This window comes from Ursus maritimus, unplaced genomic scaffold (genome assembly GCF_017311325.1).
Source record: "Ursus maritimus isolate PB19 unplaced genomic scaffold, ASM1731132v1 scaffold_23, whole genome shotgun sequence".
In the NCBI taxonomy this organism is placed as follows: domain Eukaryota; kingdom Metazoa; phylum Chordata; class Mammalia; order Carnivora; family Ursidae; genus Ursus; species Ursus maritimus.
The window spans coordinates 18251486-18323574 of record NW_024424786.1 but is presented as its reverse complement, the minus strand read 5'-3'; positions in this window follow the sequence as shown (position 1 = coordinate 18323574).

Below are 72089 nucleotides of genomic sequence, written 5' to 3'. Positions count from 1 at the left end.
CATATAGGAAAAATGTCTGTGGCTGAATTTATAAGTAAATAGAGATACATACTAGGGACTCCTCTTCATCCTCCTTCAAGATGTGATGTGTCTTCAACTAGAATTAAAAGGTGGATTTCATATAAACTGGTGAATCTAGCAGGAAGATTTTCTTTCTCATGTATTCATGCATGTAGCTACATTTCATTGGTTGAATTTCTGCTCTTTGCCATGTGCTGAGCTGGACAATAGGGATATGAGAATGGATAAACCAACCCCTAGCCAGGGAATCCACTCTTCCCACCTGTGTCAGGAGTGGGATCAGGGAGGAGAAGAAGGGCAGCAGACCCAGAAACAGATCATGATAACATTCTATCAAAGAACTTAAGAGCAAGCCTTGGAATAAGACCATGGGTGATCAAATTCTACTTCCAGTACTTCCTGGCTGTATGACCTTGGCCAAGTCACTTAACCATGCTTTGCTTCATCTTCGTCATTAAAGGGGAATAATCACAGTTTCCACCTCATAGGGGCATCAGGAAGGCAATGAAATAACATAACATTCATGGGGCATATGAAGTATTCGAACGTTAGCTATCATGACAGCATGTGAGTCACGTGATGAGATGCACAAGACATCACGCGAGAGTGCAGAGAAGGGGTGGCATCTAACTCAGCCTGGAGGAATCAGCGAAGACTTTTAGAGACTGAAACTTTTAAACCTGATGGCTGTTTGGGTAGTGCATTCAGTTCACTAGGCATTTCGGGAAAAGTGGGCACACTTGAGTTTTATCCTAGGATTCTGATCCTGAGTGATCAACACATTTCAACTCATTTACTCCAATGATTGGAGTCAAGGCTAATGTATTAGAGAAGAGAAAGGAATTTTCTTGGTGCTGGTGGCTATAAAAAAATCACTATCGGTGTTTTCCTCTTCATTATATCCCAACAGATGGTCCCCAAAGCCCAGTCTCATGATACATTTCATGGTTGCATCAGGTGGATGAACTCTGAGCCTTTAAGGCCACAAAGCATCTCTCTTGCTCATGGAAAAACAGTGTGAAACGACTCTCTGTCCTGTGCTTTACTGTAGAAGCTCTTCCCCAAAAAGTTGCCAAGACAAACAGAAGTTTAACTTCCCGGTGGTCTTGAATACTCCAGTGAATTATTATCAAGTGGAAATGCATGTAATTAAGGTGGGCGGAAGGCGGGAATTGAATTATGATAAAACTCATGGCTGCTGATGTGTTTGATGACAGAGGAGAAAATCATAAAGGGAAAGATGATGAATTTCTGTCTTTTCTCTGGGAATAACTGACTTAGAATCAATGTAATGAAAAATTGTCAAGTGAACACAGAATGGCACAGGGAAAGGATAAGTTACGGGTAAGTTTCTGTTGGAAATATATTAGCTCACAGCAGAGGCACACTTTCCATTTTGATCTCTGGGGTGAAATTCCACCAAAAATGTATTATTTGGAGAACACCTGTGATCATGTCACTTTCCTATTAAAAAGCTTTCAGGGACTTTCCCGCATTTTCTACAGAATAAAGTTCAAAGTCCTGAGCATGGCATTCGAGGACTGTTGTAACTGACCCCAATATCCCTCACTAACCTTATCTCCTACTTTACCTAATGTACACACATGCACACACACATAGAACACGCACCCTAGTACAGTCCAGACCAAGTATATTAGTCAACCTTTCTCAAATACGCTGTATTCAGGTGCCCTGCTCATGCCAGAATGCCCTTCCATCGATCTCCAATGATCAGATTCCAACCCCACCCAAGATCCAGTTCAAATATCCTCTCATCAGGTCTTTTCCCAGAGCTAGAATTAAACTCTCTCCTCTCACTCACATGGATTTTCTCTAGATGATAAGTAATAATATTTGTATTACTTAGGAATGCTTTATACTACTTAAATTTTTAAAAATTTTTATTGATGCATTTTCTTTCTTATTATCTTGTTAAATCTTCAAGGGCAGGAGCCATGTCTTATTAATTTTTATAACTTTCACAGTGCCTGGTATAGTGCATTGCATGATATTGGCTTTAAAAATAATTCCCCCTTTTTGGTTTGACTGTCAGGAAGCTTAGGACTAAGTTATCAGATATTAGCATTGTCCAGGACGCAAACCAGGGAGATAAAAAGAAAAAGAAATAGATCAGATAAAGATAATACAGTTGACCTTGAACAACACAGGTTTGAACTGTGAGAGTACCACTTACAACCAAATTTTTAAATATATATATAAATACAGTCTAGTGCTGTCAATATATTTTCTCTTACGATTTTAATGTTCTCTTTTCTCTAGATTACTTTATTGTAAGAATACATCATATAATAGATATAACGCACAAAATACATGTTAATCAACGTTTTATGTTATTGGTAAGGCTTCTGGTCGACAGCAGGCTAAGTTCTGGGGCGACTCAAAAGCTATATGTGGATTTTTGACTGCAGGGAATTAGGTATCCCTAACCCCTGTGTTCTTCAAAGGTCAACTGTAATAATATCTCTGTTGAGATTTGCAGCCCTTCAGAATTACTTTACATTTGATCTTCCCAGAAATTCTGTGAAGAATGTATGAGATAGGAATCTTTATTAACCTTCATTTAATCCATTTAGCATGGATTGAAGCAGACTGAGGCTCAGAGAGAGTAAGTGTCACGCAGTTAGAAGCAGGGCTAGGGATAGCTCTTTGAAGATCTTTCTCAAGTCTTACTCTAAGTACCAATCTACAAAGGACGAAGTGTGGCCAATGAAAAGCCATCACAGGGTGGGCAGACTTGGAGTGGTGGGCTTGGGACAGGAGTGGCTGTTCACTGTTAATGTTGTTGTGATTTCTGGCTTCTTCCATTTCCTCCCACCCAACTTCCAACCTGTGCTGGAGACCAGATTGCTCCTTGGCTGTGGTTCAAAGAGCAGTCATTGCAGGTGGATCAGCTAAGATACTTTTGGCTGCAGGTAACCAAAATCCAATTCAAAGTGGACAAAAGATAAGGTTGTTGATGGGCTCCTGTAACTAGAAGTCTAGGAGTCAGCTGGGCTTCACCATATGCCTCATCCAGGAGACATCTGCCTCCTGCTACACTCTTGACCTCACCCTTCTCCATGTGTTGGCCTCATCTCAGGCCACTAGCAAAGGATGTTAGCAATCTTCCTGGGACTCAGGACAAGAAAACTCCCAGAAACCCACAGCAAACCTTCTTTGCATTCCGTCGGCCCAAAATGGATCAGATAATCATCCCTGAACCAATCACTGGAGAGGATGGAATTAGATTCAGCCAACCAGACCCAGCTAGGAGTAGGGTCAGTTTCTCCTGAGTCACAGGGGTTGCAGTGGGGAGCAGGGGATAAGTAGAAGATGGAAGTATTACCTGATCAACATGGGAATACTGAGGTTCTGTTAGTGCTTTCTTCTGAAGAAGCACGCGCTTTCCTTTCTGCTCTCACTGGGCTACGCCTGAGACACTTTCTCTAGCTCCAGGCTTCCTAGTCCATTTATTTTCTTCCCTCTCTTTCGTATTCCTTCCTTCCTTTCTTCCTTCCATTCATTCATCGAATATCCTTTGCATCATGTCCTGTGCAGACACTGAGGTGCCTAGGTGGTCGGGACACCACTGTCCTTCCCACGGGGGCTCCCTTCTGACACATGTAGCCAGTGTCCTGCAGGCTCAGCGAGCAGCCCCCGCAGGTGTCCTAGAGAGGTCATGAGCAGACGGAACACGGGCGGTCTTGAGAATTATGGCACTAATCAGGAAATTTGTTTCATTTAAAGGACAGAGCAGCGAGGCAAGGAAGAGTGATTTTTGTCGACCCAGAACCGAAATATCACATTAAAATGCCTCCTAGCACCGAGAGGTTTGTCCATTAAATTTAATTAAGCTTTCTTTAGATTCACATGTCTCCGGAGATCTATTACGCCCAGGGGACCAAGCATTGGCTTTCGCCAGCCTTCGCTCTTTGCATTATTCTTTCTGATGAGAAAAATCCCTGTGACTCTATTGTCTACCAGAATGTTCAAACTTCGTGGCCAAGTACAGGCATGGGAATTGTGGCAATTCTTCCTACATAACCCTCTGGCAGTTTCTGGCTGCAGCAGCCTCTTCAGCAAGAGCTCTGTGGTCCAGGAGTTTTGTTTTCCCTCCTCAAATGGAGTGCCTTTAACAGAGGTTTGCAGCGTGTCGAGGATAGCTTCTCGGAGTCTCCCAGATTCTTGTGTCTCTCAAGCAGCTCAGGCATTCTGGAAGCTGAGATTCCTTCAAAGGGACCAGCTGGGAGAGGCAGGTGCCCAAGCCAGACTCCGAGTGGGTGTGAATTCCTCAGTTCCAAAAAAGAGCAATTCTGTCTGATGCGCTGTCCGGGCCAACGCTTACCCTGGCAACTTCCTTGGTAATGGAACCCTGGCAGGCGACGGGGGAAATGTTTCAGTGTTTTCAGCCCTGGAGACCTGCTCCATCCTTCTCCACTTGGAGGAACATGCCACTCAGAGCTGCCACATTAATGCTGCTAGTGAAAGCCGCTCGTGACACGGCAGCTGACAGCATGACACACACGTGTACACACCCCTGTCTCATCCCCCACATCCCAGCGCAGAAAGTTGAAGGGAGTGCCGGTGCCAGCTTACAATGGCCCTTCGCCCAAGGGTATTTTTAGAATGTTAACAGGTCCTGCAGGAACAGGGGGTAGCTCTCAGGTCAAATGTCAGTGTGCAATATTGGATGAAACAAAAACAAACAGGTTTCTTGCAGAAGATCTGGAGACGTGTCTATTACCGTCTTCTCCCTGGGTACGTGTAAACGACGAAAAAACAAAAGGGAATAGCTTTAATGTTAATTACTCTGTCAAGATCTGCAAAAATAAAACTGCCTTATGTGTTTGGCCCTTGAAACAAGGTTTCAGGATTAGAATTCTTTTCCACCAATAGGCCCATGGTAGGAGGTTACATGACTTTTACCCTCAGTTTAGGCTCAGCTGATCAACAGAGATGAATGCGTAGATTTTTCCGACTGGGTTGCCAACACTTCTGAAACCCTATTTGGTGACTGTGAGTTAGACATCCTTGTGGAGAAAGCAAGAAAGTTGAAAGCCAACTCAAGTCATGTTTCTGGGTAAGTTAACTCCTCTGCTCTTTATGATTTGGGTCTAGTCCAAGTTGTAGAATGGTTGATGGGGTCTTCTCTCTGAAGAGTTGGTCTCTATCAGTCTTTTGTGACAATAGCATAATAAAGTGGGAATTAGATCAAAGGAATGGTCGCAGCTGGTATTTTTTTAGGACGTGTAATGGACTGAATGCTTTCGTCGTCCCCAAACTCTTATGATGAAGGCTGAGCCCCTGGTGTGATGATTGTTGGAGATGGGGCCTTTGGGAGGCAATTAGGGTTGGAAGAGGTCAAGAGGGTGGGACCCTCGTATGTGATTAGTGCCCTTATAAGGAGAGACACCAGAGAGCTTGCTTGCTCTCTCTCCTTCTCTCTGCCCTGTGAGGACAGAGTGAGAAGAGAGCCCTCACCAGGAGCTGGCACTTTGATCTTAGATTTCTCACTGCCCAGAACGGTGAAGAAACAAATTCCTGCTGTTTAAATGCCCAGGCTACAGTATTTGTTATGGCAGCCTGAGCTGTCTGATACAGCATGCTCGGGGACAGTGACAGAAACTCGAAAGCAGCTTTGACAAGTGGACTCACATATCAACAGCCAACAAGGGGGAAGGCTCTGTGGCTGATTTCGACCCATGTTTCCAGCTCTGTTTTCTGAGGTCCTCCTGCTTCTGTCCTCTTCTGCACTCTGGTGTCACCTTCAGCATGGTACTGAGGTGGCTGCCGTCATTCCAGGCCTTGTATTCCAGGCAGGACAATGTCCACAGACACGGAGACTGGCTTTCCTGTGGTGTCCCTCGTAACGGTAAGGACACTTCTTCCAGAAGCCCCCCATCAACTTCCCTATATAACTGATTGGTCCAAATGAGACCACATGTTTATTCCCACACCAGTTCTTTAGACCAGCGGAATGCCACGTTCTGAGGGGGTCAGCTGTGAGTTCCTACACCAGGGGGCAACGGGGTCCCCTGGCGGCCAGCTTGGACTGTGGAAAGTCCGTCTCTGAAGCTAGAATCGACTCCCCAACCACGAGACTCCACACAGCGGTGGGGGAGTAATGAGTATTCAGGAGCTCACCAAAGTGTTTACCTCATAATCCTTCCATTTTACTTTATTAAAAGGATTTAAGAATCTAACCCAGAAAAAATTTCACATGAGCCAATATCCTGTAAGCACTATCATTAAAAACCTCATCCCCAGATCCGTAAATTATTCTTTATTGCTAAGAGGATATTATATCATAATGATATCGCTAGTGAATTACCAGAATGAATGTTACAAAAGTCTTTATGCTCATCTATTGGTCGACAAGGGAAAACATGAATTTAGCAAAAAATAATATGCATGCCTTTGACAAGTTATAGTTTATTCCTTGCCAACACATTTTTCCCCCTGAAATGAACTCATTTATGAAAGGATTTTGCTGCCTTGGTGAAAAACCATCCAAGGCTTGTAATATCTAAATGTCAGAGAACAATGGGATGCATGCATCCTGATTGCTACAGTAATTTGTACCAACCAAAGGGGAAAATTACTGATGGGCCAGATACCGCAGGTGAATAAGTAAGGCTCTGGGTGCACTGAAAACTTTCAGAGGGCTATAGCTTCCCACCGTCATTAAGTAGACAATACTTCACTTACTGCCTCAAATGGCCTGGAAATTAGAAAATAAAGGAAATTAGTAGACAAGCAGAGCTAAGGGCACAAGCTTTGCCATTTGCCAGCTGAGTTACTTAAGCACCATGGGCCTCAGTTTCTTCCTCTGTAAAATGGGAACAATAATTTCTACTTCCAAAAGTATTATGAACATAAAAAGTAATGCACATAGCCTAGCTCGGTATTTGTGACATAGTTGGTGTTTAATAAATGATTAGCTATTATTAAAATACCCAGGGCATTCCAGAGGTTACTGGATCCTTCGGGAAGAGGGCTTTTAAGTGAACCTGGGCTTCTACGGATCAGTTAGCTCCTAGTGGACTCCGTCTCGCCAGAGACTGAGCTGGTGGTCACTCTGCGGCCACCCACGGTGACCACAAATTAGAAGTGGTTTCGAGCCTGAGTTTGTCATGTAGATTCATGAGATGGACCAAAATTGAAAGCAGTGTTTGAAAACAAGAACTAAGCCTAAAACAGAAACGTCTCTTGTCTGATGTAATCTTTCTGGGTTTATTTTTTTCAAGTCTTCTTCATGGTTCCTCAGTTGATAGAATGAAAGACAACACATGTAAAATTCTTTTTCATTTTGTTCTTGTTAAAAAATTCAGCTTCCTTAAAACTTTTTTGGAAATGCATAGTGTATCATAAAAACAATTAAGCAATATGAAGTGAAAATCCCTCTATGATCCAAATTTCCCTCAAGACTGGTTTGTATCATTCTTCTAGAACTTCCAAGCATTTGTGAATGTAATAAAACTATATGTATTTCGGGGCGCCTGGGTGGCGCAGTCGTTAAGCATCTGCCTTCAGCTCAGGGCGTGATCCCAGCGTTATGGGATCTAGCCCCACATCAGGCTCCTCCGCTAGGAGCCTGCTTCTTCCTCTCCCACTCCCCCTGCTTGTGTTCCCTCTCTCACTGGCTGTCTCTCTCTGTCAAATAAATAAATAAAATCTTTTAAAAAAAAACTATATGTATTTCAATATGCATGGGGAAATATTCCATCGATTACATTAGGAGAGAGAGGGAGAGAGAGAGAGAAAAGTCTACCATTATGTGAAATACTTCTTTTCCACTTGGTGAACCCCTTTCAGTGTGAATGTGTGATGACCTATCTTTTCTAACAGCAGCAGAATATTTAATATATCTCTTACATTTTGGTTGTTTCTAATCTTTCATTATTAAGGAAAGAACCCAAAAGAATGAACATCTTATGCATACAACTTCGTGCACTTATCTGCTGTCCTTGTTTTTAAGTAGCTCATGAAACTTTTAAAAATGCAAACTAAATCTTTGAGCACAACATCACAAATGTATCGGGCAGATCGTGGATAAACGATCAAATCTTATGCAAGAAAAGCAAACTGAGCTACTTGAGCTTCCCCGAAACCTCACCCGTCTTTGGGCCTTGTGGTTAAGAAGCTGCCTTTGGGGGTAAGGGAGATCCTGTCCAGTGTCCTGGGGTCCTGTGAATCCTGGAAATGACTGTCACCTGGGGCATTTTCAGAACTGCCCAGTCAGTTCTTCTCCACCGGGCTCTGTCTAGCGGGTATATCAAAGTGGACTTGAATAGGCAACGCTTTCTTCTGTGTTCCAGAAGTTTCATGCAACTACGCAACAGGAGGCTGCTGCAGTAAGTTTTGGGGCAATTTTTTCTATTTGATGCCAGCAGGTTAATTCATTTTTCAGTGTGGATATCTGTTTATGTATCTAGGTATCTCTGCATCTATCTATCTACACACACACACACACACACACACACGCACACGCAAACATATTTTCCAAATTTTTTCTGAGCTTTCTACTGTTTCAGAAATATCATTGACCAAAGAAAAACATATTAACTCAAGCCAAAAAAATACCTCCCAATGCACCATTTCTCCTTATTGGTAAAGAATTTTCCATGGTATTTCATCTAAGAGCAAAGCTTCAGCTCTCCCAATGTAGTAGACAAACATATTATTTCCTTCTGGTACATTAATTTTTGGATTACTTTGGGGGACAAAACACCACCAAAGTAGTGGTTTGGCTATAAACTCCCTTGACATCTGGCCAAACCTCCAAATAACAAGGATGTAATTGCTTTCAAGCTCTCACTACCGAGATTTTCTGGCCACCTCTTGCATAAATGAAAAAGTTAGCATTTATACTTCTGTGGTAATAGAAACCACAACCCATCATAATATTTACCAAGTTGTGATAAGATAAAAGCTCACTTTGGGGGACATCAGGAACAATATTTAGCATAGGCATTTAGGGAGTGGTGAGCATTGCCAGAAATGACTTTCTAGAGAGCTCATGGGATTTTAGCTTCTCTTGTGCCATGAAAGGCACAGAGACAGCTTCTAGATTCTTCCACTTGTGGTTTTCCTAAGTTAATGCCTGAGACATTGCCTAAGGCGCACAGAAAGTTCAAGGCGAGTTTGTGGGTGACTAATTGGGGCTTCCCTTTGCGCCTCCTTGGGCTTTCCTGTCTGTGTCTTTGGAAATGAGTTCATCCTCCCATGGAGAGTCTTTCTCTGGGACCTGTGTTCTCCAGAACATGGGACACACACCTCTAGTGGCAGGAGAGAAGGTTTAAGTAGTACCCAGCCTCTAGGCATTAAGGAAACTTGAATCATAGAATGAGAAGTTATTCCTTTCCTAATTCTCCTTTGAGCCTCTGATTGCCCAGGAGAAAGCCTCTCTGTGTCTGTATCGCCCTTGAACACAGGCTAACTTCCCTTTTGAACAAAGAGAATACAGATTTCAGGCTCAGCCCACCAAAATCTGCATAGAATTTAGTAACTTGGACTTACATTTGTCTTTAAAATGACTTCCCATTTATGGTAAGCAAGCGTTAGTGATTTTTTATTCATGGTAACAATGCCAAATTCCTTTGGCAGCACTTTTGAGTGAAGCTTTTTAAAAGCGAGTCACTTAAAAAATAAAAAAATAATAATAATACAGATAGGAATAGATGAGGCCAAATCCACAAGGGTGGTATGGGAATGACCGAGGTTTGGGAGAGTCTGAGGGAAAGCTCTGCGAGCATTCCAGACACTGCCCATCCCCCCTCTTCGTCTCCTCCCCTCTCCACTTCACTTATACCTTGCCGGCCTCCCTGAAGTTTCCGGAAGACGCCCTGCTTCGCTGAGCCACCTCCGTGATTCCCTCTGCTAACACTTCCTTCTCCCCAGCTTTGGGGTATTCCTGCTTATCAGATAAGACCTGTCTCGGGAATCAGAATCTTCCCTGGCCTCCCCCCTCCTTATGAGCCTCTCTTAGGTTCGGCACCCAGAGATTCGCCCCATCAGGGCACTTCTCACACTATATTGCCACTGCAAGTTGAACGTCCCTCTCTCCATGAGCTCCTTAAGAACAGAGACTAGGTCTTATTTATCTGTCTTCCCACATGCTAGGTGGTGCTTAGCACATAGTAGGGACCCCAGAATGTGTGTTGAGTGAAGGAGTCACGGTGAATAAATGAAGAAGCAGCATTTGGCTCCTCGGAGCTTCTCAGCTGTCTTGTGAATCTATCGCCGAAGACCCCACGCACGGCTACCAGGGAGTGCACCCCCTCGGCGTGTATGCGCTGGGGGGGGTGGGGCGGGAGCTGGGGACGGACCCCTCCTGCCGCCAAAGGATCTTTTGCCTACCGGTTGTGCTTCGCTGTTGGCAGCGCGGGCCACACGCGCGAGGACATCGCGTGGCTTCTGGAGCTGCTGTAAGGGCCGCGGAAGGAACCCGGAGCCAGGCATCCCGGGGACCCCGCGCTCAGCCTTCGCGTGCCCGGCGGGCCTGAGCTAGCAGGGCTTGGACAGGACGCGCAGCGGCCGCCCGCAGTGACAGCATCGGCCTGGGTGGACCTTCAGAGGATGGAGGGAGGGCGACAAAACAAAACACAATACCTTTTTTCTATTACAAAATGAATACCTTCTCCTCACAAAATAAATTGAAGAAAAAAGCAAGGAAGGAAAGGGTAAAGAAGGGCTACCTGGAAACCTTCCAGATTTTTGCTTTTTTTTTTTTTTTTTTTTGGCTGTTAAGAAATGGTTACGTTTACATGGCACATGCTGTTTTGTACTCTGAATTTGTCATATTTTTCCACGTTGTTCGTAAAATCTGAAGACTTCTCTTTATCTTTTATCATTATCATCAGAAAGAATAATCTGTTTATCTTTATTAGGAGGAAAACAGTCGTTGTCAGGCATATAGTCAATGAAGAAAGAGAAGAGAAAAAATTCGTCTGCAGTTCCCCTCGTCGGTGTTAATATTTTCAAGTGCATTATTCTAGGCTCGCTCTCTCTCTCTCCTCCTTCTCCTCCTCCCTGTGCCGGAGCGTGTGCGGTGACATAACACTCATGGTTACCATTTGCTGAACCCCTGTGATATACCGAGCACTGTGCAAAGCACTGCACCAACATTTTCTGATTTAAGCCTTCTTTCAGCCCAGTCAAGTATCGTTCCCCCCACTGGCAGAGGAGCGAACAGGTTTAGGAAGATCAAATGCCCTGTCCAGAGTGACCCGCTGGTGAAAGAGCTGACTTTACCTGCAACTGTGTGAGGTCAAGCCGCTGCTCTTATCTCCTACATTCCCCTCCCCCAGCCGGCCCCCCGCCTCTCTTTTTGATTGCTTTATGGCGATCCAGAAGGGTGATCCCCATAGTAGAGGTTCTCAGCACTAGCTGCGGAATAAAATCAACTGAGGAACTTTAAAGAAATTGTGGGTGCCGGGGCCTCTAGTCCAGACCTGCGCACGGGGGCGGAATCCCTGGTGTTTTCCAAGCTCCCCAGACAACCCATATATGTAACCAGGGCTGCAACGCAGTGCTCCCAAGTTCCCTTGATTTGTGGCGTCTCTACTCGCGGAGATGCAGTGCCTGAGAACTGAGTCGAAGCTCCAACCAATCTGCTAATAAATAAAAACAAAGCAGCGGCTGGTCACTGTGCAGAGGATGATTTCCACGTTCATACACCTTTAACTGGCGCTAAATTGAAAGCAAATGTCAATCCCTGCACATATGCCCTCTGAGGAGAGTAAGGTGGGCCAGTGACTGGTGGAAGCTGGTATTCAGGATCCCTAAATGCGAGTGACCCAAACCTTGGACATGTGCAGAATATTTTGGGTCACTGGTCTGTGTGTGCCTGAGTGGGTGCTTAATTTCCTTTTTCAGACCTCAGTAATTTCTGGCAGAGTGTGTAGAGTTCATGACACAAACACATCTGGATTTGGGGGTGTGGATCTGAAATGTTTGCAGGCCGATATGTTGGGAACAGATGTTGAACTGGCAGCCAGGGATGATGGGGTGATCTCATCGGAGGCCCCATCTGGGCCTTTGCTTGGAGCAACACAGCCTTCCCTGCTGACTTCAGCTGTGCCCGAAATGCGGCTGCTTCCCCGCCTGCCCAAAGGTACCTCGTAGCCCGCTCCCTCACAACCGGGACACCCGGAACCTCTGCATCACTGTGTCTCCTGCAGAAAATATCAGGGGGATGGAAAACACTTGCTTCTTAAAGGAGACGAGGGTCACGAATCAAGACTGGTCCAGGCCAGACTCAGTGTGAGCTCCGAAAGGAGCTCTGGAGCGGCAGGCCAGAAAGGCTTTCTAGCCTTCCGATCTTCCGTGGAGGAGTCATTCGCTGAGACTGTTTTCTTGTCTATAAAAGGGAGACATGAAAGCTACTCACTGGGTTGTTCAGAAAAGGAGATGAGTGGGGGCGCCTGGGTGGCACAGCGGTTAAGCATCTGCCTTTGGCTCAGGGCGTGATCCCGGCATTATGGGATCGAGCCCCACATCAGGCTCCTCTGCTATGAGCCTGCTTCTTCCTCTCCCACTCCCCCTGCTTGTGTTCCCTCTCTCCCTGGCTGTCTCTATCTCTGTCAAATAAATAAATAAAATCTTAAAAAAAAAAAAGAAAAGGAGATGAGTGGTTGTCACCCGTGGCAGGGGCTCTCCCTTCCCCTTCACAGAACTGCTTCTCGATTGCATATCGTCATCTGAGACCCATTTGCCATGGCCGAACTAGCAATTCAACAGGACTCCATCCAACAAGTATTCCAAGGACCTCCTGTATGCCGGGGTCTGTGGTCCTCATTGTTCTATGCACCGTTCTGTCTCTGAGCCATCAGTCATGCTATCCCATTGCCTAGAACGCATTTCTCCTTATTCCCTCCCGTTCTCCCCCAACCAGTCCGTGCTTACCTTCTCACTTCCGTTCTCCTGGCTGGAAGTCATCTTTCCCCTTCCACATGACCACAGGGCTTAGGCCAGACATTCTCAAATGTGAATGCATGTAAGGGGCACCCAGAGTGTTTAATGCTCTGGGCGTACTGCCCATGTCCACAAGAGAGAGATAACCGTACTTCCCCTCTCTGAGTTGTTTGTTGGTGTTAGATGAGGTGTCACGTGTAAAATATTTAGAGCAGGATTGGACGTATAGTAGATGCACAATGAATGTTGGCTAAAATAAAGACAACATATTCCAATAAATAATCATGGTTTATATAATGTAACAAATTTTGCCCATAAGTAGAAGAGGAGAAAATGTCCTGGGACTGGTAGTGGAAAGAGCAGGATTGCAAAATCAAAATAGATTCCCAGACACCAGCTTCTGGAAATGTGACTACACTGCTCAGAGTTAATGAGTTGCTAGAATAAAGTTCTACGTGGAAGGAAGAGGTTTCAAGTGCCAAGTTCTATCCACTCCAATTCTCATGCATTGTAACCCTTGGCAAATCGTCTTCACCCAAGAGTTCTGATTCTGGCTCAGCTTTCTAGCATGGTACCAGTTAATTACGGTAATAGGATAAGGCATTCTTGGGCAACAGGGAGGTGCTGGACAAGTGTGGGGCAGCAGGGTTTGGGGTAGGGGAGTTATTATAAGCCAAATAAATGGCATCGGGGAATTGATGAGGAAATTGTGACCACTGCAATGAAGCCAAGGCCTGGTGGGGTGGGGGTGGGGCAGCTCAAAAGGAAGATTGGGGAGGATATTGGCACGATTGTTTCATGGGGATCAAGGGCCATCCCAATGTGTGAACATGGAAGAGAACTGGATGGGTTGGGAAATCGCTCTGGCTGAAGACAAAACCAGTACGGAGAGGATGAAGTGATGTGTGTTATATAGCAGAGCCACGAGTTACCCGCAGGCCCTGGAGGAGTCCTCCAGCATGGGTGCCTTTCCTCTGGCTGGATGTAGCAAGCCCAGCTGCTCTGGGAAGGGAGCACCCCCTCCACCAAAACAGCCGAGGCGGAGACCATCCTGAGGCCTCTCTCTGCCTACCTGGAACTTGCATATGGGTCCTAATCCAGAGTTCCCCGACTCCGGGATGTCAAACATCAGTAGTTCTTTCTGTCTTTGACATCAGCCCACTTGAGCCCCATTTCCTGTGGTTAGCACATGATTTGGGTTAGAAATCTTAGCTGTGATCACCTCTCTGAGTCTCAGGTTCCTTACCTATAAAATGGGGATCATTCAACTTATCTTAGAAAGTCGTTAAGAGGAGCAAATGAGAGAATGGAGAAGTGTGTGATAGAATGGGATAGGATGGATGAAGAAATGACGTCTGTCTCAGCAGTTAACAATCTGAGGGCTGCTGAGTTCATTTCATTCAACCCTCCCAACCATGCTGTACCCCTCTCCCCCTTTGCTAGATGAGGAGATGATGGCTCAGAGAGGCTAGGTCACTGGTCCTAGGTCACAGGCCTACAAAGTGGCCCAGTTGGGGTTTGAATCCAGGGCTCTCGGACTCTAGAACACCACCCTGCCTTCCGCACCGGGTGCCTGCACATCTCTGGGTTGTCTTGTTTCTGGATACAGCCTGTCTCTGCCGGGCACAAGAAGCCTGCTTGACTTGCTGACTCTTGCTCTAAGCGTCCTTCTTCTTGCCCTTTCTCTTCTCACTTATCCACAGACCCCCAGATGGCCGTGGAGGTAGCCAGGTGGCCAAGAATTTCCGTTAGCAAAACCTCCATTTGCTTTCCATCCAAGATGACCGTGCATTTTGCAGGTACAGCCACGAGCCCCTAATGCACGAGAGCTGTCGAGTGTGGCCGGGCGGCCCCTGCACTTCTGAGTCCGTCCCAGCAGAGAGCTCGCGTTGTTATGTGTCCTTATTCGTTAAGGATTCTCTGTGTTGAGATGCAACCTAATTAGGGTTGAGCTCAAAGCCTGTTCGTTCGGGGGCTTAGTTCATAAAAGATTAATGTTCATTTTCCTTGGGTTTTGTTTCAGAATTCAGCTGGAAAAAATCCAGGGTGTACTTCTTCCAGGAGAAGTAGCACTTTGGTGGTTTGTGAAAATCCCTTTTCCCTCATGTTAAAACCTTGTTTTTTATGTCCTCCTCCCCCTCAGCCTCTACCCTAGGATTTTAGTTTTTGAAGATGTATGAGAGGGAAACAAAGTGAATTCTGGAGTCGGAGAAAGCTACTGGAGATATTATTCAAAAGGAATATCTTTACTTACGATTAAAAAAACAGGTGGCAAATTAAACAGGGATATTGGAAAACAGTCTGCATTCATTCACGTATTCATTCCCCTGTTCAGCAAACATTTACTGAATACCTGTTACCTGCCGGACGCTGGGCATATATATAATATATTTCCCCTGATTTTTCTTTTTTGTGATTTGCTTGAGTGATTTAATTAGAGTGCTAATACATATGAGTGGGGAGCTTCTGACAGTACTTCGGTAAAAAGAAAAACATATCTATCCAGTTAAAAAAAAAATCCTCCATATTTTCTGATAACAAGAGCAATATATGCCGATGGTTACGATGCTGAACGATACGGTTTGATTACATTTCAGAAGTAACACCAGTTTACAATCCCAACCCCTAGAGATTTCGGTTGTTAATGGATTGGTGTATATTCTTCCAGGTTTATTTTTCAACCATAAACTATAATAACACTGCAACTTTATTTACAGAAATGGAAAACAGCACTTTTGTTCTTCAACTTGTGTTTTTCACTTCGTAATGTACCCTGTCAGGATGTGCCGGCCACATTAGCCCAGAGAGAGCTGTGTGGTCGTTTTAATGCTGTGGTGTTCCCTTGTGTAACCTCACTTATCCCACCGCGTCTCTCCTTGAGATATTTTGGTCGTTTCCAGTTCGCTATCATCACAAGCAATGGCTCAGTGGATTTCCTCGTAGCTAAGGTGGAGCATTTCTAGGAGTGTTTCTCTGGATAGATCCCTGGAAGTGAAATATACTGAATCAAATTGAGGAATGTTTTTTTTTTTGCTCATTTCTCCATCGTATGAAATGTCAGGACCCTTTACACACTGAAATTGTCTCTTCTGCAATTCTTCCCCTCATACGTCCTCTTTTCTCTAATTCCATGCTTCCCACACAGTTTTAAAGTAAGCCCAAAATGCCTGCAGGTGTTTAGGAAGGGGGGGGTGGAATGGTGCTCTCCATTTGAAAGGAAGAAAAAGTAGAACGTCTCTTCTTTGCTCAGGGCATCTCTGGCTTCCTGTGAGTGAACAAAAACAGCCTTTTCTCTTCCTTTGAAGTAATATCATTGCAAATTCTTGCTGAGGTGATTTTCTTCCCAAGAGAGGCAAAGACCAGGTTTGCTTTTCTCCACGCTCCGTAGGTGACCTGGCTGGCAGAAGACAATAGTCATGGATATTTGTGGGGGAGGGCACCATGTAAGTGTAATAGTGACACAGTGGCAACTTGACTTTCTAAAACCCTGCAAGAGGTCATCACAGGATAAAGCGTCTTAGTGATGTCAGATGAGTCATTTCTGTGTTGCATAAACTTTGCAATAAAATAGTTCTATCCCTAGTTCTCCAATGCAAAATATTTACCAACACGTATCTCTCCAAAACCTACATGTTACTACTTTGGACATTTTTCTCTTTGTTAAAACTGAAAACCTGTGACTGGATATATTGTAGAAATGTACGTCTTACTGATGTAGACATCGCTAACATTTTTATTTCTATGGGGCCCCACTTCAATGGGAGACCTGTGTCCCCTCAGCGAAAAGACCCTAAGGAGGCTTTCTCCAGAATGCTGAAGCTACAACGCTTTCTCGGTCTCGGCTCCTGGCCGATTTTGCTAGCTCTCCAACAGAGGGCAGTACATTTCTCTCATTGGGCTGCTGAAGTTTGAAAAATATTAGGTAAAAACAGACTATTTTCAGCATCTCAGAATCCAGGCACCTTTGTCTTTATTAAACTCAGTCTGGTCTGCTTCCGAGAAGAATATGCCAGGGAATATTTCAAACATAGGAGAGACACGAGAGATCCAAGGTTTCCTTAGGCTATAAATAGTACAATCTTTAAGGTTCAAAACTGTGAACGGAGTCAAGTATTTTCCTAATGTCCTGAAGTTGTTCTTTTTTTACTGCTTTGGATTTTTGCTTGAGTTTTGGTTTTTTTTAATCTCACTATCCTGGAAGGTCAAGAGAGCTGATTTTGAAGAATATGTGATTATAGTTTACTTCGTCCCAATACTATTCATTATCAAGTTTTATCTATTGTCAGTTTGGAGGTTTCTTATGGGGGAAAAAAAGATTAGAAGCCTGATGAGTTCCAGAGCTAAGAAGGGGGGCTGGGAGTCAGCACACTCTGTTGTGCTGATGGAAGGATCTGCCACTCTTGGCAAAAAGAATTTGCCATCAATTGCAAACAATCCCACACAGTTTCCCTTAGATTGGCACAATGATTTTCAGCATAATGAAGAGTTGGGTCCAATGCCAATCACTGTCTGACTGCCAGTTAGAGTTTCCATCCTTCAAACTCCACCACAAGGGAGATAAGGCTGAGGAAGAACTGCCCAGAGAAGTCTGGGAGGAAAGTAGAAGAAAAGGAGAGGTAGGAAGCAGTCATTGCCGGGACTGGGGCTCTGCTGTCTCTGGATCATTGTCTGGAGACGGCCTGGTATCCTGTGGGCCTCGGCCTAGCTGGCCTGCTTCCTGGTGGAGCAACTGAGCCCCGAGCTGGGTTCCTATTGTTTGCATTCAAGTAGAACTTTGTCTCCCAAGCTGGCTTCCATAACCAAGGGTCTTGGCATCATACCCTGTGGGACCCCTCCCTCCCCACCCCGGGAATCTACATTGTGCCTATGGCTCACTTCTGCCAATAGGATGTGGCAGAAACGATACTGTGCCAGTTCCAAGCCTTAAGAAAGCCTAGATGATTCCACTTGTGTGCTCTTGGAAGCCATCCTCCGTGTCAGAAGTCCAGCTACCCTGCCAGAGAGAGTCCAGAAGGGCCCTGGAGGATGACCCCTCGTGGAGAAAGATACTACGTGTGTGTGAGGAAGCCATCTTTGCATTCCAACCCAGCTGTCCTCACAGAACTCCAGCCCACTCACCGTCTGATTACAATGGCAGGCGTGATTCCCAAGCTCCACCAGCATAAGAACTTCCTGGTCGTGTCCAACCAGCTCACAGACTCGTAAGTGCTAAAGAAACGATTTAAAGCCATTAAGTTTGGAGGCGGTTCGTTACACAGCATTAGATAACAGAAGCTGTTGCTTTAGCACTTTTTGGGTGAACGGTCTTGATACCCTATGAGGCATAGAGTCTGGTTGCCATGAGAACCAGGCTTCTGGCTCCACCGACACGGAGGAGGAGAGTGAAGGTGGGATTCGTGAGGCCGAGGAGAGGGTCTCTGCTGCGACTAGGACACCTGAGGTCTAGACCCGGCTCTGGCACCAACTGGCTGTGATTTCTTTGTTAGCTGGAAACTGCTCAACCTTGAGGGCTGGAACCAAGTTTTATTCATCAATATATATCCTCAGGCTCTACTATGGTTAGATAGATGTTAGCTGGGTGACTTATTGGGGAGTTGATGAAATAGTTAATGACAACCAGCTCATTTATTAGACTTGGGGCCCAGCCTTGGGTTTGTTCTTTGGGACTCCGGCCTTTCACAGACATCTCGGCAAAGGTTGAGCACAAGCTTTGGTGGGCTTGAGCTTGGCAACGAAAGCCCAGCCAGAAATCAGGCCCAACCAGGAGTCACCTAACGTTGTTCACAGAGTCTTCAAAAATTCTTGATTGATGTCACCTGAGACCAGGGTCGTAAACTCAGATGCCGGCAGGACAGGAAAGCAAAGAGTGCAGTGAACATGCCACATCCAAAGACGCCAGCCCCTGTGGCCCTCCCACTGACGGTCACCAGGTGGGCTTACGAGTCTCCAGGAGGGCTGGTGCTGGTCTCGTGCTCACTCTACGCCCAGCATCCAGACGAGTGCTTGGCACCGAGATGTTTGTTGAACCAAGGACTGAGCCTGCTTTCATGTTTAGAACCATCAGAAGAATCAGCAAAGAAAAAGGAGAGGTGAGGAGGGAGAGATAGAAGGGGAGGAGAGGAGGAGACCCAAACTAGTTACAATTCATTAAGCATCTACTGTGTGCCTGCTGTGGTAGCAGAATTTTTCCCTGCGTTATCTTGTTAAACCCTTACAGCTGGGGCGCCTGAATGGCTCAGTCAGTTAAGCGACTGCCTTTGGTTCAGGTCACTATCCTGGGGTCCTGGGATCAAGCCCCACATAGGGCTTCCTGTTCAGCGGGGAGCCTGCTTCTCCCTCCGCCTTTGCCCTCCCCCTCCCCCACCACTCGTGTTTCCTCTCTCTCAAATAAATGGATAAAATCTTTTAAAAAATAAAATAAACCCTTAGAGCAAGGGTGAGAGCCCGAGTTTATGATCCTTGTATAATAAAAGATGGCTTGAAGCTCAGAGGGGTTAAGTATATCCCCCAAGTTCACACAACTAGGAACTGGCTGAGCTGGAGTTTAAATTCAACTTTGTGTATCTTTATGCTTGTCTCACGTTTAGACAACTCAAAACTGCTTTTCCATCTTCTCAGGACTAGCTGCGTGACCTTTTTTTCAGTCTCTTCATCTGTAAAATGGGAATGATAATAGTATCTACTTCCTAGGGCTGTTGGGAAGAGGAAACTAGCTGGAAACATGTAAAATGCTCAGAATACTGCATAGTAGTTGCTCGATAGAAAATGAGCCTTGTGTTCGTTTTTGGTATTTTCCTTTTTCGCTCTACCACTGCACTTTGTCCAACACTGATCGCACCAGAAGTCGGGTGCCACTCCTGGTAAGTTGCCTAAAATTCAGAATCTGCTGTCTGTTTTTACAGTTTATTTAAAAAAATTTTTCAGCAATTTGTCTTTTTTTTGGGGGGGGGTACTGTTTTTGTTCGTTGTTTGTTTACCGTCTGCTTTTAAACATCCGTGTTAGCTGATCACGAGCTAGCTGATCTTCTGAAAATGGTCCAGGGAGAGAAGTTTTGGTGTATGAAATGTTTTCAGATATTAGAAATCACAGTGGTCTCGGAGGGAGAACACCCAGGGACGGCCATCCCCGCTTGGCCGTGCGATGCTGGCAGGTCACGCCATCTGTCAGAGCCTGGGTCTCGCCACGTGTAAAATGAAAAGAGTAGTGGAACTGCTCAAGTCCCTCTCGGTGCCGCTTTGAGGACCCGCTGCGGGGCTGCCTGGGGCTGCACGGTGCCCCAGACGAGTGAGAGGCTGGCCCAGGACGCTGCAGAGTCCCCAGAAGCTGGGGCAAAGCCCAGGCAGGTCCGCAGCCCCTGGAAGAAGGCTGAGCATCTGAATAAAGAAAGTGTTATTTAAATGGAGCTGTGGCCCTGTGGAGTGCTGAGAAGTCATTTTCCACAGCTCACTGTTCTCCTAGTCAATGGGGCTTGACTTGATTATCCTTCCTCCGGGCTCCAGGAGATGTGGGCAACATTTGAGATTTGTTAAAAATTAACTAAATAAAATTGTCCCCTCCTCCCCAGCAATAGTTTCTGTGAGTGATGGGGCTTTCAGAGGCTCATTTGTTAGGAGGGGTAAATCGGAGCACAGAAAATACACTTCATATGTCTATATATGTAGGGCTGTGCATGTGTGTAGCTAGAATTTTTCATACTCAGAAAGGAGAGAAATTAAAACAAAAAGCCCGAATAGGAGCCTCCAAATAAGCGGGAGCCTCATGGTGCCGATTTCACACCGTTTGGCACCTGTGCGTCAGGCAGACGTCAGTACTAGTGTTTTTATGGTTACGTGTTGTCTAACAACTTGAAATGTTTTAAACAAAGAAATAACATTTATGAGTAAGTTAATTAAAATGTTATTTAAAATAATTTTTAATAAAGAAAGAACCCTATTTTCAGATTCTAAAAGTACGCTGTGGAAAATTTGACGAGCACAGAAAATAAAAATTTCTACGATCATCCCACTTGGAAATGACACTTAACGCGTTTTCTCGCCATCTCTTTAATGGACACACATAAATCTATGTAGAAATGCCCGGGCAAAATTGGACCATGCTGGATACATGGTTTTCTGCATTGTTTTTTTCACCTGACATTGCGATGTGCACTTTTTGGCCCCTGTATTGTTGAATAGCTTTCAAAATCGTGATTCTTAATGGTTGCATAATTTCATCAAATGGATGGGGGATGATTTATTTAAATACCTCCTGGTTGCTGGAAATTTAGGTTGAATTGGAATAACTTTTCCATGAGAGAAAAAGTGATGCTAGTCATTCATGAGGCAACAATGATTTCTCACCCCGCATGAGCAGACAGCAATAAAAGTCAGCGACACAATCTGGTATGTGATGAAAGGTCCAGAAATGGCCGGGAAATGGATGGGGAAATCGTAAGGGATGAAGTGAGTTATTAGTGTTTATTATTTATATGCTACAGTAAATACATACAGCTCAGGACCAAGCGTTCACTCATCAGCAACTCGCAACCAGTCAATGGTCCCTCGGAGCCTGGACGATGCTGAAATCCACAAATCAAGGCAGCGCCATTAGGGGACGTGGTGAGTCAGCCATTCCTGATGGAAGAGCGCCTTCTGGACCATCTCAGTGCAAGTCTATTCCCTTTGCCTGGGGATGAGTTTCTCTCAGAGGATAAGACCTATAGTCCCCTGACAACTTGCAAGGGAGAAAGAGAGAGAGAGAGAGGGAGAGAGAGAGAGAGAGAGGGAAGGAGAGAGAATGTGTGTGTGTGTGTGTAGGAAGGAGGAGGAGTGGGTGATTTCCTTTGTATCTTCAGCAGTTTTGTCTCCTGGGATAGCAGCCTGCAGTGGCCACACCCTGACTTTTGTGTGTTAATCTGCGATGAGAAGCCTTCCCCATCCAGCTCATGTACGGAAAATAGATTATTATGTCCAATTTACAGATTTAAAAAAAATACAGTCCAAGACAGTTGCAGTGATTTTCAAGACTTCTCTTTGCAAATGACAAACTAAAACTCAGGACCCGAAGTCCCACGTCATGGCAACACACCAGCTGCCGCCGTAGGACAGCATCTGTGTGTCTTCCAGGCTCTACTTTCCTTCACTCTTTATACTTATTTGGCAGTAAAATCTCTTTGATGAAGTAGAGGAAGGTAATGTGAAAAAGAAGTTCTTTCTCATTCTTATAACCAGAAACGGGGCTTTCCCTCAAACCCCCCAACCCCAGGGCTCTTGATTCTTCCTTCCTGTTCTATTTTTCTCTAAAGCACATATCCTATCTACTAGAGTGTAGATTTTATGTAGATTTTACTTATAAACCAAAATGTCTCCCCATTAGAAGTAAACTCCACTAGAAGTAGGTCTTTTCAAAGCAGTGTGGACACAATAGAAATACATTGGTAATAGTTATGATTTATTGAGTACCCACTATCTGTCAAAAGCCTTCCAGACATTACTTTAATTTTTGGAATAACTTAGTAAGAGGAACACATTTTTACCATGTTTTTACAGGTGAAGAAAACCACAGCTCAGAAGGGTGACTTTGGCCCATCAGGGTGACAGGGCTCTTATAGATTGGGTTGTAATCCAAGTCAGCCCGACTCCAAAGCTTTGCCCCTCCTACTGTTCTGGCTTTAGAGGGCTGAAGAGAGACGGTGGCATCCAGCTCAGTCTTTCCTGCTTGGTGTCTAGGTGATGACTCAGGGACATGGAGCAGGTCTTGGTTCCCAGGGCTTTCCAGGAAGCGCTCCCCATCCCCTAGGCTTCTCAGCCACCATTTTCTCCTGACTGACAAATCCCTTGGCTTCCTTCTTTCTCTGAAACCATTACTTGTCCCTGTAAGGCATAGACTTGGACTCTCTCAGAGTTGCTTATGAGTGGGTTTATCAAACTCTGCTCTGAGTGCCGAGAGCAAAAGAACCCTTGGCAGCCCAGAGAGGGGAACAGTTAGAACACGGGGCGACATGGAAGTCACATTTTCCCCACTTCTTACCTGTTCCTCTGAACTGGAACCACGCCCCTGATACAGACATAGTTCCAAAACAGAGACTTGAGGAGTTTTTGTAAAATGGCACTGGAGAATCTAAAGCCGTATGCTTTCTAGTGAAGGCACCACTTTGCACACATGCGTGCATCAACTCAGAGGCGGGCGGCTCCTCGGGGAGCTGGATCTAGCTCCCTGGCCTTATCCTTTGCCCGCTCCTTTGGCTCTGTAGATAAATATTTTAAACTCCTTTTAAAGAAATAGCACCTAAAGATTTTCATCAAAGAAAATCTGACCTTGTAACCTAGTATGCAAATCAGAGCAAGACAGGGAGGTGGGCAGGAGTCGGAAGTCTCTCCAACCGCCCAGCCTTGCCTTGCTTTCTCCCTCCACCCCAGACCTGTCTTCCCCTAGACCTCTAGTACCTCTGGAAAGACTCCCCTAGGTCATCTGGGTCAGGAGAAGATGACTTCTAACAGCCCAGAAGTGGCACATCCATTATAGGTGGTGATAGGCCCACTGGGAAAGTACATTCCAGAACATTCAGGTGGACAGCAGCGGTGACTGTGCACAGGCCAGGCTTAAGCCAACTCCATGCCTGTGTCGCAGACTATCAGAACCCCGAGTGCAGAGAACCCACATGGGGCACTGGGCACGGGAAGGAAGCATATTATCTGAATATGGAATCGGTAGTTTTCCGTGACGTGGCTCTCAATTTTCTATTCCTTTTTTTTAAAGATCTATTTATATATTTATTTGAGAGAGAGGATGGGGAAGGGGTGGAGGGAAGCATGGAGCCTGCCACGGGGCTCGATCTCACGACCCCGAGATCGTGACCTGAGCCGAAATCAAGAGTCAGATGCTTCACTGAGACAGAGGGACGAAGGTGCCCCTCAATTTTCTATTCTAACTAGCCATGACCTTCATAATTTTTATATCAGTTCAGAGGGAAAAAAATCCCAGATTAAATTTTGGAATTTAAGATACTGATTCTACTCATTCATTAATTCTGCAAATACTATGATGTGCCTATAACGTGTCAGGCCCTACTCTGGACATTGGAAAAACAATGATGAACAAGATGAATGAAAATCATGTACGTTTCACAGCTCAATCCTAATTTTGACAATTACAAACAATATTTTTCCTCTGGGTGGTTGGATTTATGTTCCCCAGTACCTCCTCCCATGTGAACACCCAACAGTTAACTTCTTTCCTCCTAAGAGGAGACTTTTTATCTGAACTTCCTCATGCCACCAGAATGGTTATTTTCAACTGCTCTCTTAAAAAAAAAGGCATATATTCAGATTTGCTGCACTACTTATAACACAAATTTAAAACAGTTTATGATCAAATGGCATTTTAAAATTTGTCTTGATTCATGTGAAAGTAATTCGGATTCACATTAGTGTTCTGGAAACTGATCATTAACACTTTTTAACTGATTTTGTAAACACATTTTGCTTCCAAAATAAACATAAACAGGAAAGGAGAGCACTCAGTGTAGCTGAGGCATGAAGACACGCACATTAAGAGGAAGGGCAGGACCCCCACCATAAAATGGTGAAGGCATTTGGGAGTCATTTGATTACCAACTCGCTTCATGAAAAATCTGCAAGAAAAATGTGAATAATTTAATATTTGCCTGATGGGGGGATTTCAAGCTGCAGAGTTGTTTGTCTATCACGGATCATTGCAAATAATTAAGATGGGGTGGGAGGGGGGGACTGGTTAATGTTTGATAAGTCAGGAGAGGGGCAACATGTGGCAGGAATGAGAAAATTGGCTGGGCTGCCTCTGTGCTTAGCCAGGATGGGAGTTTGGGAGATACACAAAACAGAAAGGTGTGGTGGTCCAGCCCTCCTCCAGGCAATGCTGGGAACCTCTCACCAACATCCCCGCGGAGGGGTTGTCCAGCCTCGGCCTGGATACCACCAGCAGCTCCACTCACCTTCCTATGACATCCCACTGACCCACGTGCTTTAGTCCGGAGCAGTTTGGCATTTATATGTACATCTTCTCAAGGAGCCAAACCTAATTGTACACGTCAACTGATTGCATGGGAATCTAATTCATAACCCCCTCAGCAACACTCTTGTGCCCCCTTTTCTTCTCCTGGTCGCCTCCCATCATCACACACTCTCATGGACATGCTTTCTTCAAACTTTCTTCAATTGTCTCCATCCCGCTCTAACTCCAGAGCGCCTACTACTTCTCCTCCTCCCATTTTGCTCTACATTTTATAGACAAATGTGTGAAATAAACCTGGAGTCCTCCTGGAGGCCAAGAGAGGAAGAGGAACTCCTTAAGTAAGACCAGACTATTCTATCGAGCCCTTACATTGAGTTGCAGTGTGAGCCCTTGAGTTGACGGAGCACGTGTGGTTTTGGAGCACAGGTTTGGGAGTCAGGAAGACTTGGGTTTTCATCCTGCCCCTGCCCCAGGGTGAGATCCTTCCTCTTCTCTGAGCTTTACTTTCCTGATCCGTAAAAGAGGGAGAACAACACTTACTTCCTGTGGGTACTAACCAGCTGAGGTATATATATATATCAAGCATTTGGCACAGTACATGTTAGGTAAATGGATGGTGTAACTCTTCTTACTGCTCCAGTCTTGCCTCTAAAAGTTCCAACATCTTCTGGTGCCAGAATGTTCTGAGCCGCTCCCTCCTCAGTGTTAATCCAATTCAACAGATGTCGACTGGGCGTTTGTTCCTGCGAGGAACTGTACTGGGGCTGCAGGTTTGGAGGTGACAGAGACAAGGTCCCTCTTCCAGAGAAGCACCAACGCTCACTTGTCATTCGTCATAGAATTCATGCATGGAACGAATACACTAAAGCTTAGGTTTACGGAAGAAAAGGGAAAGAGTCTGCTTTCAGATAAGCCCAGTTATTTTGCATCTGTGTTGGTTTGAGGTTGCTGAAGTAGAAGACAAGGTGTTCTACTACCCCTTAGCTAGAGATGGGTCCCTGGCCTCTTGGAGTCTCAGTTTATTCTTCTGTGAAATGGGGATTCTACAGCTTGTCTTGCCTGCACCTCTAAGACTTTGTGAGAGAGAGAAAAAAAAAAGGGAGAGTGAACAGCAATTTCAACTGTAAAGTGCCATGTGACTCTAAGGTTGTTGCTATCCTTAGTTACTTAGTGTGAATGAACTTGCATTCCCCAATTTTTCCCCCACCTCCCCTTACAAGTTGGAGAGGTCGAGCCCTGAGGATGGTCCAAGCATAGGAACACTCCACTGCCCCCCCACCCCTACTTTGCCCCGACCCTGACAAGGTGGAAGAGCCACAGGGTCCTCAGCCATTGCCGATAAAAATCAGGACTCTGGTTTTAGGTGACAAAGACAAAATTTAAACTGCCTTGAGAAAAAAAAGAAGAACGCACTGACTACGTAGGTGCTCATGAGTCACAAGACCACTCAGAATACAATTTTAGGAAATGCTCCTTCCAACCATATGGTTTTGGGAAAGAACTACTCTGGCCGCAGGGACTGATCCATCATGGCCGCTGCGCCTGATGCTGACGGCGCCCGTCGACCCCGCGCACAGGGCCGGCCGGAAGTGCCCGAGTTCCGTAATACACCCCGGGCAACCTGCAACCAGGCAGGGGCGAGAGTTGGTGCACAAATATTCCAGCATCCTCACTCCTCATTTGGAGCTCGGTGCCAAAAGGGATCGGTGCCAGAAAACTCGGTGATCAAGATAAATCAGGTTTTGAGGCAATAGTTTTGAAAAATAAAAGTCAACGCAAAAATGCCGTGCATACAAAATGTCAAAATTTTAAGTAAGACCGGCACTGGTATTACTGATTTTTCTTTTTGTCTCAAGCTTTAATATGGCGTGTCTTTTAACCGCTTGTTTGCAAGTTCAGTAAAACAAACAAACAAACAAACAAACAAACAAACAGAAGTGAAAGAAGCCTCACACAGGATGAGATGTCCTCCTCACCAGGATTCTAATTGGGCCCCGCGTGGTCTGCCTGGTTCAGGGTGCTGCCCCCCACGAGTGCTGCCCAGGGCTCCCAGGCAGGGGCAAGTACAGGGACATGTGGGAGCAGTAGACTGAGGACGTATGGTGGTTTATTCTTTGATGTCCTTGGAAGAGAGGTCACAGATTGCAAGATAGAAGTCAACTACCAGGATAGACAACCCTCAGGAGGGTGAAGGTCATTTCAACTAACAAATCACTCGTCCCATAAAGGAGAAAGCCAACGGATCAAGCACAAACATGGGAAGTTCCTATGAGAAGGCTTTAAACCAGCTCTCTCCCTCTGTCTCTCGCTCATCTTTTCTTTACGTCTGTGGGTACCCTTGCAGGTAGCTGAATAACACAAAGCACATAGCATAGAGGTGAACGGCTTCTTCCTAAGCACACCCCAAATGACGGAACTATCTGGAGAATAGTGCCTCTTTGGTGGGGAACGTTTGATCCTTGTGCCATGCGAGACCAAGGTTGGAGGAAGCCAAGCCCACAATCAGAATGTAATTGAAGTATGTTACCTGTAATAGGTTCAGATGTTTGTGATCTTCAGCACTTTGTGAATTCTGCAGCAGATGGGCGAGGGCCAGGTAGCGGGCGAGAACAGACTGGGAAAGGCAGCCTGGCATTCTGACAAGGGCAGCCCCAGCTGTGGTTCGGGTGTTATTCAGCATGCCCACCCACTGCACCAGCAGCCTGCCGTCCCGATCTCGCGGCCGCGGCCGCCTTAATGAAGAGTGGAGGTAAGCATGAATCCTGGCTTTCCAGGGATCGCAACATTTGAGAAACCCAGAAGAATCGACATGATGGAAATGGTGCCAAGTTCTTTTGCCTCTTGCTTTTCAACAAAAGAGAAAGAAAGAGAGAGAAGAGAGAGGGGAACTGCTAATAAAATGCATATCTAAACACTTTCTAATTTTCTTGGGTTTTTCTCCGCCCCCCCCCCCTCAAAAATTCAGTGCTGGAGAGGGGAAAGCAGAGAGTAAGGGCTGACAAAAGGAATCTTGAATGGATACAATTTACCTGAGCTGGTGTAATGGACGAGGTGCGGTAGCTGGAGCTTCAAATCCTTGCCCTGCCACTTCCCCATTGTGTGACTTGGGGCCAGGTTCTGAACCTGCCCGGCTTCCTGTTTCCTCACCTGTCCAATGACCAAAATACTGTGTGTCTCATAGCTAATATTTCCTGAGCACTTACTGTGGGTCAGGTTTTTGCGTATTAACTCTTAAATTCTCCTAACAACTCTGTGTGTTAGGCCCTGTTATTATTCTCACTTATAAATAAGGAAACTGAAGCCGAAGAATATAAATAATGTGCCCAAGATTATAGCCAGTAAGTGGGGGACCTGGATGAATGCCAGCTCTGGGTTTCAAGCACTGGGTTGTACAGGTCCCCACGTCCTTACCTGTAGCGCCAAACTCCGAACAACCAGAAGTTTTCCAACTCATCTGACTGCAGAACTGGACCCAGCTTGGATTGTTTAGCACCAAAAACTCACCTGCACTGACTTGAGATTGTAGTTTTTATTTGTCCTCCTTCAGGTGTATATTCATACATTTTCACAGCAAAAAAGATGCATTTTCTGTTTGATTGTGGGGTGCTGCTTCCATTTGTGCTGGGAACTGGATAAAATATCTTTTATAAAATCTGGAAATTCTGAATTCTGCAACACTTCTGGCTCCAAGGGCTTACTACGGCGTGGTGGGTCTACGCTGGCTTTCCAGTGTAGGCACTCATCACGAGTTTGATGACATCAAGATTGCCTTAGAATTCAATAAATGCAGCTAGTATCATTGCTTAAAAGTAGATTTGTTTGGGTATTCATTGGACAAATACTTTTCACACGTCTACTACGTGCTAAGTCCTGCGTTAAGCGCTGGGGACAGAGTGAATGAAGTACGTGCTTTCCTTGCCCACATAGAACTTATAGTCTAAGAGAAGTAATAATCGGAGAAAATAAAAGAACAAATGTTAACAATAGGGTGCGATGGACCAGAGTATATCAGGATGCCCTGCATTCTTCCATGTCTCTAAGCATACACAACAGAAATGAGCATAACCTGTAATAACAGAGAAATAAAAGAATTTGGGAGAAAAAAAACAACAACCCATAATTATTCTGAGAGAGTAAAACTGTGTGCCTTGAAATATTGAAGTAATTATCAGGTTAAATTTCTATGATCCCTGCAATTTCCATGAAACCTGGAAATGTTGGGAGCGTAGGCCTGGCATATCTCTTAAAGTAAAATTATACTTCTTTTTCACTCAGACGAAAAGGTCATAATTAAAGATATAATGAAGCTAAGTGAGTAATGGGATCTGTGATTCACTGGGGAAGCGGATGTTGCCTGAGGCCCCCTCCTGCCCCTGAAAGTGGGGGTCACCAACTCAGAGGGCCCTGGAACTGCCCAGGGCCAGCAGGAAGTGGCCCTTGAAATACTGGGCCAGAGGAGAAGCTTCCCAAATTTATTTTCCCCCAGGATTTTTAGCATTATTTTTTCTGAATATTAAAGAAATACCTACTCACAGTAAAATATTTGGAAAGTTTTTATAAAAATCTGAAGACATATGAAAATGTCACCTATAATCATCTCACTATCCTGAGGCAAACACTATTAGTATTTTAATATATTTCCTTCTAGATTTTTCTATGTGCTCTTCCTCATAGTTGAGATTTGCCTACTTTTTTCACTTAAAATTACCATCAAAAATAGCAGAAGGAATTCACTGATCACTTTCTTTATTTAAATCTTTAAACAAGCTCATAAAATTAGTTCCACAATTGGCAATTACTTGATATCTCTGTGGCTCAGTTTCCTGTCTATAAAATGGGGTATTGATAGTGCCTACCGTAGAACTGTTGTAAGGATCTTGAGTTAATATATCTAAAGCACTTGGAACAGTGCCTGTCATATGGTAAGCACTAGGTTGACTATTACTATTATTCCATTTTGCAAAGGAGATAACCCAGGCATGAAATGTTAAGTAGCTTGTCCAAGGTCAGTAAGTAGAGCGGAGCAGGATCAGGAATTGAACCCAGGCAGTCTGGCTCCAGAGTCCATGACTTTAAGTCAAATATAGTAAGAATCAACGTGCTTTTGAAAGAAAAGACTAGAATTTGGTCCACAGTTGCGATTATGGCATATAAAGTCATATCTGATGGGTTTCCTGATGCTCTTATGGAAGCCAAATTGCCAGTAAAGACAGTGGGGGTCCTGAGGGAAAATCTTTCATAAGGAAGGCTGATGTCCCCAGGCTCCTTGACTGAGAAACCATATCTATATTCTTTGGTACTGTATCCCTAGTTCGTAGAATAGTGGAACCGCACCTGACACATAGTAGGCGTTCAATACATAGTTGTTGACATGATGGAGTCACACTTAGCAAATAGCTTAGAGATCAGAGGGACTGATGGTTTCAGGGTAGCTGCTGACATCGGAACTCATCCTGACTTACCCACCTTGGCAGAGCGTCTGTTCCTTGAGAGAAGGAGCCATGAAAAGCATTCTATAAAAGGGGTCTCTCTAAACTGTAATGCCTGAGACCCCCTGCTGTGGGATTCCCATTCTAATTTTGCCACATCATCTCCAGCTCGTCTCTCTCTCTCTCTCTCTCTTTTTTTTAAAGATTATTATTTATTTTTGGGAGAGAGAGCGAGCACAAGCAGGGGGAGCAGCAGAGGCAGAGGGAGAAGCAGGCTCCGTGCTGAACAGGGAGCCTGATGTGGGACTAAACCCCAGGACCCTGGGATCATGACCCGAACTGAAGGTAGACGCTTAACTGACTGAGTCACCCAGGGGCCCCTCCAGCTCAGCTCTTGAAACCATCATTGGCAAGGGCAAACTGCAATGGAGTCTCATTGGCTTCTATCAAATGGTGGTAGAAATGTGGTTCCAGCCTGCCCTGGGCAGATGTGATGGTGGTTACTTAGCATACAGTGGGGAAGGTGAGCCTCGAGTCAGAAAAAAAGAGCTGTGTTAGTAAGCTCTGAAACATTTAGGGTTCTGCCTGCTGTGTATCTCCACTTTCCTCAAAGGAACATAATTCAAGGAAAGGACAATCTTGCTCATTTTGCAAGTAAGGGAACTGGAGAGAACTCTACAGTGTAGGGGAGGCACAAGACATTCAGAGAGTAAAACCTAATATTTTCACCAAAAAAAGAGAGGTAGATACGTGAAGTGATAATGTGTTAACTCAGCTGGGGCGGGGGGGATCCTTTCACAACGTATGCATACATCAAATGGTCACGTACACATTTTAGATATCGTACAATTTTGTTTGTCAATTACACCTCGATAAAGCTGGAAATAAGACATCGCCAGAGGTCTGCCACAACAGGAGTGGCACTGGAACATTCCAGCTCAGGTTGTAGCAGAGGTTCTAGAAGACTGGCTTAGCTAGACATAACAGCAAACATCTATCTGGGCAAATTCATTTCAGTCCTTGGTAGAATTCCAAGGAGGAGCATCCTTCAAGGGGTGGTACTTACAACATAAGTTAGCAGAGGTCTGGGGTTATAAGGGAATCGGGGTGAATACCAGCTCCATTTCTTGAGCAGATTATTTAGCCGCTCTAGTATTGGTTTCCAAGTCTATAAAACGGGAACGAAAATATCGATCCCACTAAGCTTTCTTGAGGATTAAATATGCAAAGTGCTGAGCGAAGGTCCTGGCATTTATCATCTGTTGTCAATAAAGCACCGTCCTGCGTTGGCATAGGCTGCTTCACGCCTACTGCCTCATCTACTCCTTGCAAAAACTCTCTAAGGCAGGTATCGTTATCATCCTGGGTTCATGAAGGAGGACACCAGGCCTCAGGGACTGTCAACAATTGCACCACTAACTCTAAGTGGTGGACCTTCTGGGTCCCTTAAATTGTATCGGTAAGTAATTTAATACGACAATAAACTAATTGACACGTAAAAGGATGCCCTTTCCTAGTGCAAAATAATGCTGGGTGCCGGACTTGAACCACAAGCAGCCCTCAGATTTAAGACATCTGGCTACCTGTTTTTGCAGGGACTTGGGCCCCCAAAGGTGACACCTTCTCCTCTCAGAAACATCGTCTTATTTCCCTGCTCCTCTGCTACCTGAAAGAGGTCCCAAGTCCCCAGGAAAGTAACAATGGCCCTGCGAACATGGAATTAAGCATGCGGTAAATATTTAGATGTTCTTTGTGGCATTGTTTAAACTAGTGTAAAATGGGATCCTGTTAAGGAAATGCTCAGTCATAGGAGATCATTGGATTAAATTACGATATACAGATAAAATGGAATGATATAAGGGGCGTCTAGGTGGCTCAGTGATTGGGCGTCTGCCTTCAGCTCGGGTCATGATCCTGAGGTCCTGGGATAGACCCCTGCGTCAGGCTCCCTGCTCAGTGGGGAGCCTGCTTCTCCCTCTCCCGTTCCCTCTGCTTGTGCTCTCTCTCTGTCAAATAAATAAATAAAATCTTTAAAGAAGATAAATAAAATGTAACGATATAGAGTTACTTAAAATGCTGTTACAGTGGGGGCGCCTGGGTGGCTCAGTCGGTTGAGTGTCTGACTCCTGATTACGGCTCAGGTCATGATCTCAGGGTCGTGAGATTGAGCCCTGCTCTGGGCTCTGCTCTGGGCATAGAGCTTGCTTAAAGATTCTCTCTCTCCCTCTGCCCCTACCCCTCTGCTTGCGCACTCTCTCTCTCTTTCAAATAAAATGAATAAATCTTTAAAAATAAACAAATAAAATGCTGTTGCAGAAATATGTCTAACAGTAAGGGAAGTTTATCACGGAATATTATTACAACACAGTATGTTATGATCCCTTTTAAACAAAATATATAGTACTGTGTATGGAAAAGACTCTGGAAGGATATATATTGACATGCTGTATTGGTTGAATCTGAATCAGATTAAGGGTATTTTTTAAATGCTCATTTTGCCTATATAATCTAAGGCAAAATCTAAGATCTAATCTAAGATCATTTCAGAAAAGCTGGGGTGCGCTGAATATATTACCTAGAGTTAGATACTCACGATTTGCTTCCCTTCAAAAGGACAGTTAGTGTCAGACCAAAAATTCTTTGAGTATCAGGATTAATGGGCTCAGGTGCCACAGACACCGGCACTCACCATTACTTCCTAACCCTTTGTTTCTGTCCTCCTTAGAGCACTTAGCACCAACCACCGCATATATTTTAATTACTTGCTTGCACTCTGAACTCCTACTAGGAACAGGTAAGTTCCTGAGTGCACAGAGGATATGCCTAATGCATACTTGTTAAATCACACATTTGTTAAAAGCAGTCAGATGACGGAGGGCCCTCGTAGAACTCCATTGTCCCAAGAGAGGCAAATCCTCCTCTTCCACAGCCACACCTCCCCCTCCTATCCCCTCCCCCTGTCCTCCCCCTCTCCACGCCCGTCTTCATCATCTGTTGGTACTGTCTGGGACCCAGAGAACCCTAGAGTGTACTAAGTAACCACGACATCAGTGTTTGTGACAATGATTCACATCTCTTGTGTTGTATGATGGTTTTCTGTAGATTGTGCTTTCTGGTGTTTTCTTCCTGTTAGTCTTAAAGGATTGTGGCAGCTGTTTGGATGCTGAAGGAGGGAGAACGTGATAAACTTTAGAGGTCGGGGTAGGCGGTTAGGTTACAGAGGTGAAGAAAGAATGGGCTACTACTCATCATGGTTAGTCCCCAGCCTCAGATGGGGAAAATGAGGACAGCGAGGCTCAGCAACTTGCCCTAAACCCCTAGGATATTGAAAGCTTCCCTTTGGGGACCCATAGCAATTACAACCAAGGCACCCATGCTTGTCTGATTCTCATTAAACTATAAACTCCTGAGGCTAGGGTCTGGGTTTTGTTTGCCTTTGTAATCCCACGGCCTAGAGTGGTACATAGTAGGTGCTCAATGAACACTTGTTAACTCAATTGCCTAAAGCAACATAGTAAGTGACAGACTTTTGACTAAAACTCATGCCTTCTGATTAGCTTTGCGTTAGGTAAAGTCTTGGAATAAACCATCGTTAATGTAACGAATGTAGTCCCTCTCTACTTTGAGTTTCTCGTTTCTTGTTTTTCTGTTCTCATTTCACTTTTTGTTATCACTCTGCCTTCCCCCCGTCACCCTTTTGCCTGGCTCTTTGGTGGACTTTATAACAAATGGATGTTTCTCAGCAATCATCAAAAGATCTTTGCAAACTGAGTCTCATTTATAGTCAGGAGAGGGTGAGGAATCCAGGGATCCCCCAGTGCCTCAGCCACTCACTAGTAGGCAGTGTTCCAAAAAGCAGCCGAATCTTTCTGCCTCTTCATCCATGCTTGAAGAAGAGGGTGAGAGAGAAGGGATGTGGAAGCAAGCTGACATTTTAAGGAGCTACAGAAATCCAGCAAGTAACCATAAAGCCTCAGGAAGGCAGGCTTCGAATAAAATTAATGGCAGTTAAGTTTCACGTACATGCCAGGCATTGTGCTAAACACTTCTCATAAGACTTCCTATTTAATCTGCCTAGCAATCCTAGAGCACCAGTCTTATCATACCCACTCCGCAGAAGATAAAACGGAGGCCAGGAGAGGTTAAGTGACTTGCCCAATAGCACATAGCTAGTTTTAGAGTCGATGTTAGCACCCAGGCATACCTGTCTCCGAGCAAGGTGTTAATGCTATTCTGGGATGCCCCTGCAGGACGTGCTTTTCCGGGGGTCCCTCTTGCGAGCGCCCGGCCCCCCGGGGGATGGCGCTGTGCTCCGGCGGGTGCTGGCGCGGGGCGCGCGGAGCGGGGGGCGCGCAGCCGGCTGCGCCGAGCGGGCAGGGGCTGGGCGCGCAGCTGCCGCGGTTCGGCGGGGCCCGGGCGGGCGCCGGCGGGCGCGGCCGAGCAGATGGCGCCCGCGGGGGGCGGCCGTTTGGCGTTCATAGCACTTTCCTTCGCGCATATGTTGCGGGCAGGCGGGAGGAGGGGACGACCTCAAGCCCGCTGAGGCGGCGTGTTGCTAGCTCTGAACCCCGACTCTGACCCGCGTCCCTGGGAGAGGGGGTCGGCACTGACGCATCTGCTCAGTCCTTGGGGTGACAACCACGCATTGTACTTGTTATTCTCATCATAGGACTACAAGAATGGTCTTAGTCCCATTTTACAGCTGGAAAACTGAGGTCCAAGAAGGAACTGACCATCAACAGGACCAGGACTAAAACCGGAGTTAACTGACACCTGCATGAGTGCTTGGCTGCACCCTGGGACCGCTACATCCCCAGCTGAAGGGTACCATCAAAACGCAAGGAACTTTCTGGATTTTGCCTGTCCATGTTCCAAAGATGTTCTTCCTTCTGTAGGGTCTTTGCATATGATGTCCTTTTGAACCCTGTCCCCAGTGCCTGCCAGCACCCCCCATTTCCTCCGTTGGCTCCTTCAAATCTCAGATCAGGCGTCACTTACCAGAAGCCTTCCCTGATTACCACCAGAGCTGTAATCACAGCTAATACCACTTGATTAATGTGTGTGTTCCTCCCCTGCCCCTAAACCGTAAGCTGCATGAGGACAGGAAATGGGTGTACGCTTTTTGCTCAGCATTCTATTCCCAGTACATAGTAGGCACTTAAGAAATAGTTGTGAATGAATGAGTAGTTGAATGGATGAATGAATAAATGAATAGGCTTTGTGAACTAGCACCTGCTTCCTCACCATCCAATGATCAGCTGGTTGGGGGTTGGGGGAATGGCAGGTAATGCAAGAATGAAGGGCTGTTTGGAAATTCTGAGCCATCTCAACTACAGCTTTTTATTAATTAAATGTGTTCAGTGGCTGTTTCCCTTCCTTCCCTTCACCCGCCTCCCCATCACCCTATGACTGGAGACCCAGCCCTTCCTCTCCTGTTGACAGAATGGAGTCTTCCTTATGCTGATGAATGAAGTGACCCTTAATAAGAGGCAACCAGGCCAGAAAAAGCCAAATGAGAAAGTTGGCAGCATTGTAAGTGGTTTTTCAAGGGAAAAGTGGAAAAATGGACATTAAAATGAATCCTTTAAGTTGCTTTTCTGACCTGCTTGGTGGGAGAGCTAGGGATTCCAGGACGTTGGAGAGCTTCCCAGATGGGAAGAATTCAGAAGCAACAAATATTTACTGATGTCTACTAGGTGCCAAAGGCTCCTTGGGGCTTTTTGACAAATAGCTCCAAAGACGCTTGGCACATTCAAGACCTCATTTGAACCTCCCCCAAACTGGGGCCTAGTTCATTGCCTTCATTCCTCAGAAAAGGGAACAGAGGCTTATGGAGTCAAATGGTTTTCATTGCGTTTTGAAAAATCCAAGTATGATTTTTTTGGTGATTTTTCAAAACCTCTTGAATTTGTTGGTACTCGACTTGCAGGTTGATAATTTGGCTGCTTTTATACCATTTCCCTGGCTGGAAAAATGATTTCTTCCTTGAGACGTCTCAGATTGACAGAGGTTGATGTCCCTCATTTACTGAATTCAGTAACTTGCAGTTCATTGAAAAGACTAATAGCAATAAGTCCTTAATAGGACTAATAGCAATAGCTTATTAGTACTCATCACTTAAGGACTAAGTGGCACTATTAAATTAACATGTCGAGTACTTTATATACATTAGCTCACTTCAACTTCTCAACAACTGCAGTGAAGCAGGCCCAGTTTCAGTCCCCATTTTACACATGAGGGGACTGAGGGTCCCAGAAGTTAAGTAGCTTCCCCAAGATCAAGCACGAGTGAGTTACAGAGTCAGGATTCAAACCCAGACAGTTCACCACTAGGTGCTGCCGTGTTAATACTTTCCAGGCTGTTCTCCAAGGAACCCCAGGGTGCAATCCAGAGGTGAAGGAGAATAAGGCAAAGGGACATGTGGCTGGGCAGGTCTGAAAGGTTAGTCCACTCCGAGCAGCTCTGCTCTTTTTCCCTAAGGTGAATCTGCAGGATTTTCTTGGCAAAGTTTCCAGTGCTAAAAATATTTATGTATTTATTTATGTATTTATTTATTTATAAGATTTATTTATTAGAGAGAGAGAGCATGCATAAGCAAGGGGGAGGGGTAGAGAAAGAAAATCCTCAAGTAGACTTCCCACTGAGCATGGACGCCCCCAATGCAGGGCTCTGTCTCATGACCTCAGCCGAAACCAAGAGTCAGACACTTAACTGACTGAGCCACCCAGGACCCCCCCCAGTGCTAAAAAGATTTAAAAGTTGGGATGTAATAGACAATATTATGGGTCCCTCAACTTCCAGAGTTCCAGTCTTGCCTCCTCTTTGGATCACCCCAGTGCCCAGGTCTGTGTCTCAGTAAATAAAAGGTGCATTGTATGAAATGTATTGGAGTATTTTGGGGTAGCTGTTCCAGTGCACTTTATTCTTTGCTCCTTCTAGAACTTCCAGGGGCACCTGCAGCAATACAGAGAAGACTTTTCCAGCTCTACCTCCAGCTGGTGGTCACAGAGAGGAAAGGTGTTGTGCCGGTCAGAGATGAGACTTGGTGGAAATGGCCTGAGAACGAGCCCAGAGAACACCTTGATACTGTGGCTTCGATTTCTTTCCAGGAATTTCCTGGAGTTATGGGGGTAGGAAGGGTCAACAGCATGAGGATAGAGAAAATAGGAAACCTCAGGCTTTGGAGGCAGGGGAAGAGCACTCCGCTACCTGGTGAAAAGGTAATGATTCTGCCCTTGGGTGATGTTGAAGATTGAGGCACTCACAGACACACAGTCAGCCTGCTGGCTGCCTAACCTAATTCCCTGTCCACACCTTTGTCCAGCCGTACCCACAGATTTTTGTGGTTTATATATTCAAGGTTACTCTTGATGTTTGTTAAGTATTCAATTCCCATTATGCTCTCCACTGTTAGACATGTGGCAAAATTGGGTATTAGCAAAAACCAAAACTAAAACTAAAAACCATTAGCTAAAACTAGAATCAGGTGTATATAAATTAAAATAAATGGTCAGGATTGAGAAGAGAGTTAGAATGCAGGTGTGCAGATGGTAACAACCTAAACAGTTGCTGAAGTTGAACTTCAAAACTAACTCTGGGCTTCCTAGTGGCCAGAGTGAAAAGGGAAACACAATCCATTATATGATTCCGATTTTCTTTGAGGAGATGCTGAGTTGCTCAGGAGGTGCTGAGCTTTCCTTGGGACCCAGAACAAAGAGAATTTTCTTGTGCAGGGCTTCATCTACCAGGAAATATAGATTATAATGTCCCCTACAAAAATCTTACAGTAAATTCAATGTAGTTTACATTTCACAAGATGAGTTGACAACTTAACACACAAAATTGCACCTCAGTGAAAACAGTGCTTCGAAGGGCCATGAAGGTATGGTTACAAGGGTCCTGAATGCAGAAATTAAAGACGGATTTTGTGGGGAAATAGATGGAACCACATGTTCTTCAAATAATCCTCCCTAAATAGTGCTTCCCTCAGCAGGGCTTGGGTTAGGACTTGGGCAGCAGGTAGTTCAAGCTTTGAGTATGCGTCCTATGTTTGTTGATTAAGTGCAGGGCCAGCCTCAGAATTTCTATCCAGTCCTTGACCAAATTTACTCACTCAGTGAACATTCTTCAAATCCAGCAAGAAAGATGAAGAAGTTCTGTGAAGTTGATCTCACCCAAATACATCTTTTAAAATTCATTACAAATAAAACTTCCATTGATCTTATATCCGTGCCTCTCCCACTGCTTCTTCTCCAGATCCTGGTCCAAGCAAGCTCTGCCAGTCTGTTTAGACCTGGCCTTGGTATTTCTGGTTCATTTAGCGGTGCACCATTCATCTGCAAGGAAGGAAGAGAATAAAGATGTCATCAATAATATTCCTACAGAGCCTCCAAGTCAACCAAGTTCTCCTAGTGTGGGAGGCAGTAATTTGTTCCCTGATATATGGGGATTGCTTTTCTTCAGTAGCTGAGACCCAATCAGTCTTCAGAGGTGGTTGTAATTAATAGGTAAGGAAGTGCAAATACATCTGAATTAATAGAGCCACTAGGTGTGACTAACTATAATATGATTACATGTGAAATTAACCCAGAGATCAAACTTAATCAATCCAGACTAATAACTGCCAGGACAACAATTTGTGGTTTTAGATGAGTTTACGTTGAAAGGAACGAAGGAAAATGAACTCTGTTAGAGTGTAAAGGCTGCATTTTTTAAAAAAGTGTGAGCAGCATACTGAGACTATAAATATGCATGTAGGTGGTTATAATGTCCAGATGTCAGATAACCAAGCCATTATTTACATTGACAAGTGAGAGTAAACAAAATTAGAAAATCAGAATTTAATAAGGAGTAGCACAAAAATTTTTTAAAAGATTTTTAAGTAATCTCTACACCCAACATAAGGCTTGAACTCACAACCCAGAGATCAAGAGTCACATGCTCTACCAACTGAGCCAGCCAGGCGCCCCGAGAAAATCACACACATAAAAAGTGAAGCTGAAAGAGTACAGAATCTGAGACTCCCAGTGCTGTAACTTTTATTATTTACTCATCTGATTCCAATAACTTAAAAAAATACTAGATAATATGTCATACATAGAATATGCAATCTATAAAGAGCAAGGTGATAAGAAGCCACGAACTTACAACCCCACGTGAGAACCACACCAACAATTCATTGCAACCCCTTGTGCATCACATCCTGATTGTAAACCTTCCTGCCCCTCCCCCACCCCAGAAGCAAACACTATCTTGACTTTTGTGTTTCATTACTGCGGTAGATTATATTTCCAGTCCCGATTCTTCACTCCTTGCTGTAGCCACACTTTTCTCTATGTCACTTTGCAGAGCCCTCTTACTGTGGATAGGGCACGTTTCCCTATATATTTTCTTCATTTGGTCACATAACTTTCTTTGGCTAATAGAAAGAAGCAGAAATGGTATGTCAGTTCTAAGCCCTGGCCTCAGTAGTCCCTCTACGTTCCCACTTGCTTTTTTGCACCTTTTCCATTACCATAAAAAGAACATGCCTAGACGAGTGTGCCGGTCAAGGAGAGGATGAAAGACACGTGGAGTGGAGCTGTTCTTCCAGCAGGGCCCAGCCTAGATCAGCCAAGCCCCGGTTCCGGGAGAGTAAATGATTATGGCCTCCAGACACTGAATTTTAGGTGATTGCTTCTACGACCCTTTTTTGTGCCAATTGCTAACTTCTGCACACATTCCTTCTTCTCTTTATAGTGTTATTACAGACGTGCCCTTGAACATATTGTTTCAAACTACGAAAACACTTGTTTTCAAACCTTATATAAAAGGTTCGACACTGGTGAACTCTTTTGCATTAGGATTTCCAAGGTACAAGTCAGCGAGGGAAAAGAGCCCTGTGTCAGCCAAGAGTCTTATAAAATTACAGTAGTAAGCAGGTAAACAGACTTTCAGATGGGCATCTTGCCAAGGAACATCTCCAGCCGGATTGACATAAACAATGGGAGCAGCACACAGATGATAATGCTGTTGGGGAAAACAGCAGAGGAGACGAAGAAGGAGCACTTCCTTTGTGGGTGCGTTCCACCCAAGGGAGACTGTGGAGTCAGGCAGACCCATTCCACAGCCTTACACTCTCCTTGTTCCCTGGTGTAAATGTGAGCCGTTATTTTATACTCTGGGAGGCTCAGTTTTGCCGTCTGAGGAATGGGGATAATAATGTCCCCCAGCAGAACCCAGAAAGCATGTCCATTCACTCACTCTTATGAAATCAGGGGTTCAATTCTAACTTTAGGGAGGGGATGAGAGGTGATGAAGTAAGGGTGTGGAATGGGAAGGAAGAAGAACTCTTTTTCTTCTGAGGCATGGAGGATTTGTGAACTGAAGGAAAGGCATCGAAAGAATGTCACGCTGACATCATTTCCCTTCTCAGTGGCGAAGAAGGCAAAGTCATCTGCAGGTTTGGGTGAGTCAGTAACATGGTTAAGGTCCTGTTGAAAGAGCTCTGAATAGCCGGGGGGGGGGGGAAGCCATTCACACTGCTTTATGGAAGAGATCTTGAAATACTTAGAGAATATCATAGTATATTAGATTATGCAATGATTTCAGAGGTTTGTTAGCTCAACACTCCCATTTTACATGTGTGAGAACTGAGGTCCAGAGAAATAAAATCTTGATAAAAATCATACAATGAATTAAAGCACATCTGGGATTTTAATGGTGGGCTTCTGACTCCTATTCATTCTGATCCTTATTCGTTACCATCTGTTTCTAGAACGTCTAAACTTCTTGAGGAATGACATGCATAGTTGTCATATTACCATCCCTTTCAAGACTGGACCATCCTAGTTTCAGTAATCTTTCCTCATAAATTCCATTGCACAAAACTTTAACTAAGCTTTTCGTTTTTGTCTAAACTCTTATCTTGCATTCTCTCCATTCTTCTTCCGCCAGGCTTTTGTCCCACCGCTCCTCCTTAACAGCTCCTGTGAAGGGTCATCAAGACTGCCATGTTGCCAAGTCCAATTGTCAGTTATCAGTCTTCAACATACTTAAGTTGTTAACAACTATTTTTTGGCATAGCCGGTCCCTCTTTCCTCCTTAGAACACCGTACTCATTTGGTCTTTAGGACAACATGCTGTCCCGGTTCTCTTCCTACCGTACGGGTTGCTCCTTCCCAGTTCTTTGATATTTTATTTGTATATCTCTGCCCTCCTAACATTGGAGTGCCCCAGGTCTTAGTTCTCGGGCTTCTTCATCTAAATGCACTTACCTTGGCGATTTCATCCAATCGTGTGTCTTTAAATACATGTACATGCTGATGAATTTCAAATTTATATTTTCAGGCTGCATCACTACCCAGAACTCCAGATTTATACATCCAGCGGCTCAATCAACATCTCTACCTGGATGTGTGAAAGATTTCTTTAACTTACTTCCAAAACAGCTCCTCCGTTGCTTTCTCCCCAAATCTGTGCTTCCCATAGTCTTCTCTAACCCAGCAAATGGCACCTCTGTACATCCGGCTGCCCCATTCAGAACTCTTGAAGTCATCTTTGACTTCTATCGTTTTCTTACGTCTCACTTCCAGTCTATTAGATGCGCCTTTAAAATATGTCCAGAATCTCACCGTCTCTTGCCATCTCTACCATTGCCATCTTGGTCCAAGCCACCCTTAACTTTCACTCGGATTATTCCGACAGCTGCCAAGTTGGCCTTCCTTCTTTCATGTTTCCCTATGGTCCTTCTTTTTTAACATTACCTAGAGAAAACCTTATAAAACACTTGCCACCTCATGCCACTTTTCTGTTCAAAACCTCCCAGCGGCTCCTTATTTCTTCCCCAAATCAATCCAAAGACTCAAGACTTTGCGTAGTTAGCCGCAAGTTAACTCTGACTCAGCTACTACTTTCCCGCTCACCAACACCCACTACTGTCCCCTTACAAATGTGATCGCACCACATAGAATGTTCAGCAGTTTGCTGGAACTTAACACTGTATCTTGACAACCTTTTCACATTGGCACAATTTACTCCATCTTTTGTAACAGCTTTTATTAGCCAAGGAAAAGGTTTATGATACCGTAGTTAAGTGACAAAAACTCTATGTAAGTATACATAGAGGAAATATTGCCTTAAACATGCACAGAATTGAAAATTATTAGAAATAAATATGCCAAAATGTTAACAATGTTTACGACCAATTGATAAATCTTATTGAGTTTCCTCTCTGCTTTTTTCTGCTTTTCTTTGATTGCCAAATTCCCTACATAATAATTGCGTAAATTCACCCAATGATTCAGTACAAAAGTGTATGTGGGGGCAAAAAGGGAAGGAGAGTTCTATAAAACTTGGTATGCCCTTTGGAATAATAAGAGCTAACACTTACGGAGTACTTATTGTATGGAAGACCCTGTTCCAGTCTTTTGAAAGTATTATGTCACTTCATTTTCCCTAGAACCCCTATGAAGTAGATACCATTATTATTCCTACTTTATAGATGAGAAAACTGAGGCACATCGAGGTTGAATAATTTGCCCAAAGTCACACAGTTAGTGTGTGTTGGAGTTGGCAATCTTATCCCAACATGTTGAAAAATCACGTGGGGTGGACAGCGTGTGCTACTGGCAGCCAGTGGGTAGATGCCATGAACGCTGATATACGCCCTACTGTGTGTAGGACGGCCCCTGCAACGAACAATCATCCGGCCCCAAATGTCAGCGCTTGTAAATCCCACACTGTGTTTCGTATTGGTTAAGTGTGTGTGGGAGCCAACCGTCCTCCCGCACAAGAGGCCTGCTCCGTCAAAACTACTGGGGTTATACTTCCTTAGAAGAAGGTGGGCCTGCTTAACTGCAGGGGGTTCGTTTTACTGAGAGGGTGATGCAAATGAGGAGCCAGAGCTGAATTGTTTAGGACAAGAAGGGGGCAATGGAGCATTTTGCCCTAGAGGGTCTGGGGAGCAAGGCTACAGGGGAGGGTGGGAGAGAAGGTCACATACATGCAGTGAGGATGTTCGGACAGTTTTGCTGTAAGGGGTGCACATAAGCCCTGTCTTGCAGCTCTCCCACAACTTTTTATTAGTCTGTATTGCTTCATAATATGTTTGGCAGAATGGATTTTCTTTAGAGGGCATAAAAAGAAGTGCAAAGTCCATGCCCTGACGTACACATCGCAGAGAAGAATAGGCTACTTGCTCATGAGGGCCATGGGGTTACATGCCTCAGTCACTTCTATAGGCTTCTGGAAGAAAGGAAGGCAACACGTCATCTATATCCCTAGCCTTATCCATAAAATTCTGGGTCAACTCTTCTACTTTCATGGCTACCTCCTGATGACCCCAAATTTCTGTTTCCAGCCCAGACCCTGCTTCTGAGCTGCAGGCCTGTTTATCCGGCTTCCTCCTGAATATCTCCACCGAATTCTCAAAATTTGGCATTTTCAAACCTGAACTCATGACCTATCCCTTTATCTCTCTCTTTTATTCTCACCTTCTAGGTTGTTGGAATTACCCCTCCACTGTCGTTCAGTCAACAACTATCAGAGCCCCAACTCTGCCTCCCCACATCTTCCCCATCCAATCACCCAATCCCTCTCCAAAGTACCGCTTGACTGTGACCCCCATTCCCATCCACAAATCCCACAATGGCTGTCTGTTGTTGTTATGAATATTCAACAGCAAAGTGGAAGGGCTGAAACTCAGTTCCTCCAAATCAATATCTTGGGCCCTTTCTGCCTCTAGCTTTATAAATGACCCAGAAAAAAAAGAACAAATGTAAATTCATGGCGAGTGCTGATAATACAGAATTATGTGGCAAGCTGAGGCCAGGGGCAAAGAGCAGGAAAGATTCATCATGACTTAGGTCAGCTCAGCAATTGAGCTGACACATGGCCAATTAAGGGTGTTCATGGGAGGCAGCAGAGAAGTCTGCAGCCAGGCCCACGGAAAGAAGGCAGGCATGGACACGCTGATTTAGAACCAGAGCTCATCACCTCGCCTGGAGAGGGAACCTCAACTCCTCACGCAGGAACGCACGGGGTTGAAGAGAGAGGCTTGGACCCACCAATCCCAGGCAGGGATAGTCCCCCCTGTCTTTTCTAATGTCAGAGCAAGCATAGTTAAGTTTTCCTAAGGATTTTTTTTTTCTCCTTACTGGGCCAATGTGTCATTTGGATTGCAGATTTTATTGAGCTGGAAAGACCCCCAGAGGTCCCCCATGCTGAGGTTCCCATCGGTGGATTATGAATGTTTGGGGAACCTTGGAGCTATTGCAAGAGACGCCCAAACCCATGTTTACGTTATGCCCGTCTGTGGGCTCAATCAACCTGTGAGGCCGAATCTTAGGGCCATGGATCGATCCCTAGGCGGTTCATGGCGGACCTTAGGCCTCTACAAACCTTCCAAAATTGACTGCAAATATTTTTATTTGCGTGTGTGTTTGACAATTTTTCTGAGAAAAGGGACCATTGCATTTTATTAGCATCCCATCCAAGAAAACTTTCTGCCCAAGTGAATACCATGTATAAATCTCTTAAACATATATTAGATTTTGTTATGATTAATATACTACAAATTCACTGAGAACATTGATTTAAAAAAGGGGCAGTTTTTTGTTATTGTGTATTTTCTCAGCCAAAGGATTCATTAGTACTATACATTATGACTGTATGAGTGTCCCTGAAACATTTTGTTATTTTTATAAAAAGAAGTCCTCACAAATGCATAAATGATAAAGGACTTGAATTCATTATATATAAAGAGGTCTCACACCTCTATAATGAGATAGAATTCCATTTGTGTGGTGTTCTGGGAAAGGCAAGACTTTAAGAGACAGAAAGCAGATCCGCGGGTACCAAGTCAGGGCGGGTGGGGAGGGACTCCCTGCAAAAAGCAATGGCAAACTTTGTGGGGTGATGGAAATGCTCTGTATCTCATGTGTCAAAACTTATCATTTGTCAAAACTTATCAAACTTTCTACCTAAAAAGTGTGCACTTTACCATAGGTAACCTAGACCTCAATAAACCTGACCTAAAAGTAGAGAAGTCCTCGTGTTTGAAAACCTATTGATTTAGCCCGATCATTTTATGTGTGAGGAAACTGAGGCCCAGAGAGGTCAGCGATGTGCCCGTTTTCCAGATCATTTTCTACATCCACTTGAGATAGCAGGGCTCTCACTCAGTGTCCCTGCTCCTGGGTACAGACCTGTATGAGCAAGCCCGGTGGAGAGTCTTCCGTGAGTATTTCCATGGCGTGCTGAGGAGCCGGGCATCACAAGCTGGCCACTCCCCAGTGTCCGGCGGGGTGAGACCTTTCTCCTGGCCTCCCAGCTCAGAGCTGTCTACAAAAGTCTACAAGACTGTCCTGATAGTAGTGGCTCTGGTTTTGAAAACTGCTTACAGATTATGACCCACAGGGAAAGGCAGCCCTTCAAGACCGACCACTTGGAATCCTTGACATAAGACTTCTGGCTTTTCTGTGGCAGGGCCTGTCAAAATGGTGGGAGGGCGGCAGCCCTCATGGGACACCGTGATACTTTATGACAGACATCAGAAGGGGGCGCAGTGTCCCCAGATACCCTAAAGACCACTAACTTATGTTGTACCTATGTAGGACCCTTTCAGGCAATTTCAAGAATATTTCGTAGTGAGAGCTGGGGAGACAGGTGGCATACAGGGGACTGAGGTCTTGCCTGAGTAGGCAGTGACAGTTGAACTATTGAACTAAACATGACCTTGTCGATATCCTCAGAGGCTAGGGAAACTCTGATTTTACACAAGCTACACTGGCTGGCCAGTGGTATAGAAAGGACTAGAACTTAGCTCTTATGGTTCCTTGTTTAGTTCATTCAATTCCTTATGAAGTCCCTAACTGTACTTTCGAAAAATGTGGGGTGCAAGGGAGGGAGGGAGCAGGCCTTGAGACCATTACAGAGGCTTTAAGAGACTGTTTCTTTTTTAAAGTGAATAATCATCTATTTACAGCTGTTGAAGTTTTTTTTTAATTAAAACTTTTTTGGGGGCGCCTGGGTGTCTCAGTCAGTTAAGTGTCGGACCCTTGATTTCAGCTCAGGTCATGATCTCAGGACTGTGAGATCGAGCCCCACCTTGGGCTCTGCTCCGGGTGTAGAGCCTGCTTAAAGAGTCTCTCTCTCCCTCTCGCTTTGCCCCTACCTCCCTGCTCGGGCTCATGTGCTCTCTCTTTCTCTTTCTCTCAAAACAAACAAACAAACAAACAAACAAACAAACAAACAAACATTTTTAAAGCTTCCTAACCTTCTCAAAATATCCTCGCAAATCCACCTCTTTCCAGAGTGAAGTCCCAGGGGTTCGCCTAAGCTGTGTGTGTGGCAGCTACAGACCCAGACACGACCAGGCATCCTGCAGAGCCGGAAGGTGGCCTCCTGGGGGCTACTTGTAGGAGCAACCAAGACACCTCATGGGAAAGACCTCATTCTGAGCTTGAGATGGGAAATTTTGTCCTCCAGAATTCCTCTAAGGGAAACCACAGAATTTATTAGAAGGAATGACTTGATGAGCTCTCATGGGGTAGGGGGTAAAGTCCCGGGGGGGGGGGGTGTTGGCTGGCTCCAAGACTTTGGGGTGGGGGGAGCAGTGTGATAGAGGAGGGGAATTTGGATCCTCCAGAGGTCAATCCAAGAAGGAGAAGGTGAGGAGTAGAGGGAGGAGGAGGGAAGAGAGAATACAGTAAGACTGAGTGTTCTGCTGTCATTCCCCCTTACCCATCACCACTATGCTTGACTCAGGACTTCTCTAAATTGATAAAGGGACTGAGGTTGAGGTCTGCATGATGGTGGGAGTGGGGAGGGCAGTGGGCTACATGAGCAAAGTAGAAACAGCACATGTGCATTCAGGAGCTGGACCACTGGACAGAAGCTCTTGGAATTAGCAGACATTGTGCCAAGAACTTTAGACCGTCACGGCTGTAGAGATGGCTGGGATCCAATTCCTGTATCCCCAAGGATATCTGGAGTACATATGGAAAAAGAGAAGCAAGCTTGGCTGAGAACAACGGGGAAAGTTGTGCGACTCATATTTCTAATTCCACCTCCTCCCAGCATCAAGCCAGCAAAGAAGCAGCTCGATAAGACAATGACCCTGTTTGGAGCCCGTCAGCCGCCACTGGGGGCTCGTGCTACTGTTGTGCTCTGGGGGAGGGGACAGTGGGTGACGCCTGATGGCAAATGGGAACAGGAGTGGAGCCCTTACTCTGGACCCTGGGCAGGCTTGGAAGAGCTTAAGAGGGGCTAGCAATCCCCTTATTTGGTAGGTGGGAGAGGAACAGAGAAATACTGTTTTGTATGCCTAATTGAATTCAACTTGGATGGGTCACACCATTTTGAATGTGTTGACACGTTGGCCATGGAGCAGCCATCTGGTAGGAAAGCACACACCCAGGCAAAGCGCTCTGGGGATTTAGATGAGTCAGTGACTGGCTGACGAGGGCCAGGAGTCAGGAGACGGGGAGAGGGGGCACTGTGTGGCAGAGATTATGCTAGATCAGCACTCAGACAACTGAGTGTGAGTTGCTGCCCTATCGATGGGCCAATGACTTATTGTCTGCAATAGTCGATATTCGAGAGACATCAGTGAAACTGGATAATGTTACCAACGCCACAGTGGCAGACCCCCTCTGCTGTGCACAACCCCACAGCTTGTGAGCTGCTGCCACAGTCCTTGAGGGTGTGGGGCTCTTTCTGCCTTCGGCTTGATAAATGACCCCTGCCAAGAACAAATGTAAATTCGGGATGAGTTTTGGGAGCCTCAATTTTATCATCTGTAAAATAGAATCAGTAACTCCTACCTCATTGGCTTACTACAAGTTCATGAGATAATGGCTGGAGAGGTACTTCACACACTGTAAGGTGTGATGCCTGTGTGAATACCACCACTAAGTGAAACCATATGAAATTACTGATAGTCAATCATTTCAGAACTACAAAAACGGAAATTTCACACAGGTCGACCTAAAACTATTATTTTTTGCCATTATCAACATAAGGATGATGAATCATATCTGTGATTTCTGGAAAAGGTCGAGTCTGGAAATGAATTTGTATCAAACAGGGTATTGTCAAAAACCCTTGCAACAGGAGACAAAGACATCCCTGCCTGGGCAGATGTCATGGGCCTGCCTGCTTTCGCCCATTGGCCCCAGGGCTGGGGTGGTAAACTTTCACGACGAAGGGGAGAATGCATTCCTGGTTCTCTGGAGCAGCTGCATCAGGAAGAACCTTCCGTTCTGCCTCTTGTGCCAGCCTCGGGCCCACATGGCTCCTTTTGGAGAACAGACTGAAGGGTTGTCAACCTCAGGACAGAGAGAAGTCCTGCTGAAGGTGTGCAGGCATTTGAGAGAGAGAGAGAGAACTTGAACTTAGACTCCCAGGGTGATTAAAGCAATTTTGGTTTAGATTGTGCAAGTCTTACTGAGGACACGCGGTACAATCCAGCCGTTATGGACGACTTACGATATCAACCACAGCAATACTATTAATGGCTAATTTGCCTTGTGCATTCTATAGGCACAGTGTTAAGCTCTTCAATGCTGAATTGAGATGTTGGGGAGACGACCCTACTGAGGTCTGAAGGCCTGTGACACCTGTTTCAGCCCAGCTCCTATCCGAGAACTCTCCTACGAGGGCTTGCCCGTTATTTAATAAAGTGAGAGCATGCCTAATGACTGTCAAGGCAAAATTGGAGATAGCACTGTTGAGTCTCATCCTCTGGAACAAATTGATCCCAGTCATTTCTTTAACCTCACAATAACACATCCCTGCATTTAAAAAAAAAGATTTCTTTATTTTTTAAGAGAGAGAGAGGGAGAGAAAGAGAGGAAGAAGAGAGCATGCACCAGCAGGGGGAGGGGCAGAGGGAGAGGAAAAGAATCTCACGCAGACTGCCCTCCGAGCTTGGAGTCTGACTCAGGGCTTGATCTCAAGACCCCAAGATCATGACCTGAGCCAAAATCAAGTCAGATGATTAACCAACTGAGCCACCCAGCTGCCCCAATGTATCCCAGCATTTTATGTGACTAGTCTTTGTAACTCTATTTTAAGCATTACATTGGGATTTCACTGCATTTTTATTTCTGTTTAATTGGTTTTTTTCTTATAGAGAAGTCCCTTTGCTTAGCTGGTAAGAAATGTGGTAACTGACAAGGCAAGACTTGGACATGCCTGGTCCCCTGGCTCTAATGCCATCAGGTTTAAAAATGGACTTTTGTGTGTGTGTGAAGGTCTCTTACCGGCTCTTTTGCAAGGGCTCAGTTTAATGGTACTCTTGGTTCAGCCGAGGGTAATCAGTAACCAGCCATACCTCTGCAGTATAAACTGCTTGAAATGGGTGGCCTGTTTGCAATTCATAATAACAGCACTTAATTTGAGGCTTAGGCATTTCATCTTGAAAACAAACGTTGCCAGCACCAGAAGATAGTGGTGGAAATTTGTATGATTCGAGAACGGCATCTTGGGAATCTGACTTCACAAACTTTGCATCCTAAATCTCTTCCCTCATAACTGCTGCCATTCTGATTTCTGAACCCTTCCATTCTATAGGAATTAAATGACGTCTTAAAAGTGATTCACATTTCAATGTCGGATATTTTCAGAAACGTTTAACAAGTAGGGGATAGTCCTAGAAACAAGCTCTTTCATTTTCATTGAAATAAATATTAATATCTTCATTATACAAACTCAGGCTTCCCAGGATACGTATGTCTTCTGAGAGCTTACAGCTCTACCACTTTCTAGACTTTTGTCTACTGGCTGTTTTAACCATTTATCCTTAATGTCTAGCAAAGAGCCAACACAAAGTAGGCACTCAATATTCGTTGGGCAAATTAATATAGTCACTGAGACAGGATGGCAGAATGGGAGGAGACCACCAGTCTGGCCTCTACTCTCCTTTGGAGGATGAAACTTGTTAGTATCTAACTAGTCTTCTCTGTTCTGGGGCTGGCCCCCTGAAGGGTAAGAGAAATGGACGTTCTTTCTAGACCAGCAATGAAACTTGGAGCTTAACGTTTTGCCCATAAGTTCTTTTTTTTTTTTTTTTTAAGATTTTTTTTTTATTTATTTATTCGACAGAGATAGAGACAGCCAGCGAGAGAGGGAACACAAGCAGGGGGAGTGGGAGAGGAAGAAGCAGGCTCATAGCAGAGGAGCCTGATGTGGGGCTCGATCCCATAATGCCAGGATCACGCCCTGAGCCGAAGGCAGACGCTTAACCGCTGTGCCACCCAGGCGCCCCATAAGTTCTTTCCTTCACAAAAAGAGAGTTTTTGTCTTTTTCTCTTTTCCCTTCTGCTGTGGAGTTACAGTCGGAAGGGGTCAAATGATTTCTCCATGGTTGTCTAGTAATGGTCTTATCTGTTCCTGAACTCCTCTGGTGTTTATTTTCTGTGGCAGTCCAGCAATGAGGTAACATTTCCACTCAGAAAATTCGCCCTGTGCCCTCGACAGCGGAAGAGCTCACTCTGCTTCTTAGGAAAGTGGCCACCTGCGTGTTGACAATCTCCTGCTATTCACTGGTGAGCTTAGACATAATCCTTCATTACACAAACAAATAAAAACTTGTGTTCTTTGCCCAGAAACATGCCAGTGCCTGTGCTGCTTCCATGGTGGCCATGTTGCCGAGGACACTCGGGAACGAGGCTCCCTCTGCCCCAGGAGTCGTGGCTCATTATATTGTCTCCAGGGACCTCTTACCCTGAGCGAAGCATAATGGAATGACAGCTCTGCAGCTTCTTAGCATGAGGGAGATTCCATTTGATTCATGGTTTGCCTGGAGGGCTGAGAGGCCAAGAGGGCATGGGGTTAATTCACTCACCCAGCTTAGGTTCAAATCCCTCTACATGCAGAGATGGACGGGATGGGTGGCAGTCAATTTTGCATTTTAACAGACAGCTGCCGACCCTACCGAAGCCTCATGGCTTCCCGGGGTGCATGGCTGGAGCTGAGAAGAACAAGGTGGTTGTGGAAGGTTAAAGCAGTGCCAATAGCCCACAGCTGAACTGTGCTCCTGGACTCATGAGCTTTTGAAAAATCATTCTTTCAAGGAGCTCTTTGCTCCTGGAGAGAAAGGAAGCGTATCATTCCACAGAGCAAAGGAGCTACAGAAATGCAGCAACTCAATTGCACCAGTGGGTCCAGTCCATCCAAGTACAAACTGACCTGGCTGAAGACCCAGGTGTTTATGACACAAATTCTGTTATGTCATTAAAAGGGAGATGCCCTCTTCCTCTCCAAGCCTGGTTGTGTCAGGCTTTGAATACAGTTGAGGGATTTCCGTGTGTGTATGGAAGGAAGAGGATTCTATACCAGAAAAAATAATCTGGCCATGTGGGTACCACTGTCCTGAGGACAGACAGCCTGGTGGTTACAAACCGGGTTCTAGAACCAGACTACCTGGTGTAATTCCCACCTCCACCACTTACTGAGTGAATTTGAGCGTGTCTATCACCATCTCTGTCCTCTGGTTCCCTCAGTTGTAGAAGGAAGGTTATTAGATTTCCCAACTCAATGGGTTGTCGTGAGGATTAAATTAGTAACGTGTAAGGTGTTTCACGTATGCCAGGCATGCAACGGGAACACGATAAATAGCTACTGTTGATGGCAGTTTTGTGCAATCGTATATGCATAAAGAGGACAGAAATTAAGAAAAAGTAGGGATTCATGTGTGCTTTGGGCTTACTTTCCTTCAGTCTCTTGTTTCTTTTTCTTTTTTTTTTTAAAGATTTATTTATTTACTTATTTGACAGAGAGAAACAGCCAGCGAGAGAGGGAACACAAGCAGGGGGAGTGGGAGAGGAAGAAGCAGACTCCGAGCGGAGGAGCCTGATGTGGGGCTCGATCCCATAACGCCGGGATCACGCCCTGAGCCGAAGGCAGACGCTTAATGACTGCGCCACCCAGGCGCCCCTTCAGTCTCTTGTTTCTTGACTCTTTTGATGTCTTTTTGTTTCTGTCTCCCCACCCCATCCCTCACCCCCACACACTACCCCCACCGCCACCAACTGTGTGCCTAGAATAAAGCATATTTTTTATTGAAGTTTTTAAAGATTTGGTGTTTGGTTTGGCTTAATTTTCCTCAGGAAGCTCTGAGCGCCATTCAAGGTTGCTTCTGGGATTCCCATTTTGTAGCTCTGAGCACTACAAACAGTAGTGCTACAAACAGTCCCACATGAAGTCATCCCAGCGGCTCTAAGAAATAACTCAAGAATGGTCTGAAAGCTTAGAAAGAATGATGAAGGCATTTCTTAGGCTCTGGAGAAGGTCACATTTTGCTTTTCCCTCTGGAATTTCCAGTGGGCAGGAAGACTGCCCCGCCCTATCCCGCCAGCACCCCTGAAAATCATGAATGGAAACCTAAGGGGCGTCTGGGTGTCTCAGTCCGTTAAGCGTCTGCCTTTGGCTCAGGTCATGATCTCAGGGTCCTGGGATAGAGCCTCGCATCGGGGTCCCTGCTCAGCGGAGAGTTTGTTTCTCCCTCTTCCTCTGCTGCTCCCCCTGCTTGTGCTCTCTCACTCTCTGTCTCTCTCTCTCTGTCAAATAAATCAATAAAATCTTTTTAAAAAAATGCTTAAAAAAAAAAAAAGAATGGAAACCTAACACAGAATCTTCTGGGGGGAAAGTGCTGAAAGATCTCATTCTTCCCGGGCTTCCAGACCTGAATTATCCTGAACAAACAAGGTGTAGAAGACCAGGGAGTGGGCAGCCCACCCACTCTTTGCTGCACAGCAGGGAAAACTAGAGCTTGGAAAAGCTAGGGAACTTGCCTCAAGTCACTCATTTAGGCAGGCCCGGGAGCCCCACCCGAAATCCAGTCCTCTGCGGAAACTCTGCAACCTTCCATCCCTGCTGACTACTGCGCTAGACTGAGCTTCCTCCAGGGAGTCGTATCAAAACCGATCCTCCGACTGGTTAGCACATTTACTCTCGTGTTGTTCTGAAAGGAAAGACCATGGAGTCTGCACTCTGAGAGTCATCGATGAGGCGTGCCCACCCATTAGTCATCGTCCTTGCTCTCCACTGGACACTTCAGTTCGCCTGCGGTGGAAGTTGTTCTAAGGGCACTATGGCTGGCAGGTGTGGAAGTATGATACAAGACCCATGCTGTGTCCCAGGACGCAGAGATCCCGAGAATGATGGGACCGTGGAGGGAAGTGGAAACTCCCAGGAAGGGCTGAACAAAACCCAGGAAGTCCTGAGCCTGCACATGGACAAGACCAAGAAGGGTACCTGGCTTTTCTCGATTCACTTTAGGATCCACTTTCAGAAGGGTGACATGGCATAGTGGGTGGGGAGAGGAAGTCCCAGCTCTGCCACCAGGTCACAGCGTGACTTGGGCTCCTCCCTCCACATCTGAGTCTCGGTTTCCCCTCTGCAAAACATAGGGGTTGGATGATCTCTGAGACCTTTTCCAGCTGTACGAGGGTCCTCTATGAACCTAAAGGCGTACTGCTGAATGATGAAGGGCCTCGGCCGTGACATCTGGCGGACTTGGGTTCAAATCCTACCGTCACCATTGTTTGGTCCTGGGCAGGTAAGTTCTCTAAACATCCATTTTCTTTCATCTGTAAACACAGAAAATCGTATCATCTACTTTGAAGGTTGTTGTGAAGATTCAGCGGCATAATACCTGAACCGTATTCATTGGAGATTAATGAATGTCAGTAGCTGCTCCATCTACCAGCCCCTCCTTCATCCTCCAGAACAAAGGCCAGGAGTCCAGTTAGATTACTCTTATTTTAAGCTAAGTGTCCCTGACCTTCCTATAAATCTTAGAGCAGTTGCGTCAGGGTAATGTGACCTCGTCATGACTAGAAAAAGGTAGAACACTCTGCTTTTCATTCTAGTTCGGATTTGTTGAAGGTGGGAAAAGTCGAATAGCTCATTGATTGGCTTTGGTTTGAATCCCTCAGTCTGCATCTCGCTCCGTGAGTTCCGATTTAGACGGGTCTTCCAGCCTGCGGGCTTAGCCCGAAACATCCCGGAGTTCCGCCCAGTGAACGCCGACTGGCATTTCCCGACCAGACTCCTGGTACCTGGAAACGTCACTGAAGAAGCCCGGAGCTCGGGAAGGACCAGATGAAGGCAGCTTCATCTTGCCTGCACGTCAACACCGTTAAACGCGTTGTTACAACAACGACTGAAGCTGTCTGATGATATCATCGGTGGCAACTGGTCAGTGAAAATGTTTTTTAATTGTGACTTGAATGTGTTTATCAACCTTGCTTTGTGACATCGAAAAGACAGCAACAGAAACACAGGGAGCCCCAGTCCTCGGGGGAAAACATTAGTCATCTGTGAGCGCGCCGGCCGTGGCAGATGGTCAGCCCTTCTCCCGAAGTCAGACTTCCAAGCCACCGCACAGCGTCACTGCCAGAAACGAAGAGTGTTATCTTGACATTAAACATCTTTATAATAAAATTACTAATTGGTGACTAATACCACAGGCATTGAGCTGAAAAAAAAAATCTCATAGAAGCTGTTAAGTGGTTGGCTGCATATTCCGTAATTAAAAACTGCTCCAAAAAGCCCACCAGTCCCGTACCAAGGCTTTTTAGACACTCCGGGAGATCCTGGTTACCTGAAGAGCTATTTTGAAATATTCAGATACCTCATAATATCACAGTAGTTACATTCCTATTTTTTAACGTCTTTAATTATACTATTTTGCATTCCTGTTCGCAGGGTCCCCCCCACCCACCCATATTTGGCAACTCCACAGCATCTGTCAAAACAAATTAGCACTTTGGGTGGTAGAAATACATTTTTTTATGAAAGCAGCAAATATGTCAGTATTGGACAGAAGCTTAAACCTGATTTATTGGTTTGTTTTCTTGGGTTCCAGACCCAACAGGCAGAAGCTTTTGAAAGAATTTTCCAGTCGCATCACTAGGGCACTTGCAAAATATGTAAAACGCATTCAAATTCCGCCAGAAAGAGTCACTAATTATGATATGTATTTGCATATGTTTAATCACATATATCTTATTTCATTTTGCTATTTCTGCGGGGCCCCTCGCGTCAGGGAGGGGGTCCTTGGCGCTGGTACCGCCTGCGCTCAGCAAAGTTCTCTCCAGCAAGCTTTCCGCTGCTGCACTGTTAGTTTTTTGTGTTATCTTTTCCGATGAAATTTGAAATTTACAATTTTTAAATGATGTGTGTGAAATTATATGACTCTATTATGTCATAATATTATACATCCCAAAATATTGGTAAAGGGTTCTCCCCCTTCATCACCTCCCCCCAACTAGAGATCAGAGCATTACTGAGAAAATAATGATTAACCTTTAAAATCAGATTGGCATTTCTTTTTTCTCCAAATCTAGAATTAATACGCATTTTTTAATCATTAGTGTAATGTTCAGGATGATACTTTTGTTCTTTTGCCTGTTGAACTGTTACGGCTGCTAGTAACCCTTCAAATTGTTTGCTTCATTCAAGCATTCTTTCCTGAATAATTCATTAGGCATTATTATCCAAGCGTGGAACCCCTCATTTAGCACTGCTGATCTTTTCCTTATGTGTAGCTGACAGGCAATCAAAGTTTTTATCAGTGCAGAAAATTTGCAATTCAGAAATGTAGTTGCAGCAATTAGTAGCTATCAGGTAGCATTGGAAGGACAGCTTCATAAAAAGACAGAGTTGAATGAGCTCCACTGATGTTAGCACAAAAGTAATGGGTAAAACTAACCAGCTGTTTCTAAATTTACCAAATGGAACATTCCCTTCTTCTCAGAGTGGAGGCTTTAATTAACTTGGAGTTCTGTGTGGCTTCCCAGAGGGGGAGGGGAGTGGGTTAGGGTCCTTCCCTTACATGGAGCTGGGGCAGCTCTCCACCCACTAGATACCAACGGGAGGGACCGCTGAGCTCCCGTCTCATGGGGTCCTGGAGGCAAAGGGAGCAAGTGAGTGGCACTTTTGCCAGAAAGATTCCAGAGGGGAAATGTCCACGAGATGCCAGCTGGGCTCCCCCGCTTTGGGCATCTCAGATGGGATAGCCCTGGATGCTGCAATTTGGTCCTGCTCTTAAACTTCTGCCCTTCACCCAGGCACCGGCCCCGGGACCCAGACTGACACTGAGGCAAAGGGGTTGGTCTGGGCCTCATTCATTCCTTCATTGGCTGACAGATTCATTCTTGTCTCCAGCCTTTCATTTCTTAGCTCATTTTGATTCATTCGTCTGTCCATTCGTTTGTTAGATCATTTATCCATTTATTTGTGCATCCAAACATTTATTGAAACCTCGGTGGAATGCAACCTTGCAGCTACCCGTGGGGCTCCTGGTTCTGTATGCGGGACTCATAGGATCTTAGCCCCAGTCTGTCCATCAGAACCTGCTCTCAGGTCTGAGCAGCCAGCCCATTTACACAAGGGGTAAAGGGCCGCCCATGGGGGAAGGGGGTGGGTGGTTAATTGGTAACACATTGGCATCGACCTATGGGGAGGCTTTGTGGGGTCTCTGGAACCACAGCGTAGGGGTAGCCTCTGCTCCACATCCATTGGAAGCTGTTGCAGCCAGGAGTTCATCCCAGAGATAGTGGGGGTGCTGAGGAAGGACCCAGGTCCTGTCGCTTCTCTACCTACCAACCCCAGGATGGCCAAGGTGCCTGCCGAGTGCTGAGCGGCCACCCCAGAGCTAGTGATGGAGAATTCGGGCTGCAGAAGGAAATCCACTGAGGGCCCAGCTGGGATGACCAGGCAGCAATATGGCTGCCCAGACCCACAGCTCCATGTCTTGTCTCAGCTTCAACTGTGTTCACAGGCTGTATTAGATAACAGAATAGCACAGTACTTCTCAGCTCAGACTTTGGAGTTAAGCAGACCAAGTTCCATCTTGGCCACTTATTGAGTTGTTATGTGCCCTGTGGAGTCTAAATTTTTTCATCTTGTAAAATGGAATATTACTCCCTCCCTCACGGGGTCATTGTTAGAATTAAATGCAAGAAAGAGTGTAAAGTGTCTGGCATGGTTAAGCATGTGGCAGGTGTTCACAAGGGTGTCATTATTATCACTAGGCTGTGACTTTTGTAACAGTAAGAACCCTAGAGGTTAGAGGCACACTCCTGAGCCAGAGAGCTGGGTTCTAGTTCTTGTTTTCTCAGTAAATTGGGCAAAAACTTAACTTCTGAGTCTCAATTCCCTCATCTATAAAATGGGAACATGAATAGTTCGACCTCATAGAATCGTTCTAAAGATTAAATGGATTCATATTATAAAATTCATAGAACAGTGCCTGGCATGATAAGTGCTACAGAAATATTCATTTTAAAAAAATTTTTGTATCTTCATGGATCAAGTAGTTCCTAGCTAGTATCAAGTTTTTAATAAATATTTGTTGAACAAATGAATGTAAGTCCCTAGACATCATATTTCCCAACCCCCTCACTTTTTAGAAAGGTTTTATTTATTTGTTTATTTATTTATATATTTATTTATTTGAGAGAGAGAGAGCATGAACAAGGGCAGAGGGAGAGGGGGAAGGAGGCTCCCCTGCTGAGCAGGGAGCCAGAGGCGGGACTCGACCCAAGAACCCTGGGATCATGACCTGAGCCGAAGGCAGACCCTTAACTGACTGAGCCACCCAGGCACCCTCCAACCCCCTCATTTTATAGATAAGAACCATAGGGCCCAAAGTGCGTTGACTAAGGTTAGTGGCAGAAAAACAACCAGAATCCAAATCTCTGGACTCCTAGGCCATTGCCCTCACCCTGGAGGCTATCTTGTTCTGGACCTTGGATGACTTTGCCAAGAAAGTAGCCAGTCCCCTTTGCCCACTGCCCCTGCTCTGGCCAGAATCTCTCCCCTGTTTTCTATAGGTCAGGCTGTCTGGAGGGGCTGGAAGAACACTGAACGGGGAGAGTGGTCTGGTTTCTGCACCTGCATCCTGAGAACAAGACCGCAGGCAGATAAGCTCTGCTCTCCTTCCAGCACACATGACACGCCCTGAGCTCACGGGTCTGGCTTCCCTTGGGTCTCTAGACATCAATTGTTGGGGAAGAACAGACGCAGGTGTCCTGGAGGATGCCACAAGCCACAACCACACAGCCACTCGACCACCTTGTGTTGTCCTCAGCTTACCCAAGACTACTTTGGTCTCATGAAAATAATGCTTCTGTACATTTTAATGAAGGTTTGAGTTTTCACATGCATTACCCTATTTTATTTCTAACACAGAGAAAGGAAGTTAGTCACTGAAGCATGCCCAGTAAGCGGTCAAGAACCAATCTTTCAGCTCCAGGTTTAGTGCACTTTCTACCACACCACACACCTCTTTGGAAGGGAATGCCCCCTTTGAGATTTGGGGAACCAAAGCCAAGAAGTATTTCTTTAATAAAAAGACTCCCGGGATATCATGCCACCGTTAAAATAGATCTGTATGTATTGTCATGGGGAGATGCCCATTGTTCGGTGAAAAAAGCAGGTTACAGAATACGTGTACTATAATTGCATTTAAAACCCATGTGTGCTTAAAGAGTCTAAGAGAATATTTAACAAATGACTAATGATGGTTATTTCCGTGGCACCTGGGTGGCTCAGTCAGTTGAGCATCCAGCTGACCCTTGGTTTCAGCTCAGGTCATGGTCTCAGGGTCGTGAGGTCAAGCCCCACATCGGACTCCCTGCTGAGCATGGAACCTATTTGGGATTCCTTCCCCCTCTGCTCCTCCTCCTTCTACTCTCTCTCTCTCTCAATATAAGTGGATAAATAAAAAAATCTAAAAAAAAAAAAAGATGATGATTCCTGGGAACATCAGATAATGGGAAAATTTTGCTTTGACCTTGGTTCATACCTCTGTATTGCTTGCCTTTTTTTTTTAAACAGGTAGCATGAATTGTTATATAATCAACAAAAATGTTGAAGATGTATTTCTAGAGAGAACACTAAATGCCCACATCCTAATTGCCCAGGAGAGCCTGAAAAAATGAGGTTACTTTTCATTCTGGCTTGGTAAGCTTTGGGGTACCAGCATGTTTAGTGAAGTCCCAGGGACATCAGAGGAAGCCTGGAGAGAAGGGAGAGGTACTGGGAGGGCTGGGGCTGGGCGGGCTTCCTGGGATGGAAGTGGATGTGAATGGGGAGGGGCAGCGCTGGGCCGCACACAGAGAAGCCCTCTCCGACAGAGTGGGAAGTGCCCAGCAAATGCTCGTCCCCACAAAACGTCCCCAGGCATGGCTTGGCACAACCATCTCTTCCAAGTCCTTCTTTTTGGGGGGAAAGAGGAAAGAGGCGTGACCAGCATTAGGTGGGGGAAGAGAAGATGGAGATGGTCCAGGAACAGGAGTAAAGTGACGGGATGCGTGAAGTGCTGGAGCGGAGAGGCCTTTTGAGCATCTTAATGTGTTGGTGTCACCCTCCTGGGGGACAGTTTGGCGCTTTTTAACCGTATTCAAATCTGTCGCACCCCAGGTTGTACAAACTATTTTTGTCTCCCTGCTAATGACAATTTATTTTAAGCAAACAAATAAACAAAGGTCTGTGAAAAGAAAAAAATCATACCCTTTGGCCCAGCACATTGACTTCTAATAATGTGTCCTACGGAAATACTCAGAAAAGTGTACGAACATATATGCATTCATGGATACTGACTGAAGCATACCTGTATCACATCTTACGTGGTAGGAACTTTACATATATTGATTCATTTAATCCTTGCAATGATCTTGGGAGGTAGGTGCTATTATTATTATTCCCATTTTTGAGATGAGGAAACTGAGGCCCAGAGAGGTTAAATCACTTGCCCAGCATCACGGAGCTGTGAAGAGCTGGAGCTGGAGTTTGAACCTCAGCAGCCTTCAGAGCCTGCACTCATAATCACAGTGCTGGACAGCCTCTCACTGTTAGCACTTGTTTAGTTCAAAAAAAAAAAAAAAAGCTCTGGCAATCAACTAAGTGTTACTAATAGTAAATTGTTTAAATTACAGTTCATTCATACAAGGGAATATTATGTGACTGTGAAAAGGAACGAGGTCAATCCATAGGTGGCGACATGAAAAGAGTTCCAAGACGCATGACCAAGTGAAAGAAAGTATGCAGTGGTATGTATGCATAATATGCTAATCTTATTTGCATAGTAAAAAGATGACTTGAATATATTTGCATGGAATTTTCTGGATGTACCCACAAAGAAGTGTGATTGTGCTTACCTATGAAAAGTAGGGGGAAGGAAGGGGCAAATAGGTGAGTTTTACATTTCAATGTTTGCCTTTCTGCATAGTCTGAATTTTTTTTTTAAGATTTTATTTATTTATTTGACACAGAGAGAGAGACAGCCAGTGAGAGAGGAAGCACAAGTAGGGGGAGTGGGAGAGGAAGAAACAGGCTCCCAGCAGAGGAACCTGACGCAGGGCTCGATCCCAGAACGCTAGGATCACGCCCTAAGCCAAAGGCAGACCCTTAACAACTGAGCCACCCAGGCGCCCCTGAATATTTTTATTCTGAACATATATTACTTTTGTGATAACAAAAAAATGAGGACTGCTTCACAACCATCAGAAAGGCTATGGTAACAAATAGTAACAGGTGTCGGAGAGGAGGTGGAGAAATTGGAGGGCTGGTGCACCGTTAGTGGGAATGTAAAAGGGTGCAGCCACCATTGAAAACAGCATGGCAGTTCCTCAAAAACTTAAAAATAGAATTCCTGTATGATCCAGCAATTCCATATAGGCCCCAAAGAATTAAAAGCAGGATCTCAAAGAAATGCTTGTATCCCTCCATTCATAGCAGTGTTAGTCACATAGGCAAAAGGTGGAAGCAACCCGAGTGTCCACAGACAGATGAAAGGACAAACAAGAGGAGGTATATACACATAATGGAGTATCGTTCAGTCTTTTAAAATGAGGGCATTTTTACACATGCTGCACCATGGATGAACCTGGAGGACATCATGCTAAGTGAAATAAGCCAGACACAAAAAAGACAACTACAGTTTGATTCCGTTTATATTTGGTACCAAGTGCAGTACAATTCGTAGAGACAGGAAGTAGAATGGTGGTTGCCAAGGGCTGGGAGGGGAGAGAGAAATGGGCCGTTGTTTAATGAACATAAAGTTTCAGTTTTGCAAGACAGAAGAGCTCTGGAGATTGGCTGCACAACAGTGTGATGGTAGCTGACACTACTGAACTGCATACTTAGAAGTGGTTAAGATGGGGGCACCCGGGTGGCTCAGTCAGTTAAGCGGCTGCCTTCAGCTCAGGTCATGATCCAGGGTCCTGGGATTGAGTCCCACGTGGGGCTCCTTGCTCAGTGGGGAGCCTGCTTCTCCCCCTGCCTGCCGTTCCCCCTCCTTGTACTTGTTCTCTCTGACAAATAAGTAAATAAAAAGTGAAAAAAAAAAAAAAGAAGTGGTTAAGATGGTAAATTTTGTTAAGTGTGCCACAATTAATAAACAAACTAGCGATTTTTGTTTGGGAGAGAAACAAAACTGCTATTCCCTAAGTGCTTAATTGTACCCCCTGGAGCTCTCTCAATTTCTCTCACCCACTCTTCAGAGAACACGATAGAAAGACCAGAAGCTGAGAGTCCAACCATTCCTATTTGTAGAGCACTTTACAGTTTACTGCACTTTCCTCACTTGCAATCCTGTGAGAAGGGTAGGGTGGGTTTTCTGTCGTTCTAGTTCTATGGATGGGGAGACTGAGGAAGGACTCCTCCCACGTCCCTCATTATCTGGCTTGGAATTCACATGCGCTGGCCTTGAAAAACCCTGGGAAGTGTGGACAAAGGGGCAGAGGAGGGCAGGAGGCCCCAAAGGGTGTAGAAAGTTCTATGGCTCCAGGCACTGCAGGGTGTAAGCAGGGCTCTTGGAGGGTAGTGGTTCCCATCCCTTGAATTGTACAGACCATTGAAATCCCCTCTTTCCCAAGAAACTCTTGGACCTTGACTTACTGAGGTATCAATGTTTATATTTGCCAACTAACATTAAAAATGAAAAAGCCAACTACCACCTGCTGCCACCATTTTAATACCAAAAGAATAATCATTTAAATGGAATAAATTTAGTTTTATGAAAAAATTACCCTATTTTCCTATCTTTTCATATTTCATGCAGCCTGGAGGAAAGAATGGCATCCACCAACATTTGAGGACCTCTGATCAATCCCAGTTGTGAAGTCATTCACAGTATTTGTTATTGATAGTGATTAAGGCAACAGCATGTGTGAATGCATTTTAAATACTCCTGAGCAGATTCAAGGTTACCACAGGTGCTAGGCAAACTAATACCCTCCCCCACCAAGATGTCCACATCCTCATTCCCAGAACCTTAGAACGTGTTATGTTACATGATGAGGGGGGACTAAGGTTGCTAGTGGAATTAAGGTTGTTGATCACCTGACCTTAAAGTAGAGGGGCTGCCCTGCGTTATTGGGGTGCATCCGGTATAATAACAAGGAGTCTGAAATGAGGAAGAAGGAGGTAGAAGGGCTAGAATCCGAGAGACTGCAGTGTGGGAAAGACTCAGCTGACTGTTGCTGGCTTTTAAGATGGAAGATGGCACAAGCCAAGGAATGGGACAGTCTTTACAAGGCAAGGAACGTTTCTCCCATAAAGCATCCAGAAGGAACACAGCCCTGCCAATACCCTGTTTCTTCTCCATCGAGACCCATTGCAGACTTCTGCCCTCAAGAACTGTAAGATAATAAATTTTGTGTTGTTTTAAGCCACTTAGTTCATGGTAGATTGTTACAGCAGTACATAGAAAATGAATACAGATGTCATGCAGTCTGGAGAAGAGTGTTGCACTCACCTGTATTAGAGGACTTCTGATCAATATCAATTATAAGTTTGTTCTCAATTTGTTACTGATAATGACTAAAGCAATAGAGGTGTGAATGAGTTTTAAACAATGTGAGTCATTTCAAGTTTAAGTCTACAGAAATGTTACTTTCTTTTGTTTAACTGATACAATAACTTTATTTTTATTAACTTTTTAATTTTAATTTCAGTATAGTTAACATATAGTGTTATATTAGTTTCAGGTGTATAGGGATTCAACATAGAGAGCAGAAATGTTATTTTCTTTTTTTTTTTTTTTAATTTTTAGAGAGAGAGGGGTGGGGTAAGGTGGGGAAGGGGCAGATGGAGAGGGAGGAAGAGAATCTTAAGCAGAGTCCACACCCGGCATGGGCCCAATAAGGGGCTTGATCTCATGACCCTGAGATCATGACCTGAGCCAAAATCAAGAGTCAGATGCTTAATTGACTGGGTCATCCAGGCGCCCCGAAATCTTACTTTCTAAATCGCTTTCCCTGAATGGGAGAGAAAGAGGGTGGGGTTACAGGTGCGGCTGAAGTCATGCATTAGTCACAGCTTTTTAATTGAGCACTTACTTTGTGCTGTCCTCAGTGTTTTCTGTACACTGTCACATTTACCCACCCACCCCCGTAAACCTGCGAGGGAAGTACTGTTACTATTGTTGGCTCGCAGACTCAAGAGGTTAAATCACTTGCTCAAGGTCATGCAGCGGGTGAGCGATGGAGCCAGGCTTTGGACTTGTCATTTGTATGATGCTGATTGTACTCACGGCTGTGTGTTGGGCCTCCTCGCGCCATTGGTCGGGTGTGTTGTCATACCTGGGGAAGGCTGAGAACTCGGGCTAACACGATGGCTCTTAAGCTACTCACTGCTGTCCTCACTGCACCACGATAAGCTGCTGTCATCACACGGGGCAGCCTTCTTCTTCTCCCAATTTACAAAAACAAGAGAAAAGCAATAATCATTTCAATGGAAAGACATTTCTTGATTTAGCCTTTTCTCTGGTACATTTTTAAAAAAACTTCTGTTCCTTGGCTACTTCTGAAGAGTGTCTACAATGTGTCAGCACTAGCTGAGATAAAATATGTCACTTTTTGTCATTCAGTCCTGACACCAGTATGAGGCCCTTTTACAGATGAAGAAACTGAGGCACAGAGATGCGAAGTAACTAGTTCAAAGCCAAACAGCTAACTAACGGCAGAGTACAGTCAGGGCCATCTAGGACTCCACAGTCAGATGTCCTCAATCGTGTATTTAATCCTCTAACTTTAAAACATGGATGCTTCATGGTTTTCTGCAAAAAGCCTCATGACTCCCAGGTGCTTGGGCGCCGATAGGAAGATTTGGGATTTGCTCTCTCGGTCGCGGGCTGTCCCCCACAAGCCGACTGCTGTTGATCAGGCCTGCGCCGACGCCACTCTCCTCCCAGTCCCCTGGCGGTTATTAGCTTGACACTTCAGAGGTTTAAAGCAAATCAGGGATTGGCTAACAAAACATTCTAAAGCAGGTGAGTCATGGCTAAGTCTTGCCCACGCGAGGACGCCAAGTGCAAAGTCTGAGGGGATTCAAAGGAATTTCCCCGTCTCTCCTGCCTTCCTCCCCCGAAACCTGCCTGCGCTCCTTAGATGCGCGCGCGGGGGCAAAGTCACGGCTATTCCAGCACGCTAATGGGATGGATTCTGGGAGCGATAAAGGCCAGAGAATGGAGGCACTAAGAGAAGCTTTTGTGTCTCCAAGACTCCGACCCCTTTGATGAGACAGATGTTTGAGCCGGGCCCTCCTTTAGAGGGAAAATGAAACCTCATTAAACAGCAGGACAACTTCCTCGGTGGCAATGGCCAGCGCACATGCCGGTCTTCCCTGGCAGCAGACGGGCTGGGAAAGAGGTGGTCTCCTGTCATCAAGCCCAGCGCCCCCCGGAGCCTCCAGAGCTGGTGTCTGTGACACGTGGTCACCTTGGAGGCTTTGATTTATGGTTGACTTTCGGAAAGGCCAGCCTCCGACCTTGGCAGCCTGGCGCGTCACCATCTTTCCTCTTGGTTGGGAGGACCTTCCGTCAGGATCAAGGGGCATCCCAAGTCTCACCCCCAAACGGAGCTTCAGAGAGACCCTTCTGGTTCAAAGGAAGCAGGAAGGCTTAAAACAGAGGTTTTCCCTGATTCACCAGCATCGTAAGACCGCTCTGCAGACAAATGTGGGGGAGATCCAGGACTAAAATTCTCCCGTGTGTTGAATCTCACTGCAACATTTGAAGAGAGTGTCATCCCCATGCCCATCTGGCTTTTCTAGGTTTATTCCAAAGCATCGACTGCCCAGCTGCCTTGCCAGGTTGCATTACAAAACAAAAGGCATGGGAGTTCCCCGACGATGACTGTCTCAAAATCTGCCAGGGAGCCTACGCACAAAGTTTAGGGTGTGGGTTTGGGTGGGATCAAGTATTTCAACAAAATTATGCGTCTAGCATCATCTTCCTTGAACTGGAAACATCTACATGGAACATATCAGTGAACAAGAAGTTAGAAATGGGTCTAATGGGGCGCCTGGGTGGCACAGCGGTTAAGCGTCTGCCTTCGGCTCAGGGCGTGATCCCGGCGTTATGGGATCGAGCCCCACATCGGGCTCCTCTGCTGGGAGCCTGCTTCTTCCTCTCCCACTCCCCCTGCTTGTGTTCCCTCTCTCGCTGGCTGTCTCTATCTCTGTCAAATAAATAAATAAAATCTTTAAAAAAAAAAAAAAAGAAATGGGTCTAATGGGTGGGTACAAGAAGGAAGAAACATGTACGAGCTTCGTTTAACTGAATAATAAGGTTAACTAATACATATTAAGGGCTTATCATGGGCCTGGCACTGTGCTAAGCATTTTACATGTATTGACCCTTCAATTCTTTCAAAGGAAACAGATATAGAGAGATTAAATATCTTGTCCAAGATTGCCCTGCTATTAGGAGACAAAACTAAGGTTCGAACCCAGGCGGTCTGGCTCCAGAGTTCATATCCTAATCCTATAATCTTGCCTTTAGAAAACTATCTAAGGGTGAGTGAGGGAGAGAGTTGCCCCTCCTAAGACAAAAATCCTACTCTGGGTTCAAATTGGCTGCATCGATGTACGTCACATAAATACACAGACACACACACACACCATGAACTAAGACTCACGTAGCTCTCAAAAGCCCCCTGTTCCCATCACCTGGGAGCCCAGTGACAGGTCTCACCTCCCCAACTTTTGGGCAGGCCCTGCATCTGGGGGAGACCTCGCTTCAGCCAGAGGCCTCCACTGGCCAGGCGGTGGCCGGGAGGTGGCGCTGTGTCACTTTCCTACCCTGGAGCTTTTGTTTTCTGCGGGCTGCAGGCTGGAGGTGGGGAGGCTGCTGTGAGCAGAGCCTGTCGCCAATTTCCCTGATTTGAAATCTCACTCTCTTCTGTCACTTCCTTCAAATGAGCTTGGAGATGTTCGTCAGATGACAGTCTTGAAAACGAGCCAAAGCTGTTCTCTTAATCCCTTCTCAGGTTGGATTTGAAAAGGGTGTTTCCAAAGGAGCAGATTTCATCTGTCAGAGTTACACTCAAGCTGACCTCTTGGCACTGAAGAGGAGAGAGGAAAACACACCAACACTCAACCACCTTGGAAGTAGCTTTGAGAGCGTCGTGAAGAAGATTCTGGTGCTTGCCGTGCCACAGGCGCAGGCCCTGTTCACAAGCAAGGACGTACACAGGCCGTCCCTTGGTGCAGCCATCTCAGGCCTAGCGGAAGGCAGCCTAGAGCATCCCATCTCCCCAGGCCTCCGTGGACTTGCCCGACACTGGTCCGGGGGGGACCCACCTGCTGCCATTTTCCTTCCAAGGAGCTGAGTGGTAGAGAGCCCAGGGCCCTGCCAACATGTAGGTCAGATGAGCCACGGGTCAAAGGAAGGCTCACCGAGCATGGTGACACTCAGGGCAGGGAGGGGCCCTCCAACCATTGAGTTTCCATCTCCCTGTTTTCCAGATGAGGAAACTGGAGCCCAGAAAAAGGAAGTAAATCACAAACTTGCAAAGTGGAAACGCTGCAGCTGGTTCTCAGAATGCCCTGGACAGCAGGATCGCCCCTTCCATAGGCATCGCAGGGGGCTTTGAACTTTGGACTCAGACAGACCCCAGTTTGAATCCCAGCTCTTTGAGGCTCTATCTGTGTGACCCTGGGAAAGTCACTAGACATTCCTGAGCCTCCGTTTCATTTGAAGGGGGGGGCAATAATAGTACCTACATCATGGAGTGTGGTGAAGAGTAAATGAGATAACATACACATGGAAAGGGTCCAATACATGTGTCTTCATCCCTTTTTGGGGGGGATGGGGGAGGCAGGTATTTCAAACCTCAACCAGAGAAGCTCGTTTTGGATTGAGTGAGCAAACAGGTACCATGACAATCAAACTGTGTTCCGTATCTTGCCCTCAAACCACAAAGCTACTTTAATCTTAACTTGTTAAAGAAGAGAATTGTCTTTCATGTCCTTTTAGATCTGGAAACCAAGCCAGCCTTAGGCCCTAGCACATATCTACACAACATGCTAGGATCTAGGAATCTAGGAAGGCTCTCCATTCCTAAATCTTTGTCTTATCTTTCTAAAACTCATCCTTTGGCAGCTACATGTCCTAAATTCTATTAGTAAATGCTCTAATTTGGGTGCATATTGTTCCTTTGTATAAAATCAAATAACCCCATGAGTGTGATGGTGACATCAGTCACTAACATATTAGTATGAATTTTTTCAATCAGATTGCCTTCTTGCTAATATCTGCATTAAGGAACGAGGCATTTTTGTGGGGATTGGGGAGGGGTTGGTAAATAAGGGGTGTAGTTTTTCAGATGACCCAAGAAGAAGCTTGAGCAGCAAGAGGTAGCATGAGAACAGTGGGGCTGGAGGAGTGCCATTAGGAAATCAACTTTATCTATCTAGAAACTTTAGTGCAGCAGGGGTCTGTGTAGGTAAAGTAACTCAGAAGTATCAAAAGGCTCGATGGCCCCCAGAACAGCATCTGTAAGGGCCTGTGGAAATGCCCAGCACTTGGACCCAACTTTGAGGCTTTCCTAAGAAGCCATGAATGTAAACTCTTCTTGACTGAGATAAGGCATATGCCTGGTACACCCTTCTCCCTGGTCTTCCCAGGATGGGCCCCTTCTCATCATTCAGTCTCAGCTCGAAGTCCACCTCCTGGGAGAAGCCTATCCTGACCCCCAAGTCCAACTGTATTCTCCTCTACTGTACCATTTCTCACGAAACGTAAGCTCCATGACAGCCCGGAGCTGGTCTCCCTCCACAGCTGCATTCCAGCAAACTGTTACCTCTCCCACTTGGCTGGGCTTTTCCTTTGCCTACAGAATGCTCAAATTTCCAAGCTCCAGCTATAATTCAATTGGAAAATATGTCATTTCCCCTCAAGCCTGACATTCTTTCCCATTGCCATTTCTTTTTCTTTCTTCCACTTCCAGACTCTTTCTAGGGGTCACCTTCACTGGCTCCGCCTCCTACCTCACCTCCCATTTCCACCTCAGCAGCTGACAGTGGGGCTTCTGCCTTCAGCCCTTGGCTGACAAGGTTCTCATGAGCAGGCTGTCCCTGATAGCCACACAGGTGATGCACTACGGAATTCCAGGGTCACCATCCCCACACACAAGGGTGTGAACGGCTCCCCCAGGAGGTGTGCAGCTTGCACTCCGTCTCCTGGCTGCCTTGCTCAGAACTCATCTTCAACACCAACCATTCCCTTTTCTCCATCTTCAATCTCCCTGATCTCTTGGGAACACACCACCGTTGATTCTCTCCTCCCCGGCCTGATGAGGTACTATCTGCTCCCAATTTCCTTCCTACTTCAACTTCTCCCTCCCAGCCTCCTTTCCTAATTCTTCTTGCTGCCCCTCTCACTAACTGTGGGCATTCTCTCAGCCTCTCCTTGTCTCCACACGGCCTCCTGCAGTGATCTCCGCTCGGACTCCCATGGTATCAGCTGTCATTTCTACACAAATGACCTGCCTCTAGGGCTGGCTGGATGCCTCCACTTGACATGAGGGGGACCCCAAAACTCAACTCTACCTAAAGCTCAATCTTCCTGGACTCTTGCGCCACCCGGGCAGTATTGAGGCCATGCAAGAATGTGCCGGGAAACATGGTGCTGGGTGTGATCCTGGCACCTCCATAACTGGCCCCAGAACTACCTCATGAATAAATAGCTCTTCACACTGAAGAACAGACTGGTGAACAGGTGAGGAAAAACACCCAGCCGAAACTGTCTCTGCTTGGAAAGAGACAGCCTGCTTCCAAGGATTTGTCGGGTCACTGAGAGTATTTACTGAGGAGGGAATCTGTCCAGATAGAGATTGGAGAGAGCCAGCTCTGACAGGTACAGAATAAAGAGTTGGCAGGGGCAGGGAACATTTCAGAGAAGAATGGGGGGAAGCCCTGACAGCAGCCTGACCTGGTAGTCAGAGCCTTCTATTTACACTTGACTTCCAGTGTGGGCGTATGACGAGAATGAGCACAAGAGAAAGAAGGGAAAGGAAGGGGTAGTTGCCTTGCACTGGCACCTACCTGTCAAGCTGTGGAGAAACGATGCTGGAGCCTGGAGATGTTTCTGGGCGCTGCTGCGTCCTGGCTGGGGGCTGTCCACATCCAACAGACACATATGACCCTTCATCTGCACATCAGTTGCCTGGGGGTGGGCATATTGTCCCCAGAGACAAGGAGACAGCCTCAGCTGCCTTGGAAAGACTTCCTCTTTCAGCGGCCTTCATGGAAGTCCAACCCAGAGCCTGCTGTGCCTTTTCTGCATTTCTTGGTCTATGGAGGAGGAAAAGGAAGGCCTTTTGTGTTTGGGGACTTGTCTGGTTTTCATTTGATCCTTTCCAGAGCTGGTGCAATTTAGGAGAGCCGACCTTATATTTCGAAGTCCTGTTTAGACTCCAAAGATTCAACTGTTGCTCTACTGGGGTAAGCTAGGAAATGCCGCACTGCATGAGGACAGATGTCCAGCTCTGACAGAGCTGCACTTTCCACCATGGCTGAGCAGAACTCCTCAATGACTGGCTCAAACCTGGGAATCCCAGTGAGAGGGAGGAAGACTTACTGGGGCAGGAGTGTGTGGGGCATTCAGAGGTCAGCCAGGTATTTACACAGTACTACTCAGGGGAAGACCCACGGACATGATAAGTACAAAAACTGTGGGTACACCGGGAGAGATTTTTATAACAATTGAACATGCATGACCATGAACTCATCAAAGTCATATGGGGAATATGCATGAGCCATGAATTCATCTCACTGAACAGGGCTTATCTAGGTTGGGTGTTGGCAAAATTGCATGGTAAGTCGCACACAAGGGCAATAGGATTGTGTATTGGTTGGAAATTTAAAAATCTAATGCATCACCACAGACAGTTCAAGGAGCACTCCTTCAACCTGTTAGATTCTCTGAGACGTACTACCATCCAGAACATGTCTACCTTTGTTAAATCCAATGTTTCCCAAACTTATTTAGCTACCAACTCCTTTTGGGGTGGCAAAGGGGGTGCTGCTAGCATACCAAGGACTTGCTGTTCCTCAAAACACATTTTGGAGAAGACACTCTGGATGGTGAGAATGAGAGAGTAGATAATCCTTTGGTCCAGAATCTCCAAACATTTTCCAGCCACAGGTCCCATTTGGCTGGATGAGTCAGGGCCTTGGGTAACTACTCTGTTTGGATTAACTGGAATAATTTAATGACTGCTCCTGATCACTTGATGTCTTGGAAGATCTTTTTTCCTGCTCTCAGGGGCCCAACTTCCACCCAGGGTGGGGCAGCAGGCACCACCAGCCCATTATCTCAAGCCTCTGGTTTTAATTAAATTACAAAATGGCGCATCTGAGGTAACAACAGCACAACAAGGCCAGGTAAGTTGGTCACTGAGGGAGAGGTATTAACTCCTTCATGCCACAAGGGGCCCATTTACTGCAACCTGGAGCTGGACCAGGGCACCTGGGATCCAAGAGGCGGGTAACTTCTAATTCTTGCCTCTCAGTCCTCTCTATGTTATAGACACGACTTGTATATTTTCATCTTAAGTTTTACTAGTTATGTTAACTACTTGGCGTGCCAACACATACAAAGACTTCATTTTTCTTTCCTTGTAGTAGCTGGTAAATTTTTCACAACCAGCTCTCCGTGATGTTGAGAAAGCCTTGTTTTATAGCCCTTGCCAATTTCTGTGGTGTAAATACTCCCATCATGGCCGAGTTCAACCTGCCATGACGACCTCACTGACTACGAAACTGGGAAGTGATACACACCATCAACTCTCAGGGACCAGTGCCAGCCAAGTCAGCACAGGCAAAATGTTGCTTCCAAGTCTGACTCTTCATAATATCATAGCCTGATTTTTTGAACCACACGGTGTCTGAGCAGGAAAATATCTAGATGATCTCAACTAGTCTAAATGTCCTTATGCGACAGAGGAGGCAACGGGCCCAGAGAAACGCAGTGACTTGCCCAAGACAAGGTAATTACTAAGGTAATGACAGAATGAGATTCACCCAGATCTTCTGGCTCTTTCATTCATACTATGCTTCTCTTTAAACATATGATCTTATTTGATTCTCAGAATAGCCAAGCAAGAATTCTTGTATCCATTTAATAGGAGGGGAAACTGATAAAAGGGTACTTTTTGGCTAAGCAGCTATATCTTCAGCAAAAATCTGAGAATTCTCCTGAAGAAAGAAGAGGAGCATGTTTAGTGAGAAATAATTAGCAGTCTCAGCTATGATGTCTGAGATGCAGGAGGAAGGGCTGAGAGTGGGAAGGAAGAGAGAAGGAAGTATGGACTATTAAGGCAGCCACACAATCTGTGGGGAAGTCAGGTGTAAGGAGGAGAGTTGCAATCAGCCTGTGTCCCCTTCTAAGTCAAATACCTATCACCCTACGAAGTCTGCAGAGTCCAAGAAGTTTCTGGTGATAACTTCCACAATTTATTTTTTTTTAAGAT